General features: G+C 39.4%; 1 protein-coding gene across 1 annotated transcript; it reads right to left on the bottom strand.

Moving 5' to 3' along the window:
* Window positions 1–16,761: 16,761 nt before the first annotated feature.
* On the bottom strand, window positions 16,762–17,682 carry LOC121764204. Its single transcript, XM_042160260.1, has one exon. It carries the CDS (start codon window positions 17,680–17,682, stop codon window positions 16,762–16,764), a length of 921 nt encoding a protein of 306 aa, XP_042016194.1.
* Between the last annotated feature and the right edge of the window lie 54,407 nt (window positions 17,683–72,089).

The following is a 72,089-nucleotide window of genomic DNA, read 5'->3' as shown; positions in this document are numbered from 1 at the left end:
GTTGCGTACTAACCTTGCGGCGGCTTCCTCCCGGTTACGATGGATGTACGTACGAGAGCGTCGTTGGGGCGGCGCGGCTTCTTCTGCCTCCCGTCATCGATCTTCTTCTAATGATTGTTCCATTATTTGACGCATTTGTTCAAAAGGATCCATTAGTTTGATTAAATTTGGGAGAAGAAAAACAGAGTTGATTTGAGATGAAAATTGGGGTGGAAATAGAGAGGATTTGAGAGGAATAGATATGTGTTTGTGAGTGAAATGAGTATGAAATAGGAGTATTTATAGAGTAAAGAAATTAAAAAAATTAAAAAATGGATAAAAAAAGGTAACATTACCGTTGCAAAAATTTTTTTTTAATTAAAATCGATTTAAAAAAAATGAATTATTGTGTCACCGTGACGAAACCCACTCGCGGGGCAGCGAGTGGGCGTCACGCATGCGCTGGGAGCTCGCCACGTCGCCTCGGCGCGTGGCGAGATGTGTCATGCCACGTCTCGCGGCGACGACTCACGGCACGGGTTGGGCACGGCATGGGGACGACACGGGCATCCACAATGCGTGTCTGGATAAATGTAAAGAATAGTGAGTTAGAAAAATTAGTGGAATATAATGTCCATTTTTAATGTTAGTTTTATAATAGAATATTAGTGAAGTAAGTGAAGTAAGTGAAATGTGAGACCTACTTACTATTTATGTTAAAAGTGAAATGTGACTCTTATCGTAGTACGTAGGGAATATTTAATTCTATCCGTTATGCATTGTTAAAATCTAAAAATAAATCAAATTTTTAATATAATTGATAATTGGTCCAAAACTAAGTGACGAGTATTACTTCTTTATGTGCAATAACCAATGTATGTTACATTGTATACGTTTGGCTTATAAAAGAAATTTTGAAGCTCTATAAATATCAGTATCTACAATTGGTAGAGTATTTTCGTTAAAATAATTTTCTCTGTCTATCGGTGTTCCTCTCTCAATATTACTCTATCATTTTTTTCATCGTGTTTTAGTGTTTTGTTTTAATTTGTTAATTTTTTTTAATTTATGAACAATACTTAGTTAAGTTATGTTGTGGTCGTTGCCTCTCTACTTTCAAGTGGACAACACATTATCCTAAAAACCATGATAAGTAATACTCCCTCCGTCCCCATAAAGATTGTCCCATTTTTCCATTTCCATCCGTTCCACAAAATTTGTCTCATTTCACATTTTACCATTTTTTATAGTGGACCCAATATTCCACTAACTCATTCATACTCACATTTTATTATAAAACTAATATATAAAAGTAGGACTCACATTCTACTAACTTTTTCAACTCACTTTTCATTACATTTTTTAAAACACGTGCTCGGTCAAAGTGAGACAATCTTTATGGGATGGAGGGAGTAATTATGATTTACATACCTTCCCACATAGAGAATGTAGATGGCTAAACTAAAGGCAAACGTTTCTCAAATGTCTTTGCATAGATTTCCTTTGCGTTTGCTTGATTCTAACTATGTCACGACAACACTTGCTAAGGATAGCATAGTCGGGGAACCGTGACTAGTGGTGGGGTATAAGAAGTGGGGGAAAGAAATAGGGGTAAATAAGATTAAACCTTGGTTGTGAGACATGACTAATCAAGTGTTGATACATAGAAGAAGAGATACTCGATCATGAAAACTCGAGTAGTTTGTAAAAATTTCAATATACCAGAGTTTGAACAAAATAGACTTGAGTCTTTTAAGATGCACAACGTAAGCGAATGAACACAGTTTCATATATGAAGACATGAACCTCCTAGGGTCTTAGTTTGAATTAAATATTCTCTCAATAACACTTCTTTCACCACTTTGTTGCTCAACCTGCACAGGGTAGTGATAAAATGTAAACTCATATATTATACAAACTTCAAACTTTTCAGCATAGTGTTAACACAACATCAACACAATGTCAACAATGTGTAAAATTTCAAGATTTTGATGTCAACACAATGTCAATACAATGTCAACACAATGTCAACATGATGTCAACCGTTGACACTGTGTTGATATTTTATGTCGCTATTATTTTATAATCTGTTGATATTTTTTAATGGTCCAGGTCATAGTTTGGAGTTTGTACAATATTTAGAGTTTACATTTGATTACATTCCAACCTGCACATTTAGAAATATATGCAGGACTGAATACAAGAGTACTTAGTGAACAAATTGCCGAAAATACAAATATACATTTGAAAATATTGTAAAGCCATCATCACAATACCACTCAGGGGTTTTATTAAAAAGACCTGAGCTTAATAAAAATCATTGTTTGACTGGGCAGTCTAAGTTCTTGATGTACTTAACCATATTTGATCATCTTGTGCCGCAGAGATGGTGTTCTCATACGGTCACCTTCTCTGCCCATCTTGTCAGAGGTTTCTCATGCCGGGAAGGTGGCCACCTTCCATGGTCACCTTCTCTGCCGTTCACGGTAAGAGGTTTCCTGTGTACACTAGTCCAAGTAGGGACACCATCCTCACTGGGATCCGAATTCGATTCACATATATCATCATTCATAATTCACTTGGCCTTAGCCAAACATAGGCATCCTACACAAAACATTTTGGTATGAGAACATCGTTTAAAATAAACGAACATAAGTTCGAGTTTTCATAAAATATCAAAAAAATAATTTGTATTTTTATCCACATTAGTATGTAGGATAGAAAAGTTCACCTCGTATGCATTTCACTATTTTTGAAAATAATTCTCTGCTTCACTGTCACGACCGCCCATACAGGGGGTACCACAGATGCGGCGATCGTGACCGACATGCATGGATAACAATTTAAAGGAACAACTTAATTAACTTAACGAAAGAAAAACATCTTAGTTTAAGGAGTTTAAGGTTATGATTTTTTTTGAAGAGACATAAGTTAAAATACTTGTAAAAAAAAGACAACGGAAAGAATTTGACTTAAGTAAAACAACAATTAATAACTAAAGCAAAACAACATTTAACTTAAATCTCGGAGAATACCATTTTCAAAAGGCAACGTAAATATTTGTTTAAAACCTATCACCACCATGCATGTTCAAATACAAAACACAAAGAAACGATTAAGGTCTTGAGACATAGTTCAAATTATAGCAGCGGAAAAATAAGGTTTAAGGAGAGTCAAGGATAACGCCTATGTATGGAGACACAACGCATCCTAAGTACTTAAGCCAGCTCAACATCCACCGCTACATCCCGCTCAACCTACACATAAGAAAAATAATATGCAGGGCTGAGTACTTGTTGTACTCAATGGGCTCATGCCGAAAACTTTTTAATAAGTTATGTCATCCATACCAGTGATCTCGAGTTTTAAGTAGTAAGAAAAAAAATATCACGAGAAACACAAAAACATTCAAGTCTGGCCAGACAATTTATCTCCCCACTTTTCACATCAATCCATCAATCACATCACAGTGCGACGAAAGTGTGGCCACACTATTCGCCCACGAGACCGGCCGACTTGCAAGGACGGCTCACGATCCCACCAGTGTACACAGCCTGATAGGGTTTACGGCCCTACTCAGACCCGAATTCGTTTCACAACACAGCCATATAGCCTAACGGAGATAACTCATACGAACTAGGCATCAGGCACACAATCTCATAATAAAAACAACATGGCATGACATAACAGTTAAACCACCCTTATATCGCCACATAATAATTTTCGGAAAAGTAAAGAGGTTTGAAAAGAAAGCCCACCTCGTTCGCTTAGCAAATTCACAACCCAACTTATAGCAACTCTCGATCCTCGAGTTCACGAGTACATAACACCCTTGTCAACGACAACACAAGTCAGCCTTCCACAATAACATTTTACTATGCATGTCCTATCGTTTTCTCTCTCATCGTTTTTCTCAAATTCCCCAACCCAACATACGTCACAAAGGTGTAAAGACACACGTAACACATTCCAACTTATCACAAGTGATTTCAACATTTAAACACGTTCCTTGGACATACATGCATCATATAATACTTTTAAACTTGAAACTAGGTGTCACTTTAACAAGGCAGAAAACTGGCAGAACTGCGCGACCGTTTTGTAAAAATCACTATAAATTCACCCGACCTCAAAAGAAGCTAAATTTTGGTCACAATACAGAGGACACATTCAAGTTCATCCATGAAAATTTGTACACCGAAATCACGTCATTTAGTCAGTCCTATCACATATTAAACTCTCTGGTCGGAACATAAAATTTCTGACAGCACTGCATAGTTTATTTGAAAAATTCACCAAATATTCATCCAATGCCCAAAAAGGCTAAAAATTTAATACAACTCAGAAGACACTTCAAATTTTCATATAGTTCAAGAATCACATCAATCGGAGGTCATTTGGTCAGTCAAACAGAAAACGAAACATTCTTGGCGAGAACACGAGTTTCTGGCAGATTTGCGCAGTCAATTTCAAAAATTTATTAAAAATTCATTTTTCGATAAAAAAGGGCTGAAATTCACACGAGACACAAAAAACACCTTGAAGTTTACTCATTAAAAATTTCATAGCAAATATCGTTCGTTATGGGTCAATTACAGATCATAAGCTAATGATCGTGCACCACAGATTTCAGGTTCAAGGTTCGTAAATAGGGTTTTCATTCTCCATCACACAACCACCGATTTTTCATGCTCGAAATCACATAATCATGCTTACACGTTTCTCATACACGTATTTGCACATAAACTCACATCATTCACCAATACTCCAATCCAATATCACATGGTTTCAATCAAACACACAATACAATCCAAGTTCTTACGAAAACACACTTTTCCCCCGTTAAATCTTGCGATCTATCAATCCTACAACCACTACATGCATGTAGGACTCAAGAACATGGTTCAAACGGAAAAGGATGAGGAAAAGTGAGCAAATATACCTTCTTTTACAAAAACAAATCGGTAGAAGCGAAGAACGAAGCGATCCGTCGGAAACTCTTGAAGGTACTTTCAATGGTTGCAAGAATAAGCTTGAATGGAAGATTTTTTTTTTGAGATGGGAGAGTGGGAGAGGAGAGAAAAACCGTGTGGGAGAGTGAGAAGGGAGGGGGGCGAAAATTGTAGGAGAAATGGGGGCTAGGGTTTGTTTAAGTGTTATTTATTTGCTAGGTTTAAGTACATGGGTAAATTAAATAAATAAATTGTGGGGAATTAAAATATAGGCTAATGAATAAAAATCCCACAATTACAAAGAGCCTAATTTTCGAAAATTATGGCTGCAAATTAACAAGGGATTATTTGATATTTCTTGGAGAGAAATAAATCCACAACTTAGGAAATAAAAAAAAATAATGAATACAAGGAAACAAATAAATTCAATCTCCAAGTAGGAAAAATGGGTGGGGGCCGAAAATTTAAAGGAGAATTGCACAAGGGGATTATTTAAATCCTCAATTAAATAGAATAGGATTTAAATTTGGAAATTTCTTTATGGGAAAAGACTCCGATAAAATAGGTAACAAATAAATTAATTTCCACAAGGAAAATAAAAGCATAATGGGCGTGTGATATGGAGGCAAAATAGATGGAAAATATTCACATCCCCAATTCATTAGACATAGGTATGTATTTGAATAAAAAAAGGATTCCACAAAATAGGAAACAATAATTTATCCTCCAAAATTTATTGGAGGGGCCGAAAATTACTAGGCTCAAATAGCCAAGGAAAATATCCTCACTCTCTATTTATTTTGGGTGAAGAAATAAATTATAACATGATTTAATTGGGTTAAATTCAAAAGAAGGGGGTCAATAATGCACCAATTAAATCAAAGGAAAAAAAAATAAATTCATTCTCCTATTTTAAATAGGAAATTTTCGAAACTCCCAAGGATAAAAGAATGGAGTTCGAATTTCATGTAGTGCAATTTAGGGATCTTTTGATTTGGATTTAATTTGGATAAATGTCCCAACACAATTAATTAAATCCACGAAATGAAATACTATCTCAATAATTAGGGAGGGCCGAAACTTTCAATGAATTGACTCGAAAAAGGATAAATGCATGATCCTATTAATTATTTCCCCGCATTGGAAACAAATATAAAATCTCAAGCTCATCATTCCACATTAACCACGACAATTTATTTCACGCAAAACACTTAATCACATAGAAACAAATGTTTCAAAATTCCAAGAATTCAAAATTCAAATAACATATAAGAAGAGTCACAAAAGTTTGGGATGTTACATTCACAATGTTACTGTCACGACCGCCCCCTAGGGTTAATAAAAGCGGGCGATCGCGACTTAAAGGGGGTTTTAAAGGACATTCAAAGAAGACTAAGGTTTTCAATAAAAGTGTGACCAAAATTTAGGTTTAATAAATAAAACGACCAAGAGTAATTACGTTTAATAAATAAAGGACTAAGGGTTTAGCATTTATTCAAAAGTAACGAGTTTTCAAATATCCCGAATGAAACAGTTTTTGAATTTAAATAAAAAGTATGTAAAGCAAACATCACAGCGGAAGCATCCAAGAGAAGAGTGACGCCATGTGTGAAGACACGACGACACTCGGAGTTTCAAAACGACCATAGTTTATTATTAATTCCTGCTCAACACCACCAACCGATCGTCGCTGCTCAACCTGCACATAGAGAAAACATATGCAGGGCTGAGTACTTTAGAAAATACTCAGTGGCTCATGCCCGAAAACATTTTAATAAGAGTACATATTATCATGCCATACGTAGGTAACCATCGGGGTTTGAGCTTTATAAAGGCCCGAGGCACCAAAATATTTTCCATTGTTCAAAATAGCGACTGCGCAGTCATTTTTCCCCATCGTCATCAACCATATCTGCCAATACATGACAAGGAATGCGGCCGCAAACCAGGTCACTAGACCGGCCAGCCCGTACGCTAGCACACAGTCTACCATAGGTGTACACTAATCCAAGTAGGGTTTGCGGCCCTACGAGGACCCGAATTCGATTTATATAACAGTGGCAACAGCCACATCAGATAGGCATGTTAAAACAAATCACGGCATGATAATCGCTTTAAACCACCCTTATAACACCACGTAATATTTTCGGAAAAATAAAGAGGTTTGAAAAGAAACCCACCTCGATCCTTTAGATTTCAAGTTTCGCTTTTCCTTTGATATCACGCTTTACGCACGAATTTTCACCTTTGGATAAGGTATTCCCAATTAGTCACTAACATGGACTTAGTATTATGCATGTCCTTAATTTTTCACTTTTCCCAACAACAAATGGAAATCACATCATAGCATAACATCTTTGCATATCACATCATCTCGTCACATATATAATTCATGTATGCCATTCAAAACATAGTTATTTTGCAAAGGTAGAAATCTGGTAGCACTGCGCAACCATTTTATAAAAATCATTTAAAAATCATCCGACTTCCGTTGGGGCTAAAACTTTACGAAAAAGCAATAGACTCATCAAATAACTTCCAGTTTAAATTTCATGTCAAAATAACCTTTTTAGGTCGGTCAAATAGAAAACGTAACCTACTGGTTGAGAAAACAGTTTCTGCCAGAAATGCGCAGTCAACTTTAAAAATTCACCAAAAATCCATATTTTATCCAAATGAGTTGAAATTTACACAAAACACAGAACACATCAGGAAGTTTACTCAGGAAAAAGAATTGGTCAAATCGGAGTTCATTTGGTCGGTCAAAAACGAGTCGGAACTTACTGTTCGGAATCACAGTTTCTCATGCTTTTAGGAATTCGAATTAGGGTTTACCCCCACTTATTCAAAATCAACCTTTTCATGGTTTTAACATACAAGCATGCTCAAAAGGGTCCTTAGACACATATTTTCATGAAATCACATATCATTCACCGAGGATTCATTAAATCATCAACCAATTGAAATCAAAATGCATTCACACATACGATTACACATTCCCACCGATTAAACCCTTAGATCTGCATTCCCTACACTCTCTACATGCATGACGGAGTCAAAGAAGGTTTAGGTGGAGAGGAGTGAAGAATATAGGTTTGAATTTACCTTCCTTGGACGAAACAATCGGTAGAAAGCGAATAAAACCTTGGTTCTTCAATAATCTCTTGGGAAATTGAGGGGATCTTGAGTAGAATGGATGAACAAGTGTGGGAGAGTGGAGAAGAGGGAATGAGCGTGTACTTCAAGGGAGGGGGCGATTTTTTTGGTGGGGGCTAGGGTTAGGTTTTGTTTTATTTATAGAGTTAAGATGAAATCTCCAATTAATTGCATGAAGATATGGAGAATAAATCAAATAATGATTTGAGAGATTTGGGGAGGGATGATTGGCATGTAAATTGAGGGAGAATAAGGAGGATATTCGAAAATCATGGTTATTTAATTAGCCATGATTTAATTTGGTATTTTCACGGAGCAGAATAAAATATAATACGGGGCAGAAAATAAATTAAAAAATCCTCCCATGAACTAGGAATAGGCGTGTGAAATTATTTCTTCCACAAGGAATAATTTCCAAATCTTTAATAAAATAGATAAGGCAAGATTTGCTAGGATATTCCAATTAAAACATGGAAAGAAATAATTAAGGGATCAAAATAAATAATGAATAATTTCCTTCTCCCACAAGCTAGGAGATTTCGAAATCTCCCTTAGGAAAAATAATAGGGACGATTTTTATCATGAAGAAATAAGATAATTAGGCTTTAGGATTTAATTTGGATAACTATCCCAAAACAAATAATTAAATCCAAGAAAAATAATTCCTCTCCAAATAATAATAATGGTCGAAAATTTTCTCCACAAAAGGGCAAGGTAATTACTTATGATCCTAATTAAATCTCACTCCCCTTAAAAAAATAAGTTACCGCATTATATTTCATTCCACATCAATTAATTTAAGCCACGTCATAAAATCAACGAAATTGACTAGGTCAAAACAAATTAGGTCATCGAATAAATCACATAACGATTCGTCATTCAATTGCGACAATCAAAGCAATAAATACAACGTCTTAGGGTTCCAAAATTAGGGTTCGAAAAGTGGGGCGTTACAGTTACTTTCCTCTCGGTTCTCCCTTTTCGGACAAAAACAAGTTAAATTAAGCTTCAAGGATATATAATCGCATGATGATATGCATTCTATTTTATGCCATTCTTTTTCTTTTCTAGCATCGTGCGTTAATTAAATCGGAGTTTTGATTTATGCGAATAATTAAATTCGAAAACTTAATTCACACGAGATTGCAATATTTTGGTTCACTAACATAAATTAAACTAGCAAAACTAATTAGTTAGCATCTAAATACTGACTAAGCTTTAATTTAAAAGCAGGACTTAATGATTCTTTATTAAACCTACCTAACCCAACCATGGTATTTTTAAAATAGGCCCGATTTTACCTTTCACTAATCAGCCCCAACAAATTAAAATCTAAAAATGGACTCTCCTTTTATTTAATTATTATGTGGCCAACAAAAAAAAGGTCTAAGAGCATTCACAGTGGAGGGTCGACGGAGGGGCCTTCCCCATCAACCCTCATCGCCCCACCGTTGAGGTGAACGGGCCGTCGATTGCCCCCCTCCCCCAACGAGCCGATGTATCGGCCTATGCCGATGATGAGGGACCTTTGATCAGCCCTCCATTGTGAAGCAAGGGCCGATCATCGACCCTCTCAATTTTTTTATTTTTTTCAAAATTTTTTAATTTAATTTCTCCGTATATACATCCACTTCCCATCATTTTCAATCACCCCTACACTTCCCATCATCCATTTTCTCACTCAACACTTCCTCTCTCTACAAAATGGATTCCAAAAACTCTCACAAATATTGCAATACAACGAAGATTGGCGTGATATTATTTTTTGCATTTAAATTTATTTAATTTGATAACAAATTAAGTGTGGAAGTGCTAAAAAATTAAAATAAAATAGTGATGATAATGTGAATCTTAAGGATTCAAGAAACATATGCTGCCCGGATTTGTTCTTGCAAAAATATCCAATAACCTAAACAAGAAATAAGACAAAAAAAAGATGGAAGAGAAGAAGAAGATGATAGGTGTTATGATTTAGATTAAAGCTCAAGAAAGAAAACCCAATGGCTACTTTCACAAACAACAACCTAATGGCTCCACAAAACTAGCAACACAAGAACTAGTAAAGCATAACTTAACATTCAACCTAAGCCCGGCAATAGATTGGAATGCAACTACAAGGAATTTTGATAAATCTTCAAAAATGAAGATGGTGCTCACAATGGAGTCTTTGTTCTTTCAATATCATGGCATGGCATGACATAACGAGTTAAACCACCCTTATACCACCACATCATATTTTTGGAAAATAAAAGAATTATAAAAGAAAGCCCACCTCGTTTGCTTAAACAATTCAATATCCAACTTAAGGCAACCCTCGTTCCTCGTGCTCACGTACACACAATAACCCTTGCCAACATCACAACACAAATCAGCCTTCCATCAATTCACATTATCAAGCATGTCCTATCGTTCCTTTCATCGTTCTCTTAAATTACCCATCCCAACCATTCGTCAACATAAGGAAAACATGCAATAATATTTCTCAACGTGTCACACATAATCACGTCATAGGATACATTCCTTAATCATACATGCATCATATAATTCACCCAAACTTGGCAACAAGTGATATTTCAACATAATAACAAATATGGCAGAACGGTGCAGTTGGTTTGTAAAAATCACCAAAATTCCATCTGACCTCATATGAAGCTAAAATTTGGTCCCAACAGAGTAGACACATTCAAGTTCAACCCTTTAAAATATCACACCAAAATCATGTCATTTGGCCAATCAAAACAAAAGTGCAACTCTCTGGTCGGAACACAAAAATTCTGACAGTACTGCGCAGTTCAATTGAAAAATTTGTCAAATATTCATTCGATGTCCAATGAGGCTAAAATTTTCACAAATCACAGAAGACACTTCAAATTTCATCCAGTTCAAAATTCACATCAAAAAGAGGCCATTTGTTCGGTCAAATAGAAAACGAAACTTTCTGGGTGAGAATATAAGTTTCTGGCAGAATTGCGCAGTCGATTTCAAAGATTTATTAAAAATTCATCTTTCGTTAAGAGGGGCTGAAATGTACACACAACACAGAAAACACCTTAAAGTTTGCACAGTTAAAATTTCGAACTAAAATAAGATCATTTGGTCAGTCAAACACACGTCGGAATCCACTGTCCGAACACCATAGTTTTCAGGTAACACAATTTCGAAATTAGGGTTTCTTCCTCATTTATCCAAACACAATTTTTCATGCTTCCCTCACACAATCATGATTCAAAAGGTTCTCACAATCATGTCCTCATACAATCACACATCATTCACCAATGATTCATTCAAACTTCACACATTTTCATTCAAAATCGCATATTCACAATTCTTCTCATACAAAACACAAATTCCCACCAATAATTATGCGATCTAAGATTCATACACTCACTACATGCATGAAGGAATCAAGAACAAGGTTTTCAATGGTGAAGATGAGGGAAAAGATTCAATTATACCTTCTTGAATAGTAAACCAACCGGTAGAAGCAAAGATTGATACGATTCGTCGGGAACTCTTGAAAATCAACTCCAATGGATGCAAGAACGAGGATTGAATGAGAGTTTTTGGAGAAAATGTAGAGAGGGAGGGGGGGGGGGGGGAATCGTGTGGGGGAGGGAGAAGGAGAAAGGAGGCGTGTGATTTTTGGTGGCTAGGGTTAGGGTTTTAGTTATTTAAGGTTTAGGTTAAATCCCCACACTAAATTATAATAATTAAATTGTGGGAGAATAAAATAGAGGTGAATTCCCACAATAAAAATAAAGTAGGCGTGTATTTTGGTGCATGGAAGGAAATAAATATTTAAATCCTCGATTAAATGAGAATAGAATTTAAATTTGGTAAGTCTTTTTTTTATAGGAAAAGACTCCCATAAAAATAGGTAACCAATAAATTAATATCCACAAGGAAAATATAAGCATATGGGCGTGTGGGATGGAGAACAAAATAAAAGGAAAATATTCACATCCCCAATGGATTAGACATAGGTATTAATTTGGCACTTATTTGAATAGAAGGAATTCCACAAAATAGGAAATAAATATATTTTCCTCCACAATGAGGGCCGAAAATTGGCTTTAATTGCCACAAGGAAATAATTCAAATCCTAATTTAATAAAGGCGAGGAAACAAAGTGTGGCATGATTTAATTGGATTCAAAATTAAAAGAAGGGAATCAACAAGGCACCAATTAAATCAAAGAAAATAATTCATCCTCCTAATTAAAATAGGGGATTTTCGAAACTCACAACATTAGGCTAGAATTCGAATTTCATGTAGCACAAATTAGGGATAATTCGGTTTGGATTTAATTTGGATAAATATCCCAAAATAATCAATTAAATCCAAGAAGAAAATATTTTCAATAATTGAAGGGGCAGAAAATTCCCAATGAATTTGGCTAGAACAAAATGCATGATCTCATTTAATTAATTCCCCACATTGTAACATATAATGTATGTAACATTTCATTCCACATCGCTCATGACAATTATTTCACATAATCAACTCAATCACTTAGGAACGAATAATCTCATAAAAGAAAATTTTCCACTCGACATCCATATTACAACAAAAGTCGCAAATTTTTTTTAGGATGTTACATCCTTCCTCTCTTAACAGAAATTTCGTCCCGAAATTTGATCGTCTCTCATAAACAACTCCGGGTACTTTTCTTTCATTCTATCCTCTAATTCCCACGTGGCTTCCTCGGAGCCATGGTGTTTCCACAACACCTTCACGGATGCTATCTACTTGTTTCGCAACTCTTGCACCTTCCGATCTAGGATTGCCTCGGGCCTCTCCTCGTCACTCATGTCGGGGGTCAGGATCACTTCCTCTTGATGAATCACATGCTTGGGGTCGAACACGTACTTGCGCAACTGCGACAGATGGAACACGTTGTGCACATTCCCAAAACTGAGAGGTAACGCCAAACGGTACGCTACAGGACCTACTTCATCGATGATCTCGTACGGCCCTACAAAATGCGGTTTCAGCTTGCCCTTCACTCCAAACCTCACAACTCCTTTAGTCGGGGGATACTTTCAAGAATACTTTGTCACCAACATCGAATTTGATCTCTGTTCGGCGCACGTCAGCGTACGACTTCTGCCTATCTTGAGCTTCCTTGATCCTTGCACGAATTTGATGCACAATTTCGGTCATTTCCTTTATAGCATCGGGTCCTAACATCTTCCTCTCACCAACTTCATCCCAATATAGTGGGGATTGACACTTCCTGCCATATAAAGCTTCATACGGAGCCATATCGATCGTCGCTTTGTAGCTATTGTTGTATGCGAATTCAACCAATGGTAGAATAGTTTCCCAACTTTCCCCTCAATCTAAGACAACGACTCGCAGCATATCCTCGAGCGTTTGAATCGTCCTCTCTGACTGTCCGTCCGATTGTGGGTGATAAGCAGTGCTGAAGTTCAGTTGTGTGCCCAATTCCCGTTGTAAACTCTGATGTGAACTTCGTATCACGGTCGGACACAATGGTCTTTGGCACCCCATGCAAACGCACAATCTCATTCACGTAGAGCTTTGCTAACTTGTCCACGCCATAAGTAATTCGAATTGGTAAAAAGTGCGCGCTTTTAGTTAGTCGGTCGATGATCACCCAAATTACAGTGTTGCCCTTCTTTTTTTTTCCATAAACGCCTTCCCGGCGGAGGGTTTAGCAGGTCCCTCATCCCATATATATCATATCAAAAAGGGAATTACAAGCTGACAGACCCAAAAGTGGAATGTCCAAAATATCAAAGCTACACCAAACGAGACTATCTTAACAGCCACGAAAAACAATAAAACAATACCAAACAACTATCGTATCAGCCATGAAAAAACCAAACAAACTAAGGAAACCGAAAATTCGGCATGCCAATCTGGTCCAGCCTCACCATAGCTCTTACTCTTGCCGGGGCTGATCTATCTGTATACCTCAGCTTGACCGTGCTCTTCTTTCCGATGGAAGCAAGATAGTCTGCCACTTTATTCCCTTCCCGTCCGATGTAAGTGATTTTCCAAGTGAATCCCTTTAGAACATTTCTGATCTTAGCCATAGTGTGCCTTGTCTCTGCCGGCCCCAGCAGTCCCTTATCAAGGGCAGAGCACATGATTTCCGCATCTGATTCCAACCAGAGGAACGTGCCATGCGCTTTGGCCATCAAGATACCCTCCAAAAGGGCCATCATTTCCGCCTCCAACCCTGAAGACACTTCCAAAGGAGAACTAAAGGCTTCGACTAGGTCACCTCGGTAGTTCCGCAGCAAACCTCCAACCCCCTTTGTTCTCTGACTTTTCGTAGGCTCCATCCGAATTAAGTTTCAGCTGGAAGCCTCCACTGCACTTTCTCAGCCTTTTTAGGCCTTTCCCTAGTCGGGCGTCCTTTCAAGGAAGCTACACCCGACTCACAATCTTCCCACTGCTCCTGGCCAAGATGCCCAGCCAACACCAGGTTTCTGAGGTGCCATTCTACCCTGTAGCATACATTCTCCAGCCTGAAACTAGTTCCACGATGTATGCATCCATTTCTCTCTGTCCAAAATCAAGCAAGGGATGATGGTACTTACATGAGGGTGACATCTGCTTCTGGTATGTTGCTGCCACCATCTCAACCTTCTTTCCACATTATTCCCTGGCCATACAAAGGCATTGACCTGAGGGAACCAACTCGCAAAGTGCTCCCACACTCCCTTGGCTGCCTCCCCATTCACAAAAAGGTGGAGTCTTGATTCACTCTTTGGATTAGCACAACAGCGGCACTTGGAGGCCATTGCTACCCCCTCCATTGTAATTTCTCATCAATCGGGAGACGGTTAGCCAACATTCGCCACAGAAAAACAGATATCGTGGGGATGATACTCTTGTTCCAGATGATTTTAAAAACCTCCCTCTCCTCACCTCTGTGCCGAACCTGCTCCCATGCTGAGGCTAGAGTGAAATTTCCATGGGGGTTTAGGGTCCATCGAGCTTTATCCTCCTCCTCCATGTCGAAAGGGGTCAGCAAGATGTCCTCTACCCACTCTCTCGGAACGCCTTGCTCTCCCAGCCATTCCCGGAGAACCTCCTCATTCCACTCCGAATCCCTCCACACATCTTTTACCCAAGCAAACTCAGGAGCTTCTTCACGCAGACGAAGGCTGGAGAGCAGCTGATTTTTCACCCAGACATCATCCCAGAAATTTAGATTTCCTTTACCCAGCATCCATCTGAGAAGATGATGACATTTACTTCCCGCTTTGAATAATCTTCTCCACGTGGGGCTGAAACGGCAAGAAAGGTAGATGGAGAAAACAGCTGATTGAGACCAATATTTCTTGTGCATATACTCACCCCACAAAGAACTCTTCTCACGGAATCTCCACCAAAGCTTAAAGCTACAAGCCTCCACGGTGTCTGCCATACGACGTATACCCCAGCCTCCTTCGCACGTTGGTCTGCAAACGTCCTCCCATTTTATCCAGTGTGTTTTGTTCGTCGTATTACAAAAGCCCCAAAAATATCTTCCTAGCACCTGCTCCATCAATCTGATAGCCCCTTTGGTAAGTTCTAGAACCTGGAAAATGTGCATTGGTATAGCCTGTAAGATACTTCTGATCAAGGTCAATCTTCCCCCAAAGGAAAGGTGCCGATGACTCCAACTCTGCACCTTCTCAGACATTTTGTCACGAAGAAACATGAAGAGGTTCGTTTTCTTCCTTCCTTTGAAAATTGGAACCCCAAGGTATGTGCAAGGCAGAGTGCCCTGTTGGAACCCTCCTGTTAGCTTCACCCCTGCAGCCCAGCCATTGTACTTCTCATCTATGTAGAAACAGCTTTTCCCCTCATTTATCAACTGACCTGAGACCTCCATATAATGTTTGAGGCAATGATTGATTTTACGGATGGTTGCTCTTCTAGCTTGAGTAAAGATGATTATATCATCCGCATATGCCAGATGCGAGACCCCCATTGAATATCGAGCTGTACAGAACCTCATCTCCTTCTTTCCAAGGATAAGCCGGTCTAGAAGGCGGCATAAGTAATCAGCCGCGAGGATAAATAAAGAGGGGGACAGAGGATCCCCTTGACGTAGTCCGCGTGAAGACTTGAAAAACCCAGCTGGAGAACCATTAATAAGGACCGAGAACCAGCAAGGATTAACACATCTCTCGATCATTCCCAGCCATAAATCCGAGAATCCCATTCTTTTTAACACTTTTAGCAAGAACGGCCACTGGACACGATCGTACGCCTTTGCCATATCTAATTTAAGAACCAAGTTTGGAGACGGGTTGCATTTCCCTATCTCATAGATCATCTCCTTAGCAAGTAACACATTATCACTGAGAAGCCGGCCCCTTACGAAGCCGCTCTGATTTGGCGCCGTGAGCACGGGGAGGAGTGCTGCCATTCTTGAAGTCAGCAGTTTAGAGATGATTTTATTAGACACATTACACAAACTTATCGGCCTATATTCTGTCCACTTCGTGGGATTCTTTTTCTTGGGGATAAGGATAATCATTGTCGCCGCAATTCCCCTCGGCATTTGCGCCACCTGAAAGAAATCAGTAACCACCTCCAAAACATCTCGGCTGATGATATCCCAACACTTTTGGTAGAATAACGAGGAAAACCCATCTGGCCCCGATGCACTATCCGAACAGATACCAAAGACTGCGTCTCGCATCTCCTATATCGATGGCGTCTTATCCAACTCATTCATATTAACCTCAGCTGGAATAGATGACAAGATGTCCAGATCTGGTTCCACTAGCTTATCTACATCTGAAGACAACAGCTTCTGGAAAAAGTTAACGGCTGAGGCTCTGATATCTTCATCCTCCGTCAGAGTTTGATCCCCCTCCTCAATCGAGAAGATCCTAGCTTTAGATCTTTTGTATTTCACCCATCCTTGGAAGAACTTTGAATTTCTTTCCCCTTCGACCGACCAACGTATAGCCGCTTTTTGCTTCCAGTAATCTTCTTCCATTTTAACTCTAAGGATCAGCTCAGCCGCTGTCCTATTCATCTCAGCCCGGTTTTCAGGGGTCTTATTTTGTTCAAACCTTTTAAGAGCTTCTTGAGCTTCTTCTTCTGCCAGCTTTAGTTTTTCAAAGATATTGCCAAAACCATTTTTGTTCCACAGTTTCAAGCATTTCTTTAACCGACTGAGCTTAACCTGCAACTTCACTAGGCCCCTTTCTTCAATTGGTATATTCCAACTCTCCTTCACCACCTCCCGGAAAGAACGGTGCCTCACCCACATATTTTGAAACCTGAACGGTGGTCGCACCAGAGGACCTGGACACCTGCATTGAATGAGCAGCGGACTATGATCCGACATCACCCTAGGTAGATTTGTAACTCTAGTCTCCGAGAACAAATGAAGCCATCCCTCTCCGATCAAAGCTCTATCAAGTTTTTCCAAGATGTCTCCTCTGGCCCACGTAAAATTAGCACCATCGGAACCAAGCTCTAGCAGCTGACAGTCATTAACCGCATCAGCAAATTCCACCATTTCCTTTACTCTGTTCTTATTCGACCCCTGCCTTTCCTCCTCAGAGAGGAAGATATTAAAATCTCCTCCTACCAACCACGGCAAACCCTCCATACCCACAGCCAACTCTCGAAGTTTATTCCAAAGCGGGTGTCTTCCAACTCTTGTGCATTTTCCATAGACCACCGACAGGTGAAACTGAATTGGGAGGTCACAAGAGGAGAAGCGCGCATGGTGTTGCCCTTCTGTGACTTTGGCAAACCCATCACGAAATCCATAGTTAGATGCTCCCACTTCCATTTGGGAATTACAAGTGGTTGCAATTTCCCATATGGCCGTTGGTGTAAGGCCTTCACTTGTTGGCATGCTAGACATCGCTCCACATACGACGCCACATCTCCTTTCATTCCATTCCACCAAAAACGTTGCTTCAAATATCGATACATCTTCGTGCTTCCGGGGTGAGCAGTGTAAGGCGTGTCGTGCGCTTCTCTCAAAATCTCATCTTTTAGCGCCTCATCGCTCGGCACACACAATCGTCCATCGTACGTCAAAGCATTATCCACCTCCTCACGGTAATGATCAAGCTTCTCGGCTCTCACCTTCACACGTAACTCTTCCAACTTCTCATCACGTCATTGGGCTTGAGCTTGGTTCTCAAATCTGGCTCAATCACTAGCGTCGCGATTCTTCCTCCTACTGTCTCAGGCACTTTTACTATTTCCAATCCCATTCTGTCGAATTCACGAATCAACGCTTCCTCTTGCGTTAGGAAATAAGCCAATTGCGGTTGGTTCTTCCTACTCAAAGCATCAGCTACTACGTTCGCCTTGCCCGGATGATAAGTCATAATCTTTCACGATCTCTAACCAACGTCGTTGTTGCATGTTTAGCTCCTTTTGCTCGAAGAAATACTTGAGACTTTTGTGATCTGTATATCTCACTCCGTAGAGATGATGTCTCCAAATTATCAGTGCATGCACTACTGCTGCTAGCTCCAAGTCGTGAATCGGAAAATTTAATTCATTCGGTCTCAAATGTCGGGAAGCGTATGCTATCACTTTCCCATCTTGCATCAACACGCATCCAAGTCCTACTTTCGATGCATCAGTATAGACGGCGAAGTCCTTGTCGGCTGCCGGTATGGCTAGAACAGGTGCTGTAGTCAATTTCTCTTTCAACAGTTGGAAACTCGCCTCGCACTCCGGCGTCCAAACCACTTTGACTCCTTTCTTCAACAGTTGTGTCATTGGCCTCGCGATTTTAGAGAATCCCTCGATGAAGTGTCGATAGTATCCCGCCAATCCCAAGAAACTGTAGATTTCACTCGGTGTTTTCGGCGATTTCCAATTTTGCACAGCCTCGACCTTTGCTGGGTCTACTTGAATCCCATTTGCCGTCACAATATGACCAAGAAAGTTCACTCGAGTCAACCAAAACTCACACTTACTAAACTTGGCATAAAGTTTCTCCTTTCGTAACGTTTCCAACACAGTTTGCAAATGCCCTCCAAGTTCCTCCTCGTTCTTCGAGTATACTAAAACATCGTCGATGAAGACTAACACGAACTTGTCGAGATACTCGTGGAAAACTCAGTTCATCAAGTCCATGAAGTTGGCCGGGGCGTTGGTCAGCCCAAATGGCATCACGACGAATCATAATGGCCATAACGAGTGCGAAAAGCAGTCTTAGGCACATCCTCTCGTCGGACCTTTAGTTGATGATACCCCGATCTCAAGTCCATTTTCGAAAATACGCCCGCTCCTCGAAGTTGGTCAAACAAGTCGTCGATTCTTGGCAGTGGGTATTTATTCTTCAAGGTCAGCTTGTTGAGCTCACGATAATCGATGCACATCCTCATTGTTCCGTCCTTTTTCTTCACGAACAACACAGGCGCTCCCCACGGTGATACACTAGGCTGAATAAATCCCAAATCTAGTAGTTCTTGCAACTGAATCTTCAATTCAACCAACTCTTTAGAGGCCATTCGGTATGGTACTTTCGATACTGGCGCAGATCCAGGTTCTAAGTCAAAGGTAAACTTCACTTGTCTATCGGGTGGCGGTCCAGGCAAAGTTTTAGGGAACACGTCGGGAAAGTCTCGTATTACTGCCTCGTCTTCCACCTTCAAGTCTTTCTTCTCCTTTCCATTCAAGTACACAAGATACACCGAACGCCCTTTTCTGATCATCGTGGTTGCTTGTAAAGCAGAGATTATAGAGGTTCGTCGGTTCATGGAAATCCCATACAAGCTAGTCGGCTCGTCACCAGGGGCTCGAAAAGAAATTTGCCTCTCCTTGCAAAAGTTGCGTCAAGAACTCGGAATATGTATCTAGAACTCAAAGTTTAATCAAACAGTCTTAACTTGGATATGAACCGATTTCAAATTGTAACAATTGGTTATGATCATCCCCACGGAGCTTGAAAGAACATAAGATAGGTCATGAATATGGGATGCAATCGAATTAAAGTCAATTCTCATAGTAGGCTACCAAACAAGCTAATTCAGTTGTTTGACCAAATTTGAAAGGTCCACATATCAATGGATAATGACTTATAGGGTTGAGAAAAAAATGATCAGTTGTATGAGGATTAGAATTGTAGGCAGTTGTCACAAAGCGGTACTGATCATGGTTCAACGAAAATCATAATGTGGAATAATATAATCATATCAATGGGTTCATATGTTTGTGAAAGGCAACCAAAGTCAAAGGGGCTTTTGAAAAAAAATCAAGTGGATTAAGTTTGTTAAGGCAAGGTACAAAATGTAGACCTTAACTTTGTTTTGTAAAAAAAATGGTTCTATTATGGAAAGAATACATATAGTGGAACTGAACCAAAAAGAATTTCACTCTATGAGAAAGAACTTGACACAGACATGGTTACAAAATAAAAAGCTGAACAAAAGTTCAAAGAAGAATATCTCATAGAAAACATGTCTGTGAAGCGTGCCTATATTGAAGGACATGACTGCAAGCAGCCTTAGGAATGAAGTTCAATAGCAAAGGCTCACAAAGTCAAAATATTGTTCGTATAAATAATAAGTCAAAGAAGACTACAATCAATCCAATTGTCCAAAGTTATGAAGGCAACACCACTTTCCAAGAACTGAAAGTGAGTTATGACTCAATGGAGGAAAAGAAATAATATGCATCACTTGCAAGGGGTGAATGAAACAAGCTGTTAAATAGACAAGGGCTCACAGTTATTTGAAAGGTCCTGAAAAATAACTTCTTAGAATCCAAGTAAGAACTGTTGATTAAAATAGTTTGTTATAGCTATTAAAGTCGCACCACCTCATTCATCTTTCGCAAGCCGAGACTGGTAACATCGCTCTAAGGACTGTGGATTCCACGCTGAGATTCTTCGTGTCAAAGCCACTAACAATGAAAGTCGGAGTCCATATCTTCATAAAGTTCTCTGCATGTCATAATGATTATCCTCGTAGGATATTGCTGTCATCCTCGTGCTCCTTAGCAGGGTATGAAGATCATCTCCATCATTTTGCCGCTTACGCACGATTACACTATACTAATTTAAATCGCGAGTATGACCGCTCGTCGTTGCATGAAAATATCACTTAGCTTCACCTCTTCTTGTCTCACACCTTGACTTAAGGGTTTGCCTCAACTTTCATATTCTCGTACGTTTCATTGCTTAGAGAAGCAGTAGTTAAGTTTTCAACTTAGAACTACGACTAGCGCGGTCAACTAGGCTTATATTTTAGGTACTCTAAGTTCACAACACAATTCGTCATCTCATAGATCATCATCTACCACAATTTACGTCATTCAGACCTCAAGATAAACACACAACATTTTCACATCCCATAGCAAAACACTTTCGAACTTCACAATTATATTCACAACTTTTGAAACAAAATTTCTTTACACTTTCACACTTTCCGAAAAAAAAAGTTTTTTTTCCACATATCGCTTTTAAAGTAAAAGTTTTAACTCAAATTAAAATGTACTTTCACATCAACTTCCATCATTCGTATAAAACACTCCATAGAATAACGCATCATACTTCGCACCTCATAACATACATAACATCACACTTCCATAGCTAAATTTTCCAAACGAAAAAGTTAATTTAATTATTTTTTTTTTGAACAATTCATAAACACAACATTTTCCATTGGTCAATAAATTTTCCCAAATGAGAGAACTAACATGTTTTCATTTGAAGTTCAAAGATATTGCAAAACATAAACATTTTTCCTCAATCAAACAACTTCCAAAATTACCAACAACTTTCCACAATGTAAACATTTTTCCTCAATCAAACTCCACTAGGACAACTAGTCATTAATATTACAAAACATCAACCACAAAATCCTTTTTCCATTTTTTTTCTACATACAAACCTTGCAAATCTTTCAAAGCTCATAAAACATTTATATTCCAAACATAACACTCATGCACTTCACATATATGTTTGAAACAACATTCTTAGATTACTCAAAATTTTTTTCAATTTTTTTTAACATTCTCAAAACAACTCATCAACTTTCGTCCTTCATGTAAAACACTCCATCATCCTATGTTCACATGCTCACGTCGTAGTACTTTCACACATATAACACATACTTAGGTCATCATACCAATCTTGCTCATGTCCCACATAATCATACCATCACAGTATCATTTTCACACATACCACACGTGTTTAGACCATCTTGACAATCATGCTCATACTCCAAAGAATCATACTATCACCACATCGTATTCAAGCATACAATACATGCTTAGATCATCATGTCAATCATACTCATATTCCACATAGTCATATCATCACAATTCATCCTTACGCATAACATTCATTCACATGCGTGCCCTTGCCCAAACATCATCATCATATCATCATCAATTTCATGCATCGATCTCACATGTTTGCAATAACTCAAAACATACCTCACTTTCTTTGTTTGAGCGCGATGCTTTGGATGTTGAGCCTTCGTGACATTTCTAGTTTATGGTCTACTATTCTAGACTTAAGGTGAAAGAAGACTCTCGGACCAGAGCGAAAGAACGAAGCTTTGATACCACTCTGTCACGACCGCCCATACTAGGGGTACGATAAACGAGGAGATCGTGACCACGGAATAACAATAAAGACAACATATAAGGATGACAGTTTATATGAAAAACTTCATTAGCTTAAAAGAAAAATATTTTAGTTTAAAGAAACTTAATGTCATAAATTCATTATTAATTAGCAAAGACTTATAGTAAACGATTTTTCAAAGGAAGCGGCGGGGAAAAATAAATATCAAAATCCAATTAATTTCCGAAAGAACAAAGGTTTTAGTTTACGAAAAACCGTTTTAGAGTAACGAAGTAAAATAAAGTCTAAAAGAATTTGACATGCCAAAAGTAGTACGAAGTAAAATAAAGTCTTGAGGCATAGTTCAAAAATATAGCAGCGGAAATAAGGTTCTAAAGAGAGTCAAGGATGACACCTATGTATGAAGACACAACGCATCCAAATTCCCTAGGCCGACTCAACATCCATCGCAACATCCCGCTCAACCTGCACATAGGGAAAACATATGCAGGGTTGAGTACTTGTTATACTCAATGGGCTCATGCCGAAAACATTTTATACAGTTATGTCATCCATACTAGTGATCTCGAGTTTTACATGTAGTTAAGAAATATCATCGAGAACACAAAAACATTTCATAGACTGGCCAGTCAAATAATCTCCCCACTTTCTCAACAATCCATCAATCACAATGATCATTCCATGTGCGACGAAAGTGTGGCCACACTATTCGCCCACGAGACCGGCCGACTAGCAAGGACGGCTCACGATCCCACCAGTGTACACAGCCTGATAGGGTTTGCGGCCCTACTCAGACCCGAATTCGTTTCACAACACAGCCATATAGCCTAACGGAGCAAGCTCGGACGAACTAGGCATCAGGCAACAATCTCATAAACAAAACATCATGGCATGACATAACGAGTTAAACCACCCTTATAACACCACATCATATTTTTGGAAAATAAAAGAATTATATAAGAAAGCCCACCTCGTTTGCTTAAACAATTCAATATCCAACTTAAGGCAACCCTCGTTCCTCGTGCTCACGTACACACAATAACCCTTATCAACATCACAACACAAATCAGCCTTCCATCAATTCATATTATCATGCATGTCCTATCGTTCCTTTCATCGTTCTCTTAAATTACCCATCCCAACCATTCGTCAACATAAGGAAAACATGCCATAATATTTCTCAACGTGTCACACATAATCACGTCATAGGATACATTCCTTAATCATACATGCATCATATAATTCACTCAAACTTGGCAACAAGTGATATTTCAACATAATAACAAATCTGGCAGAACGGTGCAGTTGGTTTGTAAAAATCACCAAATATCCATCCGACTTCATATGAAGCTAAAATATGGTCACAACACAGTAGACACATTCAAGTTCATCCCGTTAAAATTGTACACCAAAATCATGTCATTTAGCCAGTCAAAACAAAAGTGCAACTCTCTGGTCGGACACAAAAACTCTGGCAGTACTGCGCAATTCAATTGAAAACTTTGTCAAACATTCATTCGAAGTCCAATGAGGCTAAAATTTTCACAAATCACAGAAGACACTTCATATTTCATCCAGTTCAAAATTCACATAAAAAAGAGGCCATTTGGTCGGTCAAATAGAAAACGAAATTTCTAGGCGAGAATACAAGTTTCTGGCAGAATTGCGCAGTCGACTTCAAAGATATATTAAAAATTCATCTTTCATCAAGAGGGGCTGAAATTTACACACAACACAAAAAACACCTTAAAGTTTACTCAGTTAAAAGTTCGCACCAAAATAGGATCGTTTGGTCAGTCAAACACACGTCGGAATCCACTGTCCGAACACCACAGTTTTCAGGTTTCACAATTTCGAAATTAGGGTTTCTTTGCACACACAATCATGCTTCAAAAGGTTCTCACAATCATGTCCTCATACAATCACACATCATTGACAAATGATTCATTCAAACTTCACACATTTTCATTCATAATCGCATATTCACAATTCTTCTCATACAAAACACAAATTTTCATGAAGGAATCAAGAACAAGGTTTTCAATGGTGAAGATGAGGGAAAAGATTCAATTATACCTTCTTGAATCGAAAACCAACCGGTAGAAGCAAAGATTGATACGATTTGTCGAGAACTCTTGAAAATCAACTCCAATGGATGCAAGAACAAGGATTGAAGGAGAGTTTTTGGAGAGAATGTGGAGGGGGAGGGGGGGGGGGAAATCGTGTGGGGGAGGGAGAAGGAGAAAGGAGGCGTGTGATTTTTGGTGGCTAGGGTTAGGGTTTTAGTTATATAAGGTTTAGGTTAAATCCCCACACTAAATTAGAATAATTAAATTGTGGGAGAATAAAATAGAGGTGAATTCCCACAATAAAAATAAAGTAGGCGTGTATTTTGGTGCATGGAAGGAAATAAATATTTAAATCTTCAATTAAATGGGAATAAGATTTAAATTTGGTAATTCTTTTTTTTATATAGGAAAAGACTCCCATAAAAATAGGTAACCAATAAATTAATATCCACAAGGAAAATAAAAGTATATGGGCGTGTGGGATGGAGAACAAAATAAAAGGAAAATATTCACATCCCCAATGGATTAGACATAGGTATTAATTTAGCAATTATTTGAATAGAAGGAATTCCACAAAATAGGAAATAAATATATTTTCCTCCACAATGAGGGCCAAAAATTGGCTTTAATTACCACAAGGAAATAATTCAAATCCTAATTTAATTAGGGTGAGGAAACAAAGTGTGGCATGATTTAATTGGATTCAAAATTAAAAGAAGGGAATCAACAAGGCACCAATTAATTCAAAGAAAATAATTATCCTCCTAATTAAAATAGGGGATTTTCGAAACTCACAACATTAGGCTAGGATTCGAATTTCATGTAGCACAAATTAGGGATAATTTGGTTTGGATTTAATTTGGATAAATATCCCAATACAATCAATTAAATCCAAGAAGAAGATATTTTCAATAATTGAATGGGCCGAAAATTCCCAATGAATTTGGCTAGAACAAAATGCATGATCTCATTTAATTAATTCCCCACATTGTAACATATAATGTATATAACATTTCATTCCACATCGCTCATGACAATTATTTCACATAATCAACTCAATCACTTAGGAACGAATAATCTCATAAAAGAAAATTTTCCACTCGACATCCATATTACAACAAAAGTCGCAAATTTTTTTTTTGGTATATTACAAGAACAAGAACTAATGGGTTTGATACCAAATAATGTGAATCTTAAGGATTCAAGAAACATATGTTGCCCTGATTTTTTCTTGCAAAAATATCCAATAACCCAAACCAGAAATAAGACAATAAAAAGATGGAAGAGAAGAAGAAGATGATATGTGTTATGATTTAGATTAAAGCTCAAGAAAGAAAACCCAATGACTACTTTCACAAAAAACAACCTAATGGCTCCACAAAACTAGCAACACAAGAACAAGTAAAGCACACCTTAACATTCAACCTAAGCCTGACAATAGATTGGAATGCAACTACAAGGGATTTTGATAAATCTTCAAAAATGAAGATGGTGCTCACAATGGAGTCTTTGTTCTTTCAATATCATTCAAAAACTGCTCACAAAAACCCTAGACATGGGTATTTATACTAGAGTGAAAAAAAGAAGCAAAATAAAACAATTCTAGGTCAAAAAGTTACATTCCGGACAAAACACCCGACCGGGTTTTTTCCACGGTTCATTTTACCTGCCTGCGTGAAGTCTCTGGACAAAAACTGTTCTCTCGGCAAACACACCCGGCCGGTTGATTTTGGGTTGGCAAAACACCCGCCCGCGTGTTTCTTTCTACATTGCGCGACTTTCTTAAATTGATCATAACTTCCTCATCCGGGCTTCGATTGAGGCATGCAAGATACCCACGCGAAGATCTTTTGACGATGAAGACAATGGTGGTCTGAGGAGAGCATTTGATTGTATCTTCATAGTGAAATTCCAGTTTGAATTAGACCTCTGAATTTGGCTTGGCACCTTGACATGTCTCCACCCTCTTCTCGGACCCCAATCAACCCATGGCCCTCGACATTGTGTATTCTATGATTGTGAATACCCGAATTCACATCAGATGATGTGGAAATGATGTAGAATGGAAGGGCTCTATGGGAGGACCCTTTCATTGCTGGGAGATACCAAAGTTATCTCCTCAACCATTCGTAGCCTAAATCTAAATGAGAAAGGAGCAGCTCCTCTTCCTCTCCCACTAGCTACCGCCGCCAGCTCCTCCGCCGGCCCTGCTCGACACAGACGGCGGGCGCCTCCCCCTCTCTCCTTTTCCCCTCTATTTCTCTCTCTTTCTCCCTCATCTCTCTCGCTCACGGTTTCGCACCACCCTCTCTCCAGATCTCCCTTTCTCGGATCTGCCGCTGCCACTACTGTGCATGCACAGGCGGCCGCTTCGGCCTCCTCCCCATGCCATTGCTGCACGCGTTGGAAAACCCCTGCTGCTACCCTCTCTCCACCAGTTTTGACAAGCAAAGTGAGATTAACTTCATTCTATTTCTATTTTATTTTATTTTCCTAAAGATTTGACCTTTGATTTATGTGAACAAGTGTCCCAAAACAAGCTAGGAGTAGTCTTTCCTCTTTAATGTGTTTCTCTTGCATTTTACTTTCTCGTTTTATGCTTTACCCGCTTTCTCATTTAAAAACACAAAATCAAACTAATTTACTACTTTTTAGTTAGGTTTACTAGTTTAGCAATTAATCTTCTCCATGTGGGTTCAACACCTTTTATACTGCATTACACGTCTGCATATTTGCAGAGGTAGTATTTTTAGGGATTTATTACTTGTTTTGTGTACTTAAATTGTACCCTAAAAATCACAACAATTTGTTGGCGTCGTTGCAGGGGAGGCGTTAGTTGTTAGAACTTTGTGTTTTTTTCTTTTTTACTTTTCTTAGTTTTATAGGTAGTTTAGTTTAGTTAAATTTTTAGTTTATTTTTTTTCCACATGGTGCTCGTAATGTGTGTGTTTCTTGTGCAGATATTATATTGTTGAAGAAGCACGGAGCTTGTGTGGAAAGCGCGTGGTTAGTGGTCATCATGTTCTGAAGAGGTTGACCATTTCTCAACGGTTGGGTAACGGATGGCTTGACTCCCACTCTTAGGATTTTATGTTAGAACAATTTCCTTGCCGCAGACACGATTATTAGGACTAATCCCAGAGTTGTCGAGGTTCTCACTTCTGGTAGAAGGGTGACATCATGCCAACTTAACCACTTATTTGCTTTGATTTGTTGTGTTGTATTGTGCAGGGTATTTTCTGCTTGGCAGGGGTCCTAGTTTATGTTCATACGATCAAAGGGTCTAGCGAAGTTTGGTACCTTGAGTTCAGTGAGACAAAGACAGGGAGGGTTTGATTCTGAAAGTTCAGACTCAGAAGATACATTGTTGTTTGTAGAAAACATGGATGGTGAGGATGGAAATGTACCACCGGAAGAAAAATTTGGAGATTTTGTCCAAGAGGCCAATGATCATCAAGATGCCTTTGAATATGCGCCGTATAATGTGAACATACCTCCTCACTACATCGGTTTGATTACGGAACGATCTCAGTTTTGGGGGAAGAGTGATAAAGACCCCATAACCTATTTGAATCTGTTCTATGAGTTCACAAGTAACTACAAGCCACAAGGAGTGCCACATGATTCAGTGAAGAGACTTCTTTCTCCTTTCACTCTACGGGAAAAAGGCACAAGGTGTCACGACCGCCCATACAAGGGGTACCACAAACGCGGCGATCGTGACCGACATGCATGGATTTCAATTTAGAAGATCAACTTAATTAACTTAAAGAAAGGAAAACAACTTAGTTTAAAAATTTTAAGGTTATATTTTTTTTTTGAAAAGACATAAGAAAAATACATTCAAAAAGGACAACGGGAAAAAAAATTAGACTTAAGAAATACAACCATTAATAACAAAAGTAAAACAAACATTTAACTTAAATCTCGAAGAATATCATTTTCAAAAGACAACGTAAACACTTGTTTAAAAACTCATCACCACCATACATGTTCAAACACAAAGCATAAAGAAAAGATTAAAGTCTTGAGACATGGTTCAAGTTATAGCAGCGGAAAATACAGTTTAAGGAGAGTCAAGGACTACGCCTACGTATGACGACACAACGTATCCTAAGTTCTCAAGCCAGCTCAACATCCACCGCAACATCCCGCTCAACCTGCACATAAGAAAAATAATATGCAGGGCTGAGTACTTGTTGTACTCAATGGGCTCATGCCGAAAACATTTTAATAAGTTATGTCATCCATACCAGTGATCTCGAGTTTAATGTATTAAGAAAATCACGAGAAACACAAAAATATTCAAGTCTGGCCAGACAATTTATCTCCCCACTTTTCACATCAATCCATCAATCACAATCACAGTGCGACGATAGTGTGGCCACACTATTCGCCCACGAGACCGGCCGACTTGCAAGGACGGCTCACGATCCCACCAGTGTACACAGCCCGATAGGGTTTACGGCCCTACTCGAACCCGAATTCGTTTCACAACACAGCCATATAGCCTAACGGAGTAAACTCATACGAACTAGGCATCAGGCACACAATCTCATAACAAAAACATCATGGCATGACATAACAGTTAAACCACCCTTATATCTCCACATAATATTTTTCGGAAAAGTAAAGAGGTTTGAAAAGAAAGCCCACCTCGTTCTCTTAGCAAAATCACAACCCAACTTAGCAACTCTCGATCCTCGAGTTCACGAATACACAACACCCTTGTCAACGACAACACAAGTCAGCCTCACACAACAACATATCACTATGCATGTCCTATCGTTTCTCTCTCATCGTTTTCCTCAATTTCCCAAACCCGACATACATCTCAAAGGTGTAAACACACGTAACACATTTCAACTTATCATAAGTGATTTCAACATTTAAGCACATTCCTTGGACATACACGCATCATACAATACTTTTAAACTTGAAAAATAAGTGTCATTTAATCAAGGCAGAAAACTGGCAGAATTGCGCGACCGTTTTGTAAAAATCACTTTAAATTCACCCGACCTCAAAACATGCTAAATTTTGGTCACGATACAGAGGACACATTCAAGTTCATCCATGAAAATTTTCATATCGAAATCACGTCACTTAGTCAGTCATATCACATATTGAACTCTCTGGTCGGAACATACAATTTCTGACAGTATTGCGCAGTTCATTTGAAAAATTCACCATAAACTCATACGATGCCAAAAAAAGCTGAAAATTTAACACAATACAGAAGACACTTCAAATTTTCATATAGTTCAAGAATCACATCAATCGGAGGTCATTTGGTCAGACAAACAGAAAACGAAACATTCATGGCGAGAACTCACGTTTCTGGCAGATTTGCGCAGTCAACTTCAAAAATTTATTAAAAATTCATTTTTCGATAAAACGGGCTGAAATTCACACGAGACACAGAAAACATCTTGAAGTTTAATCAGTAAATATTTCATAGCAAAATTCGTTCGTTTGATGGGTCAATCACAGATGGTAAGTCACTGGTCGTGCACCACAGATTTTCAGGTTCATAGATCGAAAATAGGGTTTTCATCTTCCATCAAACAAACATCGATTTTTCATGCTCGAACACACATAATCATGCTTAAAAGTTTCTCACACACATATTTGCACATGAACTCACATCATTCACCAACTATTCCAATCCAACATCACATGATTTCAATCAAAAACACAATATTATCAAAGTTCTTATGCAATCACACTTTCCCACCGATAAATTTTTCGATCTATTAATCCTACACCCTCTATATGCATGTAGGATTCAAGAATAATGTTTCAATGAAGAGATGAGAAGAAAAACTTAGTTATACCTTTTCGAATCACGAAAACGAACGGTAGGAACAAGGATGGAGGCGATTCGTCGAAACTCTTGAAAAATCCACTCCAATTGATGCAAGAAACAATGGGGGAAGAAGTTTTTGGAGAGGATGGAGAGTGAAGGGGGAGGCACGAAATTTTGAGGGAGATGGGGGCTAGGGTTTAGTTTAGGTGTTTGTATAGGATTAGGTTAAAGTTTAAAGAATTATTTAATTAATTATGGAGGGATAAAATAATGGCCAAATAAAATAAAAGTCCCATAATTAAAAGAATAAAATAGGCATGTAGGATGGGGAGGAATTCGAAAATTCCATGTAGAGCATAACAAGGAATTTATTTGGTATTTACTTGGAGAGAATATATTCACAACTTAGGAAATAAAAGTGAATATTCCATAAACAAGGGAACAAAATAAATTAAATCTCCAAGTACGAAAATAATGAGGAAGGGACGAAAATTCCATAAGGAATTGCACAAGGAAATTATTTAAATCCTCAATTAAATAGAATAGGATTTAAATTTGGTAATTTCTTTATAGGAAAAGACTCCCATAAAATAGGCAACAACTAAATAAATTTGCACAAGGAAACTAACCAAAATGGGGCGTGCGACACAAGGAAATATTCACATCCCCAATTAATTGACTTAGGTATTAATTTGGTATTTCATTGAATAAAAGGGATTCCACAAAGTAAGAAACAAATATATTCTCCTCTAAAAAAATAGGGAGACCGAAAATCGGCTTAATTAGCCACAAGGAAATAATTCAACTCTTAATTCAATTGGGGCGAGGGAATAAAATGTGGCAAGATTTAATTGGATTTAATTTGGATGAATATCCCAAAACAATTAATTAAATCCAAGAAAGAATAAATTCTCAATAATTGGAGGGGCCGACAATAGCCATTTTTTTGGCTAGAACAAGATGCATGATTTTATTTAAATTGACTCCCCACATTAAAATCTAATTAGCACTTCATTCCAATTCCCCCATGATGATTTATTCCACATAACCAAACTCAAACACGTAGCAACAATTTAAATTTCATAAATGAAATTTCCAACCGACATTTATTAAATAAAGGTCATACAAATTTTTGGGATGTTACATCCTTCCCCTCTTAACAGAAATTTCGTCCCGAAATTTTGACTGCCTCACATAAACAACTCGGGGTATTTTTCTTTTATACTTTCTTCTAACTCCCATGTGGCTTCCTTGGGACCATGGTGTTTCCACAACACTTTCACTGATGCTATCGACTTGTTTCGCAACTCTTGCACCTTCCGATCTAGGATTGACTCGGGCCTTTCCTCGTAGTTCATGTCGGGGGTTAGGATCACCTCCTCTTGATGAATCGCATGCTTGGGGTCGAACATATACTTGCGCAACTGCGACACATGGAACACGTTGTGCACATTCCCAAAACTGGGAGGTAACGATAAACGGTACGCTACAGGACCTACTTCATCGATAATCTCGTACGGCCATACAAAACGCGGTTTCAGCTTGCCCTTCATTCCAAACCTCACAACTTCTTTCGTCGGGGATACTTTCAAGAACACTTTGTCACTAATGTCGAATTTAATTTCCATTCGACGCACGTCGGCATACGACTTCTGCCTATCTTGAGCATCCTTGATCCTTGTGCGGATTTGATGCACAATTTCGGTCATCTCCCTTATAGCGTCGGGTCCTAACATCTTCCTCTCGCTAACTTCATCCCATTAAAATGGAGATTGACACTTCCTGCCATACAAGGCTTCATACGAAGCCATATCGATCGTCGCTTGATAGCTATTGTTGTAGGCGAATTCAACCAACGGTAGAACAGTTTCCCAACTTTTCTCTCGATCTAGGACAACGGCTCGCAACATATCCTTAAGTGTCTGAATCGTCCTCTCTGACTGCTCGTCCGATTGCGGGTGATAAGCAGTGCTGAAGTTCAGTTGCGTTTCTCGTTGCAAACTCATCCAAGACTTTGATGTGAACTTCGTATCGCGGTCTGACACAATGGTCATTGGCACTCCATGCAATCGCACAATCTCATTCACGTAGAGATTAGCTAACTTATCCACGCCATAAGTAACTCGAATTGGTAAAAAGTGCGCGCTCTTAGTTAGTCGATCGATGATCACCCAAATTGCGGTGTTGCCCTTCTGTGACTTTGGCAAACCCGTCACGAAATCCATAGCTAGATGTTCCCACTTCCATTCGGGAATTTTGAGTGGTTGCAACTTCCCATATGGCCGTTGGTGTAAGGCCTTCACTTGTTGACATGCTAGACATCGTTCCACATACGACGCTACGTCTCCTTTCATTCCATTCCACCAAAAACGTTGCTACAAATCTCGATACATCTTCGTGCTTCTGGGGTGTGCAGTGTAAGGCTTGTCGTGTGCTTCACTCAAAATCTCATCTTTTAGCGCCTCATCGCTCGGCACACACAATCGTCCATCATACGTCAAGGCTTTATCCGCCTCCTCACGGTAATGATCAAGCTTCTCGGCTCTTACCTTCGCACGTAATTATTTCAACTTCTCATCACGTCGCTGGGTTCTATAAGCTTGGTTCTCAAATTTGGCTCAATCACTAGCGTCGCCAATCTCGCTTCTACTGTCTCGGGCGCTCTCACTATCTCCAATCTCATTCTGACGAATTCGCGAATCAACGCTTCCTCTTGCGTTAGGAAATAAGCCAATTGCGGTTGGTTCTTCCTACTCAAAGCATCGGCTACTACGTTTGCCTTGCCCGAGTGGTAGTGAATACCACAGTCATAATCTTTCACAATCTCTAACCAACGTTGTTGTCGCATGTTCAGCTCCTTCTGCTCAAAGAAATACTTGAGACTTTTGTGATCTGTATATATTTCGCATCTCACTCCATAGAGATGATGTCTCCAAATTTTCAGTGCCTGCACTACTGCCGCTAACTCCAAGTCGTGAGTCGGAAAATCCAATTCATTCTGTCTCAACTGTCGGGAAGCGTATGCTATCACTTTCCCATCTTGCATCAACACACATCCAAGTCCTACTTTCGATGCTTCCGTATAGACGGCGAAGTCTTTGTCGGTTGCCGGCACAGCTAGAACCGGTGCTGTCGTCAACTTCTCCTTCAATAGTTGGAAACTCGCCTCGCACTCCGGCGTCCAAACTACTTTGATTCCTTTCTTTAACAGTTGCATCATCAGTCTCGCAATCTTAGAGAATCCTTCAATGAATCGTCGATAGTATCCCGCCAATCCTAAGAAGCTGCGGATTTCACTTTGGCGTTTTCGGAGATTTCCAATTCTGCACGGCCTCGACCTCTGCTGGGTCTACTTGAATTCCATTTGCCGTCACAATATGACCAAGAAAGTTCACTTGAGTCAACCAAAACTCACACTTACTAAACTTGGCATAAAGCTTCTCCTTTCGCAACGTTTCCAACACTGTTTGTAGATGCCATCCATGTTCCTCCTCGTTCTTCGAGTATACTAAAACATCGTCGATGAAGACTAACACCAACTTGTCAAGATACTCGTGAAATACTCGGTTCATCAAATCCATGAAGACGGCAGGGGCATTAGTCAGCCCAAATGGCATCACGACGAATTCATAATGGCCATAGCGAGTGCGAAAAGCAGTCTTAGGCACATCCTCTCGTCGGACCTTTAGTTGATGATACCCTGATCTCAAATCCATTTTTGAGAATACGCCCGCTCCTCGAAGTTGGTCAAACAAGTCATCAATTCTTGGCAGTCGGTACTTATTCCTCAAGGTCAACTTGTTGAGCTCACGATAGTCGATGCACATCCTCATCGTTCCATCCTTTTTCTTTACGAACAACACAGGCGCTCCCCATGGTGATACACTAGGTCGGATAAATCCCAAATCTAGCAGTTCTTGCAACTGAATCTTCAATTCAGCCAAATCTTTAGGGGCCATTCGGTATGGTGCTTTCGATACTGGCGCAGATCCAGGTTCTAAGTCAAAGGTAAACTCTACCTGTCCGTCGGGTGGCGGTCCTGGCAAAGCTTTGGGAAAATCTCGTACTACTGCCACGTCTTCCACTTTCAAATCCTTCTTTTTCATCTCCGTTCAAGTACACAAGATACGCCGGACGCCCTTATCTTATCATCGTGGTCGCTTGTAATGCGGAGATTATGGAAGTTTGTCGGTTCAGGGAGATCCCATACAAGATAGTTGGCTCTTCGCCCGGGGCTTGAAGAGAAATCTGTCTCTCTTTTACAGTGAATCGTTGCGTGGTTCTCGGTAAGCCAATCCATTCCCAAAATTATGTCAACGCTCTCCAAGGCATGACGTGTAAAAGTCGAGCTACTACTCTTAACTCTCCTAACACAAACTTTAGTCAAACAGTCTTAACTTGGATATGAACCGATTTTGAAATATAACAATTGGTTATGATCATCCCCACGGAGCTTGAAAGAACATAAGATAGGTCATGAATATGGGATGAAATCAAACAAATGTCAATTCTCATAGTAGGCTACCAAAAGATAATTCAGTTGTTCGACCAAATTTGGAAGGTCCACACATCAATGGATAATGACTTAAAGGGTTGAAGAAAAGAAATGATCAGTTGCATGAGGATTGAGAAATATACTGATCATGGTTCAAGGAAAATCATAATATGGACTGACAGAATCACATCAATGGGTTCATAAGTTTGTGAAAGGCAATCAAAGTCAAAGGGGTTATTGAAAACAAAAAAATCAAGTGGATTAAGTTTGTTAAGGCAAGGAACAAAATGTAGGCCTTAACTTCATTTTGTAGAAAGAAAGGTTCTATTATGGAAATGATACATGAACTGAACCCAAAAGAATTTCACTCTGTAAGGAAGAACTTGACACAGACATGGTGACAAAATAAAAGGCTAAACAAAAGTTCGAAGAAGAATATCCCAATAGAAAACATGTCTGTGAAACGTGATTATATTGAAGGACGTAACTGCAAGCAGCCTTAGGAATGAAGCTCAATAGCAAAGGCTCACAGAGTCAAAGTATGGTCCGTATAGATAATAGATCAAAGAAGACTACAATCAATCCAAGTGTCCAAAGTTATGAAGGCAACACCACTTTCCAAGAAGTGAAAGTGAGTTATGACTCAATGGAGGAAAAGAAACAATATGCATCACTTGCAAGGGGTGAATGAAACAAGCTGTTAAATAGACAATGGCTCACGGCTATTTGAAAGGTCCTGAAAGATAACTTCTTATAATCCAAGTAAGAACTGTTGACTAGAATAGTTTGTTCCACCTATTAAAGTCGCACCTCCTTTTTCATCTTTCGCAAGCCGAAACTGGTAACATCGCTCTAAGAACTGTGGATTCCACACTGAGATTCTTCGTGTCATTACCATTAATAACGATAGTTGAAATCCATATCTTCATAAAATTCTTTGCCTGTCATAATGACTATCCTCGTATGACATGGTTATCATCCTCGTGCTCCTTAGCAGGGTATGGAGATCATCTCCATCGTGCTTCCACTTACGCAAGATTAAACTATACTAATTTAAATTGCGAGTATGATCGCTCGTCGTTGCATGAAAATATCTCTTAGCATCAGTTCTTCTTGTCTCGCACCTTGACTTAAGCATTTGCCTTAACTTTCATATTCTCGTACGTTTCATTGCTCAGAGAAGCAATAGTTAAGTTTTCAACTTAGAACTACGATTCGCACGGTCAACTAGGCTTATATTTTAGTTACTCTAAGTTCACCACACAATTCATCATCTCATAGATCATCATCTACTTCAATTTACGTCATTCATACCCCAAGATAAACACACCACATTTTCACTTCCCACAGCAAAACACTTTCGAACTTCACATTATGTTCAAACCTTTTGAAACAAAATTTCTTTACACTTTCTCACTTTCCTAAAAATTTTCCACATCTCACTTTTAAAGTAAAAGTTTTGACTCAAACTAAATCGTAATTTCGCATCAACTTTCATCATCCGTATAAAACATTCCATAGAATAACACATCATACCTCGCACCTCATAATATACATAACATCACACTTCCACAGCTCAATTTTCCAAACGAAGTAAATTTTTTTGTCGAAACTCATTTTTTTTTAACAAATCATAAACACCACAATTTCCATTGATCAATTAATTTCCTCAAAAGAAACATATTTTTATTTAAAAAAAATTCTAACAACTTTCCACAACATAAATATTTTTCCTCAATCATACTCCACTAGAACAACTAGTCATTAATATCGCAAAACAATCAACCTGAAAATCATTTTCCCATATTTTTTTCTACATGTCTAACACCATGCAAATCTTTCAAAACTCATAACGCATTTGTATTCCAGACAAAACACTCATGCACTTCGCATATATGGTTGAAACAACATTTTTAGTTACTCATCTTTTCTCATAAATTTCAACATTCTCAAAACAACTCATCAATTGTCATTTTTGATGTAAAACACTCCATCTTCCTATGTTCGCATGCTTACATCGTAGAACTTTCACACATAACACATATTTACGACATTAAGTCACTCATGCTCATGTTCCACATAAGTATACCAGAACAATATCACATTCTTACATACGACACGTGTTTAGATCATCTTGACAATCATGCTCATACTCAACAAAATCATACTATCACAACATTATTTCCACATAAAGCACGTGTTTAGATCATCACACAAATCATGCTCACATTCAACTTCTTTACGTCATCACATCATTTATTCACGAATTTGAACATGAGAATCACATCACATCATCACGTAATTACATGCTCATGCATTCTTTTGCCCAAACCATCCTCATCATATCATAAAGTTTATACATCGTTCTCATATTTCATCAACAACTTTAAAACATGCCTCACTTTCCTTGGTTGAGCGTGATGCTTTGGATGTTGAGCCTTCGTGACACTTCTAGTCAATACGGGTTCACTAACTTAGACTTAAAGTGAAAGAAGACTCTCGGACCAGAGCGAAAGAACAAAGCTCTGATACCACTCTGTCACGACCGCCCATACAAGGGGTACCACAAACGCGGCGATCGTGACCGACATGCATGGATTTCAATTTAGAAGATCAACTTAATTAACTTAAAGAAAGGAAAACAACTTAGTTTAAAAATTTTAAGGTTATATTTTTTTTTTGAAAAGACATAAGAAAAATACATTCAAAAAGGACAACGGGAAAAAAAATTAGACTTAAGAAATACAACCATTAATAACTAAAGTAAAACAAACATTTAACTTAAATCTCGAAGAATATCATTTTCAAAAGACAACGTAAACACTTGTTTAAAAACTCATCACCACCATACATGTTCAAACACAAAGCATAAAGAAAAGATTAAAGTCTTGAGACATGGTTCAAGTTATAGCAGCGGAAAATACATTTTAAGGAGAGTCAAGGACTACGCCTATGTATGACGACACAACGTATCCTAAGATCTCAAGCCAGCTCAACATCCACCGCAACATCCCGCTCAACCTGCACATAAGAAAAATAATATGCAGGGCTGAGTACTTGTGGTACTCAATGGGCTCATGCCGAAAACATTTTAATAAGTTATGTCATCCATACCAGTGATCTCGAGTTTTATGTATTAAGAAAATCACGAGAAACACAAAAATATTCAAGTCTGGCCAGACAATTTATCTCCCCACTTTTCACATCAATCCATCAATCACAATCACAGTGCGACGATAGTGTGGCCACACTATTCGCCCACGAGACCGGCCGACTTGCAAGGACGGCTCACGATCCCACCAGTGTACACAGCCCGATAGGGTTTACGGCCCTACTCGGACCCGAATTCGTTTCACAACACAGCCATATAGCCTAACGGAGTAAACTCATACGAACTAGGCATCAGGCACACAATCTCATAACAAAAACATCATGGCATGACATAACAGTTAAACCACCCTTATATCTCCACATAATATTTTTCGGAAAAGTAAAGAGGTTTGAAAAGAAAGCCCACCTCGTTCTCTTAGCAAAATCACAACCCAACTTAGCAACTCTCGATCCTCGAGTTCACGAATACACAACACCCTTGTCAACGACAACACAAGTCAGCCTCACACAACAACATATCACTATGCATGTCCTATCGTTTCTCTCTCATCGTTTTCCTCAATTTCCCAAACCCGACATACATCTCAAAGGTGTAAACACACGTAACACATTTCAACTTATCACAAGTGATTTCAACATTTAAGCACATTCCTTGGACATACATGCATCATACAATACTTTTAAACTTGAAAAATAAGTGTCATTTAATCAAGGCAGAAAACTGGCAGAATTGCGCGACCGTTTTGTAAAAATCACTTTAAATTCACCCGACCTCAAAACATGCTAAATTTTGGTCACGATACAGAGGACACATTCAAGTTCATCCATGAAAATTTTCATATCGAAATCACGTCACTTAGTCAGTCATATCACATATTGAACTCTCTGGTCGGAACATACAATTTCTGACAGTATTGCGCAGTTCATTTGAAAAATTCACCATAAACTCATACGATGCCAAAAAAAGCTGAAAATTTAACAAAATACAGAAGACACTTCAAATTTTCATATAGTTCAAGAATCACATCAATCGGAGGTCATTTGGTCAGACAAACAGAAAACGAAACATTCATGGCGAGAACTCACGTTTCTGGCAGATTTGCGCAGTCAACTTCAAAAATTTATTTAAAATTCATTTTTCGATAAAACGGGCTGAAATTCACACGAGACACAGAAAACATCTTGAAGTTTACTCAGTAAATATTTCATAGCAAAATTCGTTCGTTTGATGGGTCAATCACAGATGGTAAGTCACTGGTCGTGCACCACAGATTTTCAGGTTCATAGATCGAAAATAGGGTTTTCATCTTCCATCAAACAAACATCGATTTTTCATGCTCGAACACACATAATCATGCTTAAAAGTTTCTCACACACATATTTGCACATGAACTCACATCATTCACCAACTATTCCAATCCAACATCACATGATTTCAATCAAAAACACAATATTATCAAAGTTCTTATGCAATCACACTTTCCCACCGATAAATTTTTCGATCTATTAATCCTACACCCTCTATATGCATGTAGGATTCAAGAATAATGTTTCAATGAAGAGATGAGAAGAAAAACTTAGTTATACCTTTTCGAATCACGAAAACGAACGGTAGGAACAAGGATGGAGGCGATTCGTCGAAACTCTTGAAAAATCCACTCCAATTGATGCAAGAAACAATGGGGGAAGAAGTTTTTGGAGAGGATGGAGAGTAAAGGGGGGAGGCACGAAATTTTGAGGGAGATGGGGGCTAGGGTTTAGTTTAGGTGTTTGTATAGGATTAGGTTAAAGTTTAAAGAATTATTTAATTAATTATGGAGGGATAAAGTAATGGCCAAATGAAATAAAAGTCCCATAATTAAAAGAATAAAATAGGCATGTAGGATGGGGAGGAATTCGAAAATTCCATGTAGAGCATAACAAGGAGTTTATTTGGTATTTACTTGGAGAGAATATATTCACAACTTAGGAAATAAAAGTGAATATTCCATAAACAAGGGAACAAAATAAATTAAATCTCCAAGTACGAAAATAATGAGGAAGGGACGAAAATTCCATAAGGAATTGCACAAGGAAATTATTTAAATCCTCAATTAAATAGAATAGGATTTAAATTTGGTAATTTCTTTATAGGAAAAGACTCCCATAAAATAGGCAACAACTAAATAAATTTGCACAAGGAAACTAACCAAAATGGGGCGTGCGACACAAGGAAATATTCACATCCCCAATTAATTGACTTAGGTATTAATTTGGTATTTCATTGAATAAAAGGGATTCCACAAAGTAAGAAACAAATATATTCTCCTCTAAAAAAATAGGGAGACCGAAAATCGGCTTAATTAGCCACAAGGAAATAATTCAACTCTTAATTCAATTGGGGCGAGGGAATAAAATGTGGCAAGATTTAATTGGATTTAATTTGGATGAATATCCCAAAACAATTAATTAAATCCAAGAAAGAATAAATTCTCAATAATTGGAGGGGCCGACAATAGCCATTTTTTTGGCTAGAACAAGATGCATGATTTTATTTAAATTGACTCCCCACATTAAAATCTAATTAGCACTTCATTCCAATTCCCCCATGATGATTTATTCCACATAACCAAACTCAAACACGTAGCAACAATTTAAATTTCATAAATGAAATTTCCAACCGACATTTATTAAATAAAGGTCATACAAATTTTTGGGATGTTACACAAGGAGTGCTACATTTGAGGAGCTCAAGAAGAAGTTTTTGATTGATTTCAATTCTACCGAGAGGTTGGACAAGCTGAGAGAGGCCATCCACAACTTTCAATAAGAGGATGGTGAGACGTTCTCCGAGGCATGTGAAACTGTTTGGTCAGGAACTGTGTGCGCTTTTGTGCTTGGTCAAGCTTCTCAAACCCATAGAATCCGCTAGATCACAAGGTTTAGGAACTCAGAGGATCCTGGAAGTCTCGGTCATCGGACACAAAAATTCCGCGTTCAAAACCCTCAACCCTCTACATTATGAATTAGTACAGGGAAGTAGGGATCGATCTCACGAAGACAGATGCGTAAGAATGCATTTAAGTGACTCTGGAAAGGGGGTTGGCTGCTGCCACGAAATTTTGGGGTTGAGAAAATTATAATTAGGCTGGGGAATGAAAATTGGCTGACACTAGACCAAGGAAACAGAGAACATCATGAAAGCATGGAACATCATCTTAACTTCAATATCTCAACAAACTTCCTCAACCTAGCAAACCGCTACCTAATCTAGCTAAGAAGGAATCAAACATGCAGTGCGGACCATTTCCCGAAAATAGTAAAGTACGGATGAAAAGCTGCAAATAACTAACTATGAATTTAACCAACAACGTTCTGCATCTCGTCACCTGATTCAAGCTCGAACATGGAGAAAACAGAGTAATAACCCAGATTCAAACATAACATAATAATTCGGACGTCGGAAACTGGCGATTAATCGGAAACCGAACAGATCTACTTCTACTAGACGAAGTAAACAGAAACACAGAAAAGTGTCATCAAATTCATGCAAAATCAACGAACTATGTTTCAGATCCACACATCAACGCTTAATCCACTCCAGATCCAAGCAATCAGAACCCAACTACGATAAAAAACAATTCCATGAACTACGATTTAACAAATCCACTCCGATCAACAATAATCCAACCACGATTCAATTCCAATTCACCAAATCAAGTGCGAAAAGCATCCATTAAAGTAAACAACTCCAAACTCAGAATCAAACATCATCAAAACTCAAAATCAACATCATCATGACAGAAAATAGAAATTCCATAGATAGATAAGCAAAGTTCGATAAATAAGCAAAGTTCGACAAATAACCAAAGCCGAGCTTCGAACAGCAAAGACTCGGTAGAATTCTGAACAGAAAATGAAATGAAAGCGAATAAATTGTTTCTTGGCCCTACACGAGGACTGTGGTACACAATAGCCAACTTAAAATGAACCTAACCCCTATAGATTCCCGATCAACCCAAGTGTGTGTGTAGAAGTGTGAAAGTGAGTTCAGAGCTAAAAATATATCTCCTCCTAAAATTCTCTCTATCTCCCAATCCCTCTTATGTATGTTGCGTGCTCTCTCTTTTATAGACGTGGAGGCGATCTTCTAGAAGCTTTCTCTTGAATTCTCCGTTCTGCCCTCCATCTAATGATCTCCTTCATCTGGCAATTTTTCTTCATTCTGCTCACTTTCTCGCCAATTTCCTTCGCCAGGTGATTATCTTCTTCCTTCCTGGACCTGGCGATTTCTTCTACACACCTGACTTAAAAGGTGTGTTAGACCCTGCAAATTATTGAATTTAACCCCATAACCGATGCATGAAATTAGCCTAATCAAATTGCTCACACTTAAACCATACTTGTCCTCAAGTATAAAGACAAGAAAAAGAAATAAGGCAAATTTCAATGCATGGTTATCCTATGACTGACCCTACAGACACATAACTGACACAAACTCCTAGACCTAGACACATTAACTGACTCGACCAAAAAGAAAATAAACACTTTAAGAAAATACCCAAAGAAAAATGCATGAACTAGCTTCAACTTTTAGACAGCCTTCCCCACAAGCTTAAGGTCTATCCGATCGTCTACAGTCTCCAAATCCTCCCCTTCCCTTCTTCTACCTAATCGGTCTGTCAGTTCATCAAGATAACCTATTAACTTCCCAATTGTTGGATTCACTCGATCACTCATTCCTCACCAGGGATGTTAGGATCGATTCACTCTTAAGTCATTGCCACACCACTAATGCTTCGGGTTATGAGAGTTTCTCCTTCCTACAGCTTCTTTTCCCTTATGAGATTTTTTTTTCCTCCTGGACTTCGTCCAGCTTATACCTCTTAATTTTTTTTTCTCTGGACTTCGTCCAGCTTATACCTCCAGAACCCTTTTCCCACTATTTTTCTTCTTCTGACTCTTCTCCCTAAACATCCAGTGGCGGCCCTCTTTTGTACATGTTAGCTCAAAGTATTTAGGCTTATAACTCACTTATATAGTGGGGTTTCACAACTAGGTCAGCTAAGGCATCCTCTATCGTTCTCACTTCATCCAAACCGATTTCAGCTTATTAAAGAAAGAGGCCTCAAAGTTGACATGTATCCTATCTTCAATTACCTTCACTAAGGGAATCTTGCCTTATTATATTCACCAGCTCATGCGACAACACACAAAACCTAGACCTAATGACTCCTATTCACGCTAGACACAGACAGCACTAACTCCCTCTCCCTCCCACTTCACTCATGCTTGTCCCCAAGCCATCCCAGTGAAGGGGAGAAACAAGGCAGTTGAAGAGAAAAAAACATAAACTTAAAACACAACACACAAAACACCAGACATGTGTAAGCAAAACAAACTTCTCACACTTAGACCGAGCAACGGGCTAAGTGGGAGAAACTATAACAGAACAGAAACCAAAACATGCCCAAAAAAACACAAACTTCTCACACTTAGACCAAAGATTGGGCTAAGTGGGAGAAGACACATACACATATATACATAACGAGGCATGCTTGAGCAGCGAACACAAAACCACAGACTCAGATCAACAAACATACAAACAGATAATAAACGAAAAGACAACGAAAACAAAACTGAAAAGTAAAATTTACTTGGTCACTGGGGTGTATCAATTCTGAGTCTGGCCCCCTCGGGAGCCAGACTGGGGTGGTACGTTGGGGCGGTTCACTTTCACCTTCTTCCTAGCCGGCGACGTCGGCTCCTCTTCCTCAATCTCAGGTTACTTTGACATGGGCTTCCTTATAGCCAGGGGCTTGGATGCAGATGGGGTTAACAAAGGTTTAGACGCTGGTGGGGGTTGCTGAAGAGATGAGCTTCCCTGATCTGGCTGCGTGGACACGCTGCTGGGTCCAAGAGGCAACTTCTTCTAGGTCTGGGATAACTTTTTCTCTAGCCAATCGGCCATTCTCATCATCATCTTCACAGCGTCCACCATGCGATCACTCTGCACGGACGACTTTCCCACCAGGTCGGTTATACTCCCTCTAAGGGCCTTCATCTCTTCTCGGACTCCGCCGAGCTCCTTATGCATCTCGCCCATTTCTTCTTCAACTCCTCATAGTCCACACTGGCCACTGCCTCTATTCCATCCGGCTCCGAATTCACCAGGGTCTCCATCCTACCTACATCGTAGAAGCATACGTCCTTCCCGTGCATGTATAGGAGCCCCTTGTTGAAAAAGTACTCAACGCTGAATGATTCCGGGGGTTCACACATGATCACCTCAGGTGCGGACTTAGCTATCTTCATGACTATATTGCGCTGGAGGTATGCACCGAGGAGATGGCAGGTATACATGTGGCGAGAAGGGTTGGCGGTCATCTGATGGCAAGCTTGGGCCAACCAGTAGCCCAAGTGCACCTTAACACCCTTCGCCATGCACCAGGTGAAGTAGAGGTCTGCGGTGGTCAAGGTGGAGTTAGCTGTCCCCATCAGATTATAACTGATAAACGTCTGTGCGAAGCAGAGGATGCGGTTCTCGATGTGGAAACCCTTGGAATAGCTGGTTTTGAACGTCCCCACCTTGGGATGGGTAACGAACTCCCATGCTAACTGTGCTTTGAAACCAGGGGTATACTTGGGGGCTCCGACCATGAGCTCATTCCAGATTACATCAGTGTCCTCAGCGCGGGTGAATAAACCCATCCTCAGGGACCACTCCCTTATGCTCATCTCATACTCCTCGTTGAAAAGCCTGAAGGTGATGGAGTCAGCGTCGAGGTCAGTAGTAGGTTTGAGCCGGAAGGTTGAGAAGAATTCTCGGGCTAACGTTGTGGGCACCTCAGCCGTTCTATGGTTCAGTAGCCATTCGAACCCAATAGCACTGATATATGTGCGGAATTCCTCGTCCGAATCAATTTCCCTCAGCTCCTCTGGATCATACTGCTTTCCAGACTTGGCCAGCTTTCCAATGCTGCTCCGCTCCTTATAAGTCGCTGCCCTTTTCAGGTCATCAAACTTTCCCATAGCTTCCAGCAGCCCCTTGGTCACCCAGACCTCTGTTCGCTCGTAGTTGAGCACTTCCTCTTGCACTTCTGTCTCTTCGTCCTCAGACTCGCAGTCAGGGTTAGGATCGACTTGTTCCTTGGCGTAAGGAACCTTGGTTAGGGCGGGGAGTGGAGCCTTATCGTACGTGACTGATGCAATCCTCTTTGACTTCTTGGGCTGGGGAGTGGCTGCATGCTTCCCTTTTCGCTTTTGTTCTGCGGCCAAGCGGTTTTCCTCCGTTTCATACACCTCCCCGTCAGACCCAGGAGTCTCCTCCCCCTGCTCGCCCTCTGCCCCTGGGGCAAGGAACTCCTTCTCTTTAAGCTTGGCAAGGTCATCTATCTCATCCCGCAAGCACCGTTTGGCCCTTTGCCTGGCATCTCACTGGTCTACCGGCGAGTCCTCCTCTGCTGGATTGTCTACCAGATCCACAACTACTTTCAGCCCTCCTTCATCGGGCTCCTGAACCTCAGCATGAACGGGGGCTTCCTCCCCACAAACATTTTCGGAGTTTCCCCCACCTCTTCCAAATTTGGGGTTCCACCCTCGATATAGACAGGGGTTTCCCCCTCAGCAACCACTTTTCTAGAAACATGAGTGTTCTCCTCCAAACTCCAATCAGAATTAGGGATTTCCCCCTCAACAGCCTTCTCTGTCCTCTGTTCATCCACCGCCATGCGCTCAAGTCCCTCCGCCAGACCACCATCATCCTCCTGTCCACCGTCCTCCATTGCTTCTCGCTCCGGCATACTTGTGTTCGGCTCGGTCTTTGCATAAGAGACTGAGGTTTGGGCCGTCGAATCCTTTGAAAACGTCGACGGCGGTGGTGTTGCGGTCGTGGTTGCGGTAGGTTTTTCCTTTTCACTCATCGCTGAGAAAAGGGCAAAAGCCTTCATTGCCTCCTCCTTACTTCCGAACTTTCGCGTCAAATCATCCATGAGCGCCACCGCTTCGGAATCTGTGGCGGTGGTGGAATTCCCTGTCTTCGTGGTGTGAACGGGTGCCTTCTTCATGATCTGTTTCTGCAAAAGTTACAAGAACTTGGGAGAAATTTTTCTTGATTAGGGTTAGCGGAATGTGGGTATTGTGAGAGAAAAAAGAAATTGGGGGAGAGAAAAGAGTAGAGAGGGTTTTCGGTGTGTGTTAAATTGGAAAATAAAAGAATAGTGAAGAAAATATTGGGTGTTTTAGATAAGGGAGAGGAACGGTTGCAGGAGTGATGTAAGCAACCGTACGCCTCCCCATAAAGGTTAAATTTGAATTTCAAAAATATCCCAACTTCCCCCCAAAATTCTGGTCCGAAAATCTCTCCTCCCCCCATGTAAATGTCATTTCCTGCAATACCACACTTAGGAAAACTTTCAAAGATGAAACGCCAGACTAACAGGTCAAGGATTCAATATGAGACAAAACAATTTCCCTAAGAAGTCTGGTGTTTCAAAATTAATTTTATATATATATATATACATATGAAAGTGCTCGGAAACTGTGTGCGCTTTTGTGCTAGGTCAAGCTTTGCAAACCTAGAGAATCCGCTAGATCACAAGGTCTAGGAACTCAGAGGATCCTGGAAGTCTCGGTCGCAGGACACATAAATTCAGCGTTCAAAACCCTCAACCCGCTATACTATGAATTAGTACAGGGAAGCAGGGATCGATCCCACGAAGATGGATGCGTATGAAGGCATTTAGGTGATTCTGGAAAAGTGATTGGCTGCTGCCACGCAATTTTGGGTTGAGGAAAGCTATTACTAGACTTAGGAATAAAATCTAACACTAGACCTAGGAAACAGAGAACAACATGCAAACATCGAACATCCTCGTAACTTCAATATCTCAAACAAACTTCCTTGACCTAGTAAACGATTTCCTAATCTAACTAAACAGAAAGTAACATGCAGTGGGGACCATTTTCCAGAAACGGTAAAGTACGAACGAAAAGCTGCAACTAACTGAATCTGCATTTAACGAACCACAATCTGCATCTCGTAACCTGATTCAAACACGAACATGGAGAAAACAGAGTAATAATCCAAATTCATACAAAACATACAAATTCGGACGTCGGAAACTGATGATTAATTGGAAACCAACAGATCTACTTCTACTAGACGAAGTAAACAGAACACAGAAATGAAACATCAAATTATATCTGATCAAACAACTCAGCTTCAGATCCACACGTCGAATGCTTAATCCACTCTGAATCCAAGCAATCCGAACCCAACTACTACCAGAAATGACTCCATAAACTCCGATTCAAGAAATCCACTCCGATCAATCGACAATCCAACCACGATTATACTCCAATTCAACAGATCAGGTGCGAAAAACATCCATTCAAGTAAATAACTGTAAACTCAAAAACAAACATCATCTATACTTTGAAGTCAACATCATCATAACGGAAAATAGAAACTGCATAAAAAGATTCAACAATATTTCAACAGCCAACAAAAGCCGAGCTTCGATCAGCGAAGACTCGGTGAAATTCACAGCAGCAAACGAAATGAAAGCAGTAAATTATTTCTTCGCCCTTCGTAAGGACGGCGGTGCACAACAGCTTAACCGAAAGTGAAATCCGAATCCCTCTCAATTTCTGAAACCCAAGTGTGTAGAAGTGTGTGCGAGTGAGCTGAGAGCCCAAAAATAAAGTAAAAAAAAAGTGTTCCCTTCGTATATTGCATGCTCTCTCTTATATAGATGCGGAGGTGATATTCTAGAAGCCTTCACTTGAAATCTTTGTTCTGCCCTCAGCTTAGCGATCTCCTCCGTCTGGCTATTTTTCTTCATAATGCTCACTTTATTGCCTAATTTCCTTCGCCGGGCAATTGTCTTCCTTTCTTCCTTGGCCTGGCGATATCTACTACACACCTAGCTTAAAAAGATGAGTTAGACCCCGTAAATGCATGAAATTAACCTCCTAACCAATGCATGAAATTAGCCTTATCAATATATATATATATATATATATATAGGATTGTGATCAAGATAGAACCATTCTTAAACGTAGAACCATTCTTAAACGTAGAACAAATGCCAAACGGAGGTCGTTAGATCTTTTAATCCAATGGTGTTGATTTGCACAGCAACTTCCCATTACAACCAAAACTATTATTAATGGGTGAATGCAGAGAAGTGAAAAAATAAAGCATGCATGGACTCTTCTTCGTTTCATTCATTCTTCCATCAACATGTGAGTTTTTTCACATGTTGAGTCCGGAATGTCGTGAAAACATAGTCTAATATGTATGATTTTTAATCTTGACCGTCATTTTTTCCTCATCCAATGAATAAAATATGTAGAGTTCTAGGTTCTACACTTAAGAATGGTTCTATCTTTAACGCAACCCTATATATATATATATATATATATATATATATATATATGAACAAGATATAACTAGTTTTAAGTGTATAACTAGAGAACAAATCTCAGCCACTCATTATCTTAATCTAATGACTAAATTAAGTATTCATTTTCTATTAATAAAAATTACATGGGGGTATTTTGGGAAATGCATTGTTCCATATTTTGACATACACACCACATTCATGCATACTCTCTCTCTACGAACAAGTGGATAGATAATCGACTTGCACCTCAGTGATCTCTTCTTCCTCGTCGATTTCTCGCTCTTCGCTTCAATCGGCGTCGCCGCCACGCTGTGGAAATTGCAATCGATTTCTTGCTCTTCACTTTCAAATATTATGGCTATGTTTTGCGAGTTGGGATGCAGAGATGGAGGAGGAAACTAGGACATAATCGTAGCCTCTCAATTTTGGAGAGATACAAATGGTTGATAGATTCCATGATTATCGATTAGAAATGTGATTACAATAAGTTTACATAAATAAAATTAATTAAAGGATAAGTACGTTTTGTTATGTTTTGTGAAGAGAATTGATTGACTTACAGGTCTAAGTGTTTTTGGTTAACTCGTATTAAGCCCACAACCTTCAAGGGCCTCGCATATTGGTATCGAAAATTCCAACAACATTAAAATTTAATGTAGACCAAATTATTCAATTTCGAGTAAATTAACACTTTGCTAACTAAAGGAATAACTCGATGGGAATGGGATTCATTTTTCAAATTTATATGTCATACATGATTACACCTTAACTAATCTACTCATATAGTATATTTTATATTTTAATAATGATATGTAGATATTTACTTCACTCTTGTTTACAAAACACATCACTCTTAGCATGATTTTACTTCACTTTTGTTTACAAAACACATCACTCTTAGCATGATTTTACTTCACTCTTGTTTACAAAACACATCACTCGTAGCATGATTTTACTTCACTCTTGTTTACAAAACACATCACTCTTAGCAAGATTTTACTTCACTCTTGTTTACAAAACACATCACTCTTAGCATGATTTTACTTCACTCTTGTTTACAAAATACATCACTCTTATTATGATTTTACTTCACTCTTGTTTATAAAACACATCACTCTTATTATGATTTTACTTCACTCTTGTTTACAAAACACATCACTCTTGTTTACAAAACACATCACTCTTAGCATGATTTTACTTCACTCTTGTTTACAAAACACATCACTCTTAGCATGATTTTACTTCACTCTTGTTTACAAAACACATCACTCTTATTATGATTTTACTTCACTTTTGTTTACAAAACACATCACTCTTATTATGATTTTACTTCACTTTTGTTTACAAAACACATCACTCTTGTTTACAAAACACGTCACTCTTAGCATGATTTTACTTCACTCTTGTTTACAAAACACATCACTCTTAGCATGATTTTACTTCACTCTTGTTTACAAAACACATCACTCGTAGCATGATTTTACTTCACTCTTGTTTACAAAACACATCACTCTTAGCAAGATTTTACTTCACTCTTGTTTACAAAACACATCACTCTTAGCATGATTTTACTTCACTCTTGTTTACAAAACACATCAGTCTTATTATGATTTTACTTCACTCTTGTTTATAAAACACATCACTCTTATTATGATTTTACTTCACTCTTGTTTACAAAACACATCACTCTTGTTTACAAAACACATCACTCTTAGCATGATTTTACTTCACTCTTGTTTACAAAACACATCACTCTTAGCATGATTTTACTTCACTCTTGTTTACAAAACACATCACTCTTATTATGATTTTACTTCACTTTTGTTTACAAAACACATCACTCTTATTATGATTTTACTTCACTTTTGTTTACAAAACACATCACTCTTGTTTACAAAACACGTCACTCTTAGCATGATTTTACTTCACTCTTGTTTACAAAACAAATCATTCTTATTTTGATTTTACTTCACTCTTGTTTACAAAACACATTACTCTAAGCATGATTTTACTTCACTCTTGTTACAAAACACATTACTCTTAGCATGATTTTACTTCACTCTCGTTTACAAAACACATTACTCTTAGCATGATTTTACTTCACTCTTGTTTACAAAACACATCACTCTTATTGTGATTTTACTTCACTTTTGTTTACAAAACACATCACTCTTGTTTACAAAACACGTCACTCTTAGCATGATTTTACTTCACTCTTGTTTACAAAACACATCACTCTTAGCATGATTTTACTTCACTTTTGTTTACAAAACACATCACTCTTAGCATGATTTTTCTTCACTCTTGTTTAGAAAACACATCACTCTTGTTTACAAAACACGTCACTCTTAGCATGATTTTACTTTACTCTTGTTTACAAAACAAATCACTCCTATTGTGATTTTACTTCACTCTTGTTTACAAAACACATCACTCTAAGCATGATTTTACTTCACTCTTATTTACAAAACACATCACTCTTAGCATGATTTTACTTCACTCTCATTTACAAAACACATCACTCTTAGCATGATTTTACTTCACTCTTGTTTACAAAACACATCACTATTAGTTCTATGGCCATAGAGAACTAAATATACTCCAGTTTTGTTCCTATTAATTTCATGAAGTGAGAGTTTCCCAATAGAGAACCAAATATACTCCGGTTTTGTTCCTATTAATTTCATGAAGTGAGAGTTTCCCAAATTCCCAAGTCGTATGAAGGAGTGGGTCTAATTTCTTATGTCACCATACATCTTTTTCGGGTGAAAAATCCTAAGTTATCACACTTCTGCAGCTTGAATGACTTTGAAATGAGAAAATATGGAAACTGAACTGTACAAGTTATAAAACATCTAAAAGCAAAACATAATCCAGTAGCAAGTAACGATAAATTCTATTAAGAAAAAACAAATATTCACATGTTAGCTCCACAAAAGTGATGCTATCTATTAAATGATAAAATTATGCAACGTAAATACATTCAAAACTCAATCCAGACAAAGCGACTTCGATTCCCTGCTTCGCCACCCCTCTCTCGCCGCCGGCCACTCCTCCGGCACGGCCTTCTCCGTCTCAATCCTCACCCTGCCGTCCAATCTGGAATAGATTTGCACCAGCAGCGGCGCCTGCTTTAGGTTCCTAACAATGTCCGACACCAAATCCTGCAGCCACAAATCGATTTTCTCCAGAGGATCGCCACCTCTAGTGCGCGAATTGATCGATTCCTCGCTTCAGTGATTCCGCGGGCGTTGCGGCGGCGACGGAGAAGAAGACACGATTTCAAATGAATTCAAATTTTGCAGCCTAATCTGATTTTGGAGTTAATTCAATAGGCTATGCAATGACCAGAATACCCCTGCCTTGTTATTATGGAGTAAATTTGTGATTGAGAGAACTAATATCTCATTAAATTCAAAAATTAATACTAGCCCTTGATTTTTTTGATCTTGTGGCTATGATTTGTTCTCTAGTTATTTGGTTAAGGGGTATTTGCCCTAGATCACTACTCTCTCTATATATATATACATACATACATATTTTAAGCAATTAAACTATTTACTCTTTCATTTGAGTATTCTCGAGATCCCCTGGCTTAGTGTATAGATTAAAAATGCATTCCTATTTATCTAACCCAGGAATTCACCGAGAATACTTAATCACTAGACTGATTAGACGATAATAGAGAGTGCGCGTAGTGGCACTTCCTCCACTACACACAACTCCGAATCATCCCTAAAGACTTTCACTCGATGACCATTAAAAAGGAAAGGGATAGAGTTCGAGGCACTTCCCTGGATTTCCACAGCTCCATTCGCTCGAAGGCCAACAATGGTGTATGGCCCAATCCACTTGGATTTCAGCTTCCCATGCATCAGCTTAAGCCTGGACTGGAAGAGGAACACCTTCTGACCCACTTGTAGTTCCTTGACCCGGAGGTTTTTGTCATGCCACAACTTTGTCTTCTCCTTGTACCACATTGCAGACTCATACGACTCAAGCCTTAAGTCCTCCAGCTCCTGAAGTTGCAGTTTCCTTTCTTCCTCACAAGCCTGGGGTTTCATATTGTTCTCCTTTACCGCCCAATACGCTCTAAGCTCCACTCCCACGGGCAGATGGCACATGTTGCCAAACACCAGCCTGTAAGGTGACATACCAATAGGAGTTTTATACGCAGTCCTCTAAGCCCACAATGCATCGCCGAGCCTCTTGCTCCAATCCTTCCTTGACGGGTTCACCGTTTTCTCCAATATTGTCTTAATCTCCATGTTCGAGATCTCTGCCTGCCCATTAGACTAAGGGTGGTAAGGAGTAGAAAGACTGTGGTGCACTCTGTATTTTTTCATCAGAGCTTCTATGGTTCGGTAATGGAAATGCGTCCCTTGGTCAGATATAATATCTCGGGGCACACCGTACCTGTTAAAAATGTTAGCTCTATAAAATTTAGCCACCTCTTTGGATTCACAAGAAGTGGTAGCTTTGGCTTCTATCCACTTTGACACATAATCTACAGCCACAAGGATGTACGTATTTCTGTACGAAGATAGGAATGGGCCCATGAAATCCATCCCCCAGATGTTGAAGATTTCGCAGACGATTACTGGGACGTGCGGCATCTCATCTCTCTTTGAAATGATGGCATCGCTCACAGTTTTGACAGAATTCAAAGGAGTCCCTGTGTAATGTAGGCCAATAGAATCCACTGTCTAGGACTTTCCTCGCAATCTTCCTTGGCCCAAAATGACCTCCATACGCCAACGCATGGCAATGATTAAGCACATCCCTCTACTCCCATTCGGGGAACATCTCCTGATTACCTGGTCAGCTCCCATCCTCCATAAGTAAGGATCGTCCCAGAAATAATACTTAGCCTCGCTTTTAAGCTTCATCTTCTGGGCCCGGGAAATTTCTTGCGAACTAGGCACCTCTGCAGTGACCAAGTAATTTGCCAGGTCTGCGAACCATGGTTCAGCGTTCAGCTGACACTTTCCTTTCTCAGCATCTCCTGGACCTATTATCGCCATTATTTCCTCCCAACTGATAGGTCTAGGAGATCCTCCTATGTAGTACAGATGTTCCTCCGGGAATGCGTCTGTTATTGGTTCCTCAGTCTCTCCCTAGAAGATCCGACTCAGATGGTCAGCCACTTTATTCTCTCTCACCTTTTTGTCTCTCACTGCCCAATCAAATTCTTGCAAGAGTAACACCCAACGGATTAACCTTGGCTTCGATTCTTTTTTCGCCAGCAAGTTCTTGATAGCCGCGTGGTCGGTAAAAACCATCACTCTCGACCCCAATAAGTAGGGTCGAAATTTCTCAAATGAATACACGAATGCTAAGATTTCCTTTTCCGTGGTGTCAGAGTTTTTCTGGGCCTGGTTGAGTGTCTTCGAGGCATAGAAGATCACGTAACTTTTTCCATCAATCCTTTGACCTAGTACCGCCCCCACGGCGAAGTCGCTTGCATCACACATTATTTCAAACGGCATACTCCAATCGGGTGCCCTGATGATAGGGGCCTACACTAGCTTATCGTTCAATAATTGAAACGCCTTCTTACACTCTTCGTTGAAGACGAAATCAACATCATTATGAAACAGATGGGTGAGCGGCTGAGCAATCTCCCCGAAGTCCTTTATGAATCTTCTATAAAAACCTGCATGACCTAGGAATCCCCTGACTTATTTCTGATTCGTAGGGTAAGGCAATTTCAAAATCGCATCGACCTTTGCTTGGTCCACCTGTATGCCCTTCTCCGAGACTACATACCCCATGACGATTCCCTCGGGTACCATAAAGTGACATTTTTCAAAGTTAAGGACCAAATTCTTTTCTTGGCATCTTTTCAATACTACGTCCAGGCTAGCTAAACATGAATCGAAAGAGTTCCCATATACGGTGAAGTCATCCATGAAAATCTCAATACATTCCTCTAGTAGATCTGAGAAGATACTCATCATGCAGTGTTGAAAAGTGCCTGGCGCATTGCACAGCCCGAACGACATCTTTCTATAAGCATACGTGCCAAAGGGGCATTTTTCATCCTGTATGCCCTTCTCCGAGACTACATACCCCATGACGATTCCCTCGGGTACCATAAAGTGACATTTTTCAAAGTTAAGGACCAAATTCTTTTCCTGGCATCTTTTCAATACTACGTCCAGGCTAGCTAAACATGAATCGAAAGAGTTCCCATATACGGTGAAGTCATCCATGAAAATCTCAATACATTCCTCTAGTAGATCTGAGAAGATACTCATCATGCAGTGTTGAAAAGTGCCTGGCGCATTGCACAGCCCGAACAACATCCTTCTATAAGCATACGTGCCAAAGGGGCACGTAAACGTAGTCTTCTCTTGGTCTTCGGGATCTACATAGGTCTGGAAGTATCCACTGTACCCGTTAAGTAAACAAAAGTACTGCTTTCCGGCTAGTCTCTCCAGCATCTGATCAATGAAGGGTAATGGGAAATGATCTTTCCTGGTTGCTTCATCCAGCTTCCTGTAGTCTATTGTAACATCCCAAAAATTTGTGATGTTTATTTAATAAGTAGATTTGAAATTTCAATTATGAAACTTTTGTTTCTAGGCGATTAAGTGAATTGTGTGAAATAATTGTAGTGGGTGATGTGGAATGAAGTGGTTGATATTTTTATATTTTCCAAAGTGGGGAAATAATTTAATTGTATCATGCATATATTTTTCCGAGCCAATTCATTGGAATTTTCGGCCCTTCCTAATTTTTGGAAATAGTATTACATTTTTTGGATTTAATTAATTGTTTTGTGATATTTATCCAAATTAAATCCAAACCAAAGTATCCCTAATTTGTACAACATGGAATCCGAACTCTAACCTATTCTTTTGGAGTTTTCAAAAAATCCCCTATTTAATAGGAGGATGAATTATTTTTCCTTGATTTAATTGGTGCCTTATTGATTCACTTCTTTTTAATTAAATCCAATTAAATCATGTCACATTTTATTTCTTCACCCAAATTAAATTAAGAGTTGAATTATTCCTTGTGGCTAATTAAGCCAATTTTCGGCCCCCCTCTATTTTTAGAGGAGATTATAATTGTTACCTAATTTATGGGAGTCTTTTCCTATAAAGAAACTACCAAATTTATATCCTATTCTATTTAATTGAGGATTTAAATAATTTTCTTGTGCACACTCCTTGAATTTTCAGCCCCCTCATTATTTTTCCTACTTGGAGATTTAATTTATTTTGTTCCCTTGTTTATGGAATATTCATTGTTTTATTTCCTAAATTGTGGATCTATTTCTCTCCAAGTAAATACCAAATAATTCCTTGTTAATTCCCAGCCATAAATTTTGAAAGTTATGCCTTCTTTTTAATTGTGGGATTTTAACTATTGGCCTCTATTTTATTCCTCCATAATTAATTAATTTTGTGGGATTAAACCTAGGACTATATAATCACCTAAACTAAACCCTAGCCCCCATTCCCTCAAAATTTTCGCCACTCTCCTCTCACCCTCTCTCTCTCTCACATGCCTCTCCTCTCCCACACACATTCACTCAAAAAATCATCCATTCAATCCTTGTTCTTGCATCCGTTGAAGTTAATTTTCAAGAGTCTCCGATGAATCGCATCAATTCTTGTTTCTACCGATTCATTTTCATCAAGAAAGGTATATTTGATTAACTTTCCCTCAATCTTTTCATATAAACCTTGTTCTTGAACCCTACATGCATATAGTGAGTGTAGGAATGATAGATCGCAAAATTAATCGGTGGGAAAGTGTGTTTGCATGAGAACTTTGATAATTATGCGATTTTGATTGAGTTTATGTGAAGTTTGATTTGAATCTTCGGTGAATGATGTGAGTTTATGTGCAAACATGATTATGAGAACCTTTTTGAGCATGATTTTGTGTTATAAGCATGAAAAATTGTATTTGGATGATTGAGGAAGAAACCCTAATTTCGAATTTGTGAGCCTGAAATCTGTGACGTTCGAATAGCAGTTTCTGATGTGTAATTGATCTATCAAACGATCGAATTTTGATGTGAAAATTTTACTGAGTAAATTTCAAGGTGTTTTCTATGTCTCGTGTGAATCGTGTAAAAAGTTCAGCCTCATTGGACATCGGATGAATTTATGGTGAATTTTTCAAATGAACTGCGCAATGTTGCCAGAATTTTTATGTTCCGACCAGAGAGTTGTATAAATGTTTTGACTGACCAAATGCCATGATTTGAATGTGAAACTTTAACTGAATGAACTTGAATGTGTCTACTGTGTTGTGACCAAATTTTAGCTTTATATGAGGTCGGATGAATGTTTGGTGATTTTTACAAACCAACCGGGCAGTTCTACCAGTTTTGTTGTTATGTGAAAATATCACTTGTTGCTAAGTTTGATGAACTATATGATGCATGTATGATTTGGGAAAGTATCCAATGACGTGATTATGTGTGACACGTTGAGAAATATTATAGCATGTTTTTCCTTATGTCGATGAATGATGGGATGGGTAATTTAAGGGAAACGATAAAAAGGAACAATAGGACATGCATGATAACATAAGTTTATGGAAAGCTGTTTGTGTTGTCGTTGGCAAGGGTGATTGAGTATACGTGAGCTCGAGGAACGAGAGTTGCAAAAGTTGGAATTGTGTTGTTAAGCAATCGAGGTGGGCTTTCTTTTCAAACCTTTTTATTTTCCGAAAATACGATGTGGTGTTATAAGGGTGGTTTAACTTGTTATGTCATGCCATGTTATTTTGTTTGTGAGATTGTTGCCTGATGCCTAGTTCGTCTGAGCTTGCTCCGTTAGGCTATATGGTTGTGTTGTGAAACGAATTCGGGTCTAAGTAGGGCCGTAAACCCTATCAGGCTGTGTACACTAGTGGGATCGTGAGCCGTCCTTGCTAGTCGGCCGGTCTCGTGGGCGAATAGTGTGGCCACACTTTCGTCGCACTGTGATATGATGATTGTAATTGATGGAATGATGTGAAAAGTGGGGAGATAAATTGTCTGGCCAGACTTGAAATGTTTTTGTGTTCTCGTGATATTTCTTACTACATATAAAACTCGAGATCACTGGTATGGATAACATAACTAATATAAAATGTTTTCAGCATGAGCCCATTGAGTACAACAAGTACTCAGCCCTGCATATTATTATTCTTATGTGCAGGTTGAGCGGGATGTTGCGGAGGATGTTGAGTTGGCCTTAGGATGCGTTGTGTCTTCATACATAGGCGTTATCCTTGACTCTCTTTAAACCTTATTTCCGCTGCTATGTTTTTTTTTGAACTATGTTTCACTACTTTAATCTTTTCCGTACTATGTTTGAGTATGTTTTGGTTGTGTCAGGCTTGAAACGAGTATTTACAATGTTACTTGAAAATGATGTCTCCCGCTCTTTAAACTAAATGTTTTCTTAGGAGTTGATTGAGTTTTAATATTTAATGTTTCTCCGCTGCTTCTTTTAAAAGTGTTTATCATAAGTCGTTTTTATTTAATAGTAAAATTATAACTTTAAGCTGCTTTAAAACAAAAAAAAAGTTTTTCATCCTTTAAGTTAATTAAGTTTTCATAAAAGGCTATCCTTGCATGTTGTATCACGATCGCCGCGTTTGTAGTACCCCTAGTATGGGCGGTCGTGACATCTATGCACATCCTCCACCCAGTGACAAGTCGGGTGGGCACTAATTCATTCTTGTCATTCTTAACTACCTGAATTCCTGACTTTTTGGGCACCATATGAACTGGACTGACCCATTCACTTATCTGGAATGGAGTTGATGATACCTAGGGAAAGCAGCTTCAAAACTTCCTTCAGAACTTCCTCCCTCATATTTGGATTTAGCTTACGTTGCGGGTCCTTATAGGCCTTTGCACCTTCTTCCAACCTGATGTGGTGCATGCAAAGATCAGGACTGATCCCTACTAGGTCTGAGAGAGTCCATCCTATTGCCTTTTTGTTCCTTCTGATTACCTCCAGCCAGTAATTCTCTTTCCTGTTCCTCGGTCAAGTTGCTGTTGACGATTACTGGGAAAGTCTCATTTTCTTCCAGATAGGCATACTTGAGGCCTGTTGGAAGCGTTTTCAGTTCCTTATCAGTCCCTTTTCAGACCCAGAAGAATTTTCCACACTAGCCACATGGGCTAATCCCCTTGACCTGGCTGACTCCGGATTCTTACAAAACTTCGAAATAGCTTCGACTAGCTCCTTATCCGTTAATTCCCTTGTGTGCATTGCCTCACACTAACCAACTATCTCTCTGTCAATAGAGTGACTTAACTCTGAATTATCAATCTGCTCCTGTATTAACTCGGTCTCAAGATATTCCTGGACCGGGGGTTAATAACATTGACAGCATGCAAATTTTCAACATCTAATGGTTTTTTCATTGCTTCATCTATGCTAAATGTATATTTTTCCCCATTATAGTCCAGGCATATGTTTCCATAAAAGACATCGATAATGGTCTTAGCGGTACGCAGAAAAGGTCTACGGAGCATGCCGCTAGACTCAGAAGATTCATTATCACTCATTTTAATAACATGGAAATCGGTCGAATACAGAAAATCATGCACTTTGACTATAACGTTTTCTAAAACTCCCTCTGGACAAATGCATGACCTATCCGCCAATTGGATTACCACTTTCGTATCCACCATTCCTACTCCTACCAACTTTTTGTATATGGAAAGCGGTAAAACATTTATTGACACCCCTATGTCACGCATAGCATGCTCAATTCTGACATCACCGATGGAAATGGGTAGGGTGAACATACCTGGGTCAGTGCATTTCCAGGGCATCCTTCGTTTCTGAATCACTGCTGACACGTTTTCTCCAATCAGGATCTTCCCACTGGGTCTTGTCTTTCCAGCTATGAACTCCTTGATGAATTTGCTGAAGACAGGCAGTTTCAAAGTCTGTAAGAACGGTAGGTTGATTTCCAACTTTCCAAATATATCCATAAAATCCACCGGTTCATCCTTCTTCTTCTTAGTCTCTCCTCGGTGCGGAAATGGTTTCAATTGTTTCCCTGCACTTGTAGAACCTCCATCTGAAAGCTCGCCTGTCTCCTTCCACACTATTTCATTCTCCACTTCTAGCTCTGGGTCTAGGAAAAACGGTTCAGCCACACTAGGTAGCGGTCTCCCCAGATCACCTTCTCGAAGGGAGGTGTTTCTTCGGGAAAACGGTTCAGCCACACTAGGAAAAACAGTTCATTCTCCAGTTCTGGCTCTGGACCTTCATAACCACGCCCAGATCTTAAAGTGATTTGACTGATGTTAGCTCTGTCTGGTGGCTTGACTGAGGCAGGAATCTTTCCTTCGTTCCCTCGCATCTCGTTCAAGGAAGTTGCGATCTGAGACAATTTCCTTGACATCAAGTCCATTGCTGCCTTCTGCTCCATCTGAGTGTCCTGAAGCTTATGCACCACGTCATTGTTGGATTGCATGTTGTTCTTCGTATGCTATTGAGAACTGACTAGATCATGCACCATATCGTCAAGATTCCTTGGTGGCTTAGAGTTGGGTTGGCCGGAATTTAGTCCTAAACCCAAGTTCGATCCACTCCCTTGGTTCTGGCGGAAGTTTCCCTGACCTCTTGAACTGTTGTTGTACTGATTTCCTGGCCCTTGGTTCCCCTGGTAATTGGGTTGGGAATTCTGATAATTTCCTAGGTAGTTCCTCTGGTGTGGCGGCACATAAGAGTTCCCTTGGTGGTTTTGATTCCTGTTCCCCCAATTAGAATGATCGCCCTGGTTCCGGTTGCTCCAGTTGTCCTGCCCCTCCTGATATCTCCCAGACCAGTTAGTCTGCCTTTCTGGTTGGTGTGTAAACTGGGTGTTTTGTTGTGGAGGTGGCTGGGTCGGGTCATTTTCAGACCATCTAAAATTGGGATGGGTTCCATGGTGCCTTCTTTTGTTTCCCCTGATTCCAACTCCCCATCGAATTCACCTGGGCCTGGTAATCTCCCTCTTGAGGGCCATAGTATAGCTGGGGCGGAGCTTCTCCCATGCCTAGAGTTCTCTCTTTCTCTTGTGAGGCTGGCGGGTTGGTCTTCTCGATTGCACTCAAGAGTGCTTTCTCAAGCCTATCTATTCTTGCCTCGACCCTTTCGTCACCTTGCTCCTTTAGTGCATTTGCTGACCCTCTCCTCATAATGTTCCTCGGGTTGTCGTACACCTTCTTGGCTTCTATCAACCCCCCCAAAGTCTCTCTCGCTTCATTTCCCTTGTTCTTTGTAAAATTTACCCCGCTCGAGGAATTCATCAGATCCTTTGATTCAGGGGTTGCTCCTTCATAAAACAGATAGTAAATTTCTGCCTCGATCATTCTATGATTCGGGCAAGCATCTAACAATCCCTTGAATCGCGACCAATATTGACTCAGAGATTCATCGTACTCCTGCTTACACTCCACGATTTCCTTCTTGAGGGCATTTATCTTGTTTGAAGGGAAAAAATAATCCAGAAACTCCAACTTAAAATCGCTCCAGGTACGGATGGAATCCTGAGGCAGCCTCAGCAACCATGTGTTGGCCTCTCCCTTCAAGGAGAATGGAATTGCACGTAGGCGATAATCTTCCTCCGTTGCATCGTTGGGCCTTTTCTGAATACTGCACAGCTTGCTAAACTCATTTAGGAACTCGTATGGACACTCGTTCCTATGCCCGGAGAACGTCGGTAGAATGCCTAGCACATTAGTCTTAATTTCGATGGCCCTCTGACGCTGATTCATGACTATAGCCTGGGCTGGCTCACCATCTAGATGAGCAGTGAGCGAACCGATCTAAGGATCTGGATCGTCTACCCGGGCCATGTCTCTGATCTCTTTCTCCTCTGTATCTGTTTCCGAAGACGACTCGGGATCCTCCCTTCCTGACGAACTCCACTCCTCGTCACTTCCTGAACCAAACGGAAATGGATCTCCCGTGGTTAACCCCGATCTGGTGGTGACCGTAAATGCTGTCTCCTTGACCTGCCAAATAAACTGATCGTTCCTCCACCCAAAGAAGTTACTCCAGTGTCCAAACCGTGAGTCTCTACTCATAAACTAAAAATAAAGAAAAAGGATAAATCAAAACTATATACGCCAAAATCTCTAAACACAATCATAAACTACGGCATCCATCCACGGCAACAGCGCCATTTGAAATTGTTTGATCAGGAACTGTATGTGCTTTTGTGCTTGGTCAAGCTTCTCAACTCCAGAGAATCCGCTAGATCACAAGGTCTAGGAACTCAGAGGATCCTGGAAGTCTCGGTCGTCGGACACACAAATTCTGCGTTCAAAACCCTCAACCCTCTATACTATGAATTAGTACAGGGAAGTAGGGATCGATCCCACGAAGATAGATGCGTAAGAATGCATTTAAGAGACTCTGCAAATGGGGTTGGCTGCTGCCACACAATTTTGGGGTTGAGAAAATTGGCTGACACTAGACCTAGGAAACAGAGAACATCATGCAAGCATGAAACATCATCTTAACTTCAATATCTCAACAAACTTCCTTGACCTAGAAAACCGCTGCCTAATCTAGCTAAGCATGAATCAAACATGCAGTGGGGACCATTTCTCAAAATCAGTAAAGTACGGATGAAAAGCTGCAAATAACTAACTATGAATTTAACCAACAACGTTCTGCATCTCGTCACCTGATTCAAGCTCGAACATGGAGAAAACAGAGTGATAACCCAGAGTCAAACAGAACATAATAATTCGGACGTCGAAAACTGGCGATTAATCGGAAACCAAACAGATCTACTTCTACTAGACGAAGTAAACAGAAACACAGAAACGAGTCATCAAATTGATGCAAAATCAACCAACTCTATTTCAGATCCACACGTCGAAAGCTTAATCCGCTCCGGATCTAAGAAATTTGAACCCAACTGCGATAAAAAAACAACTCCATGAACTCCGATTTAACAAATCCACTCCGATCAACAACAATCCAACCACGATTCAATTCCAATTCACCAGATCAAGTGCGAAAAGCATCCATTCAAGTAAACAACTCCAAACTCAGAATCAAACATCATCAAAACTCAAAATCAACATCATCATGACAGAAAATAGAAATTCCATAGATGATAAGCAAAGTTCAACAAATAACTAAAGTCGAGCTTCGAACAGCAAAAACTCGGCAGAATTCTGAACAGAAAACGAAATGAAAGCAGATAAATTGTTTCTTCTCCCTACATGAGGACGGTGGTACACAATAGCCAACTGAAAATGAACCTAACCCCTATAGATTCCTAATCAACCCAAGTGTGTGTGTAGAAGTGTGAAAGTGAGCTCAGAGCTAAAAATATATCTCCTCCTAAAATTCTCTCTATCTCCCAATCCCTCTAATGTATGTTGCGTGCTCTCTCTTTTATAGACGTGGAGGCGATCTTCTAGAAGCTTTCTCTTGAATTCTCCGTTCTGCCCTCCAGCTAATGATCTCCTCCGTCTGACAATTTTTCTTCATTCTGTTCACTTTCTCGCCAATTTCCTTCGCCAGGTGATTATCTTCCTTCCTTCCTGGACTTGGCGATTTCTTCTACACACCTGGCTTAAAAGGTGTGTTAGACCCCTCAAATTGTTGAATTTAACCCCATAACCGATGCATGAAATGAGCCTTATCAGTATGGTATAGATTCTCGGACTTGATTTGAAAATTCAAGGAGTTGCACAAGTTCTACAAAGGTCTAACTTATAAGGATGTGCGTTGGATCAATGCCGTGAGCAAGGAAGACTTGAGGAAGATGTCCTTTGATCAAGTGAGAGAGCTCTTCGAGACTCAAGCGGTGATACGCTCGGATTTTGCATTGTTTTAAGGCCATCTTTTAGACCGTTTTTAATGTCAAAGTTGCATTACATGTCCATTATTTGCATGAGCATAATCTAGGTGACTCGTTCTATCAAAGTAAGAACTGTGCTAGGGTGTTGTAGTTGGAATATGTATAACCATAACTTTGAATGCAAATAGTTGTTTCTTTTCTCTATACTTTTATCTTCGTGTTTATTTGCAAATAGTTGTTTCTTTTCTTTCAATAGTTCCTTGTTTTCAAAAAAATCTCCAAAACTTTCGGTTTTCCAAATAGTAATTGAGTTTTAGTAGATGATAGACAGTCCGTGTTTGTTTTCCCTGTGATCGATATCTGATACTAACTTTTAGCTATACTATTCCTACTCTGTATACTTGCAGGTATTTATAGTGCTCATAAAAAGTGCATCAAGTTTTCGGCACCGTTGCTGGGGATTACAATTCACTTTATGATTGATATCTTCAAACGGATAATTTAACTACTTTAGATTTTAATTGCTTTCTGTTTTTAATTTTTTTTAGTTTGATTTTTGTTTTGTTTCTTTCAGGTTGTGTATGCGAACGTGTTTTGGGAAGAACATCTTAGAGACGCTCGATCCCGAATTTGAAAGGACCCGTAGGAAAATAAGAAGTGAGCAAGGATCAATGAGAGACAAAACAGAGCTAGAGAGGTTTCAAGCCACAATCAAGTGTTGATGGATAAGAGAGACGCGAAGAGGGTTGCCCGAGAGGAGCAGGAAAGGAGGAACAAGGAGATAGTACCCGTGATCCATATGTTCAATCACGGGAATATGATTACTTTTCCCTAAGGCCCTCATATAGATGCTAACAATTTTGAGCTGTGAATGCCTCTTATTCAAAGGGTTGAGCAGTTTCCTTTTACAGGGAGGGTCACAGACAGCCGCCACCTCTCGAAGTTCGTGGAGACTGCAAACACACTGAAATTGAATGGTGTCGATGATGACACCATTAGGGTAAGACTCTTTCCCTTTTCATTGAGTGGTTTGAGTGTCTGCCCACAGAGCAAGTCTCCACGTGGAATGATATTGTGGTTTCCTTCCTTGACAAGTACTACCCGCCAACCACAATATTGAAACTCAAGAGTGAGATCTTCCAATTCATGCTAGGCAACGACGAGCCCCTCTACGAGGAGGTCTCTCGTTTCAAGGGCCTACTCTGCAAATACCCCAACCACGGTTTCACCGTCGACCATCAGGTAGGAATCCTCTATAATGTATTTAATGAAAAGATTTGTGCTATGTTGGATTCAGGGGCCAATGGGGGATTCTTTAGGAAGAGTGGACTAGATGCCATGGCAGTCATAAAAGAGTTCACCACCAACTGCAGGGGTGGTTGAAAGAAAAACACAACTCAAGTAGAGTAGTGGCCATAGAGGAGGCCGAAGAGAGTTCTTTTGCGAAGGAATTGGCCGAGCTTAGAGTTCGGGTTGACCAAATGGACACATATAGAAGAGAGGTCATTGCGGTCACCAAACCCGACGCTCCTCCCGTTCTTATGGATGATGTCAACTACGTGCAAAAAGGAGGCGGTCCCAATAAGGGTTACAACAACAATTATCACCCTAACCAGGGGGCGATAATTTCAATAATTATAACGGGAACTGTCCTCATCCTAATCTCTTCTCTTATTCTAACAATAATTTCTTGCAACCCCCCACAGGATTTAATGTTAGCAAGGGTGGAGTAGTTGAACCTATCAAGAAAGAGGAGAAGTATGACAAAGAGATTATGAAGATTTTAGAGGTGCTAGTGAAAGATGGGAAGACTAATGACACCAAGATTGGGGTCGTTGAGGCAAGGTTGAACAATCACGAGCAAGGAATAAACACAATTGCCACTGCCATCTCGAACATTAAGACTCAACTGGATCAAGTCCACGAGAATATTGAGGAAGACAAGGCAAAGACAGCAGCACGAGTGGCGGACATAAATAAGAAATGTGTCACTAAGCAGAAGAAGGATGAAGGCAGCACCTCAAGAACGAATTCTAAAGACTGCCCGACGCCCGGCGGACCGCCACACACACCGTAGCGGTCCGCCACTAAAGAGGCAAAGGCGCCCGCTAAGAAAGAGCTCGTGCGGCACAACGGGATTGTACTCTCTTTCCAGCCGAAGAAGAAGTTCAAGCTTGAAGAGCAATTCAAGCATTTCCTAAATATGTTTTGTAAGGTCCATACTTGTTAGGGTTTTGTATACTAGAAATCACCTTTCGAGTGATTGGATACTGTAAAACTCTAATGGTTATTTTCCAATAAATGCAACAGATTATTTTTTTCATAATGTTGTTATGTTTTACATTTAATGGTTGGTTATTACATATTTAAATGTATGAGCAAACGTAACAAAGTCTAAGTCTTTGTTTTAGTAGACCGGTTGTGGGCGTCGTCCAATTTAAGGTAACACGGTCAGTTCTAAACAAAGAAAAATAAGAATTTCACAACCTAGATAGGCCTAGACTACCTATTGCGAAAGGTTGCAATGTCAGTCCGATTATTTCTAAACCTTATTGAAATAAGATGACGTTAGTGTGGTATAGCACTGAATGGATCTAACAGCAAGACGAGTCTTTATGCTATCTACTGAAAGACGAGGTCTTGAAAATTAATTTCTTAATCAATGTACGTTAGCATTGAGCATACGATATTGAGGATCCACTACTTTGACTTACCAAAGGTGCGGGTTTTTCGTAACCCAACGATCCAGGTATATTGGGTAGTGGTGATCATTATCTAGAGGTGCTAGGATTGCTATTATGTTGAAACGTGTACGAGGAGAGTCTCGTTTGATAACATCCACAAGAGGAGCTCGAAACGAGGTTTTATTATTCGGACCCTAGCTAGTTGGAGCTTGATTACTCTATGAATAATAAATAAGAGTTTCTTGCTAAGTCCACTCTTGGAATTCGAAATATGTTAATTAATTAAGTCTATAGCAGACATTAATTAATTAATGGATGTTTCCATCTTAAGCGCGGGAAATGAATCAAATGCAATTAAAGGAAACCCGGAATACTTGTAATTTCGGATTTGGAAGGCAGTGCAATATTACTTCTGTAGTGGCTGCTCGTAATAGTCCAATATAAGCTTATATTAAATTGTGGATTCAATTTAATTAGTAAAAAGCTAATTGGGTGAGGCATGTTCCAAATTCTTCCTTAGATCCCTGACTGGGCCCAATATGTGACTAATATAAATAGGAGAATAAAGGAGACAGAAAACATAACAATTTATTATCAAAATTTTCGTCCCCCTCTAAAGAGAGAGCTTGAAATTTGTGCCTCCTCCGTGAGTTGAGTTCTGTCTTCCATTATTCGAGTCCTAGTACGTTGGTGAGATTTGCCCACACAAATATCAGCGTATAGTCCGGGACACCAGTCAGAAGATCCGAGGTCTTGTATTGAAGATCTTCACGTGGAGACGGAGCAAGCCATCATCGATTCTTGATTGAATCAACAAGGTAAATTGGCTAATTCAATAGTAAGCATGTTTTAGGGATTTTATGTGCTAAAGCATGTTTTAATTCAAGTTATGAGCATGATACATGTGATAATTACGCGAATAGATTTTGTCTAAATAATCTGCTAAATAGATCAAATTCATGTGATCCGTTTTGAACGCACGCTTCCGCTGCCAGTCCCTTCAGTTGGTATCAGAGCCAGTCTTTGGCTCTGATTATTTGGATTTAAATTTCGTGAAATTCATGTATGCATGTGTTATTTGACTGCGAAGCATGTTCTTGGTGTTTTTGTTAAATTTTATGCATGATGATCTCAAGAACTATCGAATCAAAGAACTTGAATTGCTCGAACGCACCACGTGCGATCGAGGTAGGGATGTCGAGACAGTGGGAGCCGGGAGCCGTGATCACGGGGTGACGCGCAGACGAGTAGGGCTCGTGCGCGCCGCCAGCCGATACCACACGCACCAGACGGAACCCATGTCGAGGTTGACGCGGCTGATGGAGTGGCACGGCAGTTCAACCGAGAACGTGCCGAGGTGCCGAGACGCCAGGCCGAACCCTAGGCGGAAGGTTGGAGCAGGCCGAGAGCGGGCGCGCCACCGTGCGCACCGCTGGCCGAGAGCTTGCGCCACCCGACGGCTCGGATGTCCGAGACGGGCGCCGAGACGCTGGCCGAGAGGTGCACGCCGCCGCGTGCGGACCTGGCCGAGAAGCGTCGGCACCCGACGAGCCTAGACGCCATGACGGGTGCTCGCCGCTGGCCGAGAGGAGCCGCGCCTCCGCGCACGCTCCTGGCCGAGACGCTGGCGACACCCGACGAGCCGCTGGCCGAGACGCTGGCGCGCCATCTGCGCGCTGGTGGCCGAGACGCTTCATGCGTCGTGGTCCGACGAAGAACTCGTCGGATTTTCATCGTTCATCGTTCGTGCGAACCTCGTACGATGAGATAACGATGAAAGATTATTTTAATGATTATTTAATTATTTTATTAAAAGCTATCATTAAAATATTATTATTTAATGGAAATAAAATCTTTTTGGAATATTTACCTGGATTTTAGGAATATTTTTGTTATTATCTATATCCATGGAAATAAATAATATTATTTTATTCCTAGATTATATAGATGAGAATAATTTAATAGTTTCCTAATATTTATCTAGAATTAAGGAATATTTTTATTATTTTCTATCTCTATGGAAATAAATAATAATATTTTGATTCGTAGATGATATGGATAAGAATAATTTAATGGTTTCCTAATATTTATATATCTAAGATCCTAAAAAGGATAGATATGTATGAATAAATTAAATAATGAAATATCTCTTCCTAATCTTGAACATGGAATTAATTTGAATTTAATTTTTCATGTCTTATTAAGAAATAAATAATTCATTTATTTTAGTCAAATCTTATAGTAGACATGAATAAGAATTATTTTCTAGAATAATTATTCCCTAAAGGAAGATACCAATTAATAAAAGATTTAATTATTCAGTAGATTAAATACAAACAGAATTTAACCAAGTCTTTCTCTGCCCTAAGACTAAGGATAATTAAAGAAAAACCATAACCGAAATATCTAAGCTATAATTACGAACTCAACGTTTGTATATGGTGTCCATCAATTGGTCTGCAATTTATGAAGCCTTTTTCTAATATTATCGCCACCTGCTCTGTGGGGACAATAATCCTAAGAAAATAGCAAGTTCATGAGGGCGGACTTCTCAAATATAAATAGTATGAACTAGAATGAAGTTTCCAATATTATCGCCACCTGCCCTGTGGGGACAATAATCCTAAGAAACTACGAGATTCAGAAGTTCACACAGAATTTATGAGATAGCTTGATCTTGTTAGCAGCACATAAGCATTGTTATGGGAGTGTGTTGAAAAACAAGACTCTGTAATGCTAAAGAGATGGTCTTGCTTAGGCAACATTTGGCGGCCATGCCACTCTGTGGTCTCTGGACTATTCGTCGGTGTTGTGACCATAAAAACTGTAAGATTTTAATGCGTATTGACTTCCTCTGGAGGGTACAAAATTTTAATTTTACAGTTGTAAGATTTTGAAAAGTTTTATGGTTAATCTAATTAAACTTCTTACATAAGTTTAAGACAATAGTAAAATACTCTGTTTTGCAGTGCAATCCAAATAGTCAATATGTCGTTCAATCCTCTTTCTGCAATTCTCAAAGAAAATAAACTCGAGAGCCAAAATTACCTAGCTAGTTGGAGTTTGATTACTCTATGAATAATAAATAAGAGTTTCTTGCTAAGTCCACTCTTGGAATTCGAAATATGTTAATTAATTAAGTCTATAGCAGACATTAATTAATTAATGGATGTTTCCATCTTAAGCGCGGTAAATGAATCAAATGCAATTAAAGGAAACCCGGAATACTTGTAATTTCGGATTTGGAAGGCAGTGCAATATTACTTCTGTAGTGGTTGTTCGTAATAGTCAAATATAAGCTTATATTAAATTGTGGGTTCAATTTAATTAGTAAAAAGCTAATAGGGTGAGGCATGTTCCAAATTCTTCCTTAGATCCCTGACTGGGCCCAATATGTGACTTATATAAATAGGACAATAAAGGAGACAGAAAACATAACAATTTATTATCAAAATTTTCGTCCCCCTCTAAAGAGAGAGCTCGAAATTTGTACCTCCTCCGTGAGCTGAGTTCTGTCTTCCATTATTCGAGTCCTAGTACGTTGGTGAGATTTGCCCACACAAATATCAGCGTATAGTCCGGGACACCAGTCAGAAGATCCGAGGTCTTGTATTGAAGATCTTCACGTGGAGACGGAGCAAGCCATCATCGATTCTTGATTGAATCAACAAGGTAAATTGGCTAATTCCATAGTAAGCATGTTTTAATTCAAGTTATGAGCATGATACATGTGATAATTAAACGAATAGATTTGGTCTAAATAATCTGCTAAATAGATCAAATTCATGTGATCCGTTTTGAACGCACGCTTCCGCTGCCAGTCCCTTCAGTTGGTATCAGAGCCAGTCTTTGGCTCTGATTATTTGGATTTAAATTTCGCGAAATTCATGTATGCATGTGTTATTTGATTGCGAAGCATGTTCTTGGTGTTTTTGTTTAATTTTATGCATGATGAACTCAAGAACTATCGAATCAAAGAACTTGAATTGCTCGAACGCACCACGTGCGATCGAGGTAGGGATGTCGAGACAGTGGGAGCCGGGAGCCGTGATCACGGGGTGACGCGCAGACGAGTAGGGCTCGTGCGCGCCGCCGGCCGATACCACACGCACCAGACGGAACCCATGTCGAGGTTGACGCGGCTGATGGAGTGGCACGGCAGTTCAACCGAGAACGTGCCGAGGTGCCGAGACGCCAGGCCGAACCCTAGGCGGAAGGTTGGAGCAGGCCGAGAGCGGGCGCGCCACCGTGCGCACCGCTGGCCGAGAGCTTGCGCCACCCGACGGCTCGGATGTCCGAGATGGGCGCCGAGACGCTGGCCGAGAGGTGCACGCTGCTGCGTGCGCACCTGGCCGAGAAGCGTCGGCACCCGACGAGCCTAGACGCCATGACGGGTGCTCGCTGCTGGCCGAGAGGAGCCGCGCCTCCGCGCACGCTCCTGGCTGAGACGCTGGCGACACCCGACGAGCCGCTGGCCGAGACGCTGGCGCGCCATCTGCGCGCTGGTGGCCGAGACGCTTCATGCGTCGTGGTCCGACGAAGAACTCGTCGGATTTTCATCGTTCATCGTTCGTGCGAACCTCGTACGATGAGATAACGATGAAAGATTATTTTAATGATTATTTAATTATTTTATTAAAAGCTATCATTAAAATATTATTATTTAATGGAAATAAAATCTTTTTGGAATATTTACCTGGATTTTAGGAATATTTTTGTTATTATCTATATCCATGGAAATAAATAATATTATTTTATTCCTAGATTATATAGATGAGAATAATTTAATAGTTTCCTAATATTTATCTAGAATTAAGGAATATTTTTATTATTTTCTATCTCTATGGAAATAAATAATAATATTTTGATTCCTAGATGATATGGATAAGAATAATTTAATGGTTTCCTAATATTTATATATCTAAGATCCTAAAAAGGATAGATATGTATGAATAAATTAAATAATGAAATATCTCTTCCTAATCTTGAACATGGAATTAATTTGAATTTAATTTTTCATGTCTTATTAAGAAATAAATAATTCATTTATTTTAGTCAAATCTTATAGTAGACATGAATAAGAATTATTTTCTAGAATAATTATTCCCTAAAGGAAGATACCAATTAATAAAAGATTTAATTATTCAGTAGATTAAATACAAACAGAATTTAACCAAGTCTTTCTCTGCCCTAAGACTAAGGATAATTAAAGAAAAACCATAACTGAAATATCTAAGCTATAATTACGAACTCAACGTTTGTATATGGTGTCCATCAATTGGTCTGCAATTTATGAAGCCTTTTTCTAATATTATCGCCACCTGCTCTGTGGGGACAATAAACCTAAGAAAATAGCAAGTTCATGAGGGCGGACTTCTCAAATATAAATAGTATGAACTAGAATGAAGTTTCCAATATTATCGCCACCTGCCATGTGGGGACAATAATCCTAAGAAACTACGAGATTCAGAAGTTCACACAGAATTTATGAGATAGCTTGATCTTGTTAGCAGCACATAAGCATTGTTATGGGAGTGTGTTGTAAAAACAAGACTCTGTAATGCTAAAGAGATGGTCTTGCTTAGGCAACATTCGGCGGCCATGCCACTCTGTGGTCTCTGGACTATTCGTCGGTGTTGTGACCATAAAAACTGTAAGATTTTAATGCGTATTGACTTCCTCTGGAGGGTACAAAATTTTAATTTTACAGTTGTAAGATTTTGAAAAGTTTTATGGTTAATCTAATTAAACTTCTTACATAAGTTTAAGACAATAGTAAAATACTCTGTTTTGCAGTGCAATCCAAATAGTCAATATGTCGTTCAATCCTCTTTCTGCAATTCTCAAAGAAAATAAACTCGAGAGCCAAAATTACCTAGCTAGTTGGAGTTTGATTACTCTATGAATAATAAATAAGAGTTTCTTGCTAAGTCCACTCTTGGAATTCGAAATATGTTAATTAATTAAGTCTATAGCAGACATTAATTAATTAATGGATGTTTCCATCTTAAGCGCGGGAAATGAATCAAATGCAATTAAAGGAAACCCGGAATACTTGTAATTTCGGATTTGGAAGGCAGTGCAATATTACTTATGTAGTGGCTGTTCGTA

The sequence above is a fragment of the Salvia splendens genome, chromosome 14 (genome assembly GCF_004379255.2).
Source record: "Salvia splendens isolate huo1 chromosome 14, SspV2, whole genome shotgun sequence".
NCBI lineage: Eukaryota > Viridiplantae > Streptophyta > Magnoliopsida > Lamiales > Lamiaceae > Salvia > Salvia splendens.
Note: the sequence above shows the minus strand (reverse complement) of the source record. Positions and strands in the feature narration are given on the sequence as shown.

What these genes read in the sequence shown, in the direction of transcription:
- LOC121764204 (XM_042160260.1), bottom strand. Translation starts at nt 17,682, where the DNA reads ATGGAGGGTTTGCCGTGGTTGGTAGGAGGAGATTTTAATATCTTCCTC.